The sequence below is a fragment of the Herpailurus yagouaroundi genome, unplaced genomic scaffold (assembly GCF_014898765.1).
Source record: "Herpailurus yagouaroundi ecotype Mexico unplaced genomic scaffold, PumYag 308, whole genome shotgun sequence".
Taxonomy (NCBI): Eukaryota; Metazoa; Chordata; class Mammalia; order Carnivora; family Felidae; genus Herpailurus; species Herpailurus yagouaroundi.
In genome coordinates, this window is record NW_024412525.1 from 6,322,898 (window position 1) to 6,393,145 (window position 70,248).

Consider the following 70,248-nt stretch of genomic DNA (forward strand, 5'->3'; position numbering starts at 1 on the left):
TTCCGGAACCTCTCTGCGTTCTCCTTCTGTAAAATGGGAGGGTGACCCCTGTGCTTCCCCAAACCAAGGCGAGGCTGAGTCCAGGGACAGACTGGAACAATGGACTGTGTTTGTCGAGCGCTTCTTAGGCACTGGCCGCAGGGCTAAATCTTTTAATCGTCCCATTTAAGCTGCTTAGCAGCCCTCGGAGGCGGCACTGTTATTATTTCTGTTTTATAGGAGAAGAAGATGAGGCAAAGAGAAATGAGTACCTTGTGCACTAAGGGGCCGGATCCGGTGCCCGGTCTGCCCAGGTTTATTGCTTACAGAAACCAGGAGACCGAAAGGGCGGGTGGGGGAGCAGGGCCAGCTGCTCTCAGGCCGGAGGGTTGCCTCCTGGGGTTCGGGGTCACAGAGACGCAGGACCCCCACATCTCCACCCGGCTCCTGCGATGGGGTGGCAGCTGGGTGCCTGCTGGAGCCTCGGCACCCCGCCCAAGGAACTCCATTTCCTCCCGTGAGGTGGTTCCCCTGCCCCAGGCCAGGGTCCTTTACATCTCCCCATGGAACAGTTCAGGCATTGACTCCTTGGCTGTTTCCGGAGCATTCTCTCCATATTCCCATTTGCCAGAAGAGGGGACTGAGGCTCAGCGTTTGGGGGATGGATCAGAGACTTGCCCAAAGTCCTGTGGTTGGTAGACTCTCAGCCTAGCACTTGTCACTAGACAGGGGTCTCCAGAGAAGGCTGTGAGAGATTCTTGGTCCTTCCCCACCCCAGGCATCTTCGTGACTCAGCATCACTTTGGTCATAATTCTGAGGACTCAAGGCCTAGGCATGGCCCATACCTGCTGAATTCATTCAACCATTCATTTCTCTGCCACGCTCTAGGCATTGTGCCCCGTGTGGGCCCTGTGGTGAACTGCCCTGGGGACCTCAGAGGCTGGGATACCAGAGGGACAGGGAAGCAGACTCTCCGCAGGCACTTTTATGACCAGGCTCGAGTACTGAGGAGAGAGACCTAAATGTGGGAAGCAAAGATGGCTTCTTGGAGGAGGTGATGAGGCAAAGTTTAAGTTGAGACCAGAGGGATGAATAAAACTAGCCTCAGAAAATTAGGGCTGGTGAACGGAAAGGAGGAAGGTTCCAGGCAGAGGTAACAGCATCTGGGAAGGCCTGAGGGCAAAGGAGCCACGGTGCATCTGCTGCTGTGTCTTTGGCTCCCCTTGAGGCTCCCTCACCCCAGATCCTTCCATCTTCCAACCGCTTGTGACTCCCCACCCCCCACCCCCGTGCCCGGCCCCCACTTCCTCTCTGACGGGCAAGTGGGGTGTGGGCACCATTGCATCCGCCTGCCCACTGCCTCGGCATAGAGATGCCCGGTGTGAATGTGGATTATTTCCCTCGGGGGGTAACTGGAGAAGAAGCGGCAGGTGAGGCAGCAGGTACGGTAGCCGGGAACATCCTGGTGCTGGCTCTGTCCTGGAGACCCGTGGAAAGCCTTTGTCCCCACGGCCTGTAATGGGTTTCTGGAGAGAGCTTTAATATTTGCAGCAAACAGAGGCACAAAGGACGTGGAGGGCTATTGTGGGCTCTCCAAAGAGGAGCTAATCCTCAGGCAAGCCACCTTGGCCAGAAGGGGTTCAAGTGCTGGGCGGGCCGCTGGGGGGTGTTGTCATTTATGAGCAATTGTAGGAGATAATAGCGTGGCGGGGGTGGGGGGGTGGGCAAGCTCTACACAGGTGGAGGGAGGTGGTGAGAGGCACTCCCCACGGAGGGTGGGGAAAGGGAGATAGCACCTGTCCTGAAAGCTCAGGACACAGCAGACACTCCCCCCCCCACCCCTACCCCTCCTGGCTGCCCGGAATCGGCAGCTCCCTCCAGGCGGCTTGGACTGCCTTGTCAGCTGTCCTTCGCCCACGGGTCAGTTGAGTCTGGGGGTGGGGTGTCCTCCAGGGCTCTCAGCCTCTCTTTCTTCCCTTTCCTTCTCTCTAGTTCTCTCTCTGGGCCTCTTTTCGGTCCACTGCACACAGACAAGTCATTTCTTGGCTCCAGGGGGCCAAAGAAAGAAAAATCAGCTGTATTTGCATATCATTAGCATAAAGAAACTCTATTAGCATGAGTATATTTTCAGCTCCTCCCTTCTCCAAACCTGCCCCAACATCTCTAAGTACTTAAATGTCCTGTCCAGTCACTGGGACAAAGGGAAATCTTGGGGGTGGCGGGGGTGGGGGTGGGGTGGTGAGGGTCCTGGGGGTGGCAGGGTTTGGGAAAGGGGCCTGTGGCTGGCGAGGAGGGAAGATAGCCCAAGTAAGAACTGTGCCCTCCTGGGAGTGAGAAGTTGGAAAATTCAACTCTGCAAGCTTTGCATTATTAGCCCAGGGGGTCCTGCCAGGATCCCCTCACCCCCAAACAGCTTCAGGGGTACAAAAAGCTGGGGTTGGAAACGATGAGGAGGAAATGGGACTGTGCACTGATTGGCATTACAATTTACATAATGCTTCGTAACTTGCATGAGTGGGATTATTCAATTTTCTAGAAATTTTGAAATACAATCTTTTTGCTTCTTAAAAGTTTCTCTTTCTTGGACTTTTCTTTCCTTTGCTTCTTGTTAGCTTCCTAAGACGCGGATCTGTTTCCCTCTAGGAGGGAGAAGAGGACTGGCTAGGAGCTGTGAAGGGGATGGGAAGGACAACCAGGCAGTTAGACACCCGAATTGGAGAAGAGAGACGGTGTAGACATCCTAGGGCTCTGCCAGGACCCAGGACGCCCAGGGAACCTGCGGGGTGTGGGATGCCCTCTCAAAGGCCTTGCTCCGCCATTGCTCTGTGGGATCTTGTTTTCACTCATGAATTTGTGGATGGTGGAGCTGAGCTGCGGCTGGGTTTGTCTGTCCACTTCCCACACGGCAACCAAGGCTACACAATAAGAACCCAGAGAAGGCCTGGCTCCCAGGCCACCTTCTGGCACAGACTGAACTGATCTGGAAATCAAGAGCCTTGCTCCTGGGGAGAAGGGTCTGGTCTTAAAGAAGCATTCTCCAAACTGCTCAGTAGATACCTCCTCCAGACGGCAGGAGGTGGGTCCCCTCTCCCCCAGGGTTCTGAGTCATCTCTTTCCTCGGAGTGGAAAGAGGAGGCAGAAGAAACCTGGTCTCTCTCATAGTGAAACCCTGGACATTGATTTAGTGATTTCCATCTGCAGCCCATTATTATTATATACAAGATGAATGAGGCTTAATTCAGCCGAAGCTAAGGCGAAGGCAAACATTTGCCAAAGTCATTTGCTGGCTGAACGACCTTCTCCACTCCCAACCTACCTCCACCTTTCCTGCCCTCTTTTGTTCACTCTCTCATCTGAACGCATTAAAAATGTATTGTTATAATTACTATTGGCCATTTCCAATGCTACTTATTTATTACTTTTATTTTTTATTTATTTATTTATTTTTTCAAAGTTTTTTATTTATTTTTTGGGACAGAGAGAGACAGAGCATGAACGGGGGAGGGGCAGAGAGAGAGGGAGACACAGCATCGGAAACAGGCTCCAGGCTCCGAGCCATGAGCCCAGAGCCCGACATGGGGCTCGAACTCACGGACCGCGAGATCGTGACCTGGCTGAAGTCGGACGCTTAACCGACTGCGCCACCCAGGCGCCCCTACTTTTATTTTTAAAAATTTTATTTCTTTAAGTAATCTCTACAGTCAGCATAGGGCTCGAACTTAACAACCCGGGATCAAGAGCCGTCTGCTCTTCCGACTGAGCCAGCCAGGTGCCCCTCCGATGCTGTTGAAACAGTTAATAATAATATCTCTTCTAAAACACAAATCAGATCACAACACTCTTCCGCCTGGAAACCTTGCACGCTTCCCCAGTGCTCCTTTTTTGCCGTCTCTGAGGGCCTGCATGGTATGGGTCCAGCTTCTTTTCTTACCTCACGGCTTCCTACCGTCTGTCTTTGTCACGCCTCTGTAGGCTCCCTGGCTTCCCTATGGCTTGGAGAACATTCCCACCTTGTACCTATGTCAGCTTCGTTGTCTTTGTTGGTTCTTCCTCCACGGTCTGCTGAAGGCCAGCTTCTTTTTCATTGCTCAGGGCTCAGCCCTGCAGTCCCCATCTCAAACAGACCCTCCTGTGCCCCACCACCTGGACAGGACACCCAGCATATCAAGGCAGCGCCCATCTTTTGTATTTGTTAAGTTATCCATTCTGTCTTCCGTGTGGACAGAGACCCCATCTGCCTCATCCATTTCCATGTAAAGCACCTGGAACGTATTAGAGCTCGGGGAATGTTTGTTGCGTGAATGAGTACATGTGGATACAACACCCCACGACAGCATGGGGCTGGTGACCGATTGTGGATTTTAGAGTCAGAGAGATGCAAGTTCCTATCGTGGTTTTTTCACTCACGGGCAGGTGGCCATGGGCAAGTTACCTCTCTGAGCCTCTGTTCCTTCTCTGGGACCAGGGATGATAGTCACTTCTATACTGAAGATTAAATTCAGCATTACTATGAGTGTTTGCCACTAGCATGGGCTCATTAAATAGTGATTACTAATGTGAATAATTCTGCTTCCATTTCATACCTACTCTGCACCAGGATCTGTTCCTGCCCTCAAAAATTCAGCTTACTGAGAGACACGGCAACCTGAATGGCCAACTACGAAACAACGGCGAACATACCAACTACAGGTAGGAACCCAGTGCTACGGGAGCAAAGAGGCGAAGAACAACACATGATACAATACCTGCACTGGATTGGCATTTTACAGTATGTGCATCAGGTAGATGTCCTGAGGCAAAGCAGGCCTCGGTATCTTCATTTTACAGGAAGAGAACAGAGGTCCAAAGAGATGACAACATTGGCCCCTGGGCACCCGGTATCCCCTTGCCCTGCTGTTTGCATCTACCCCGCAGTCATGTGTTGGATTCTAATCCCCAACGTGATGATATTGGGAGGTGGGGCCTTTGGAAGGTACTAAGGCATGAGGGTGGTGTCCTCACGAATGGCACCAGTGCTCTTATAAAAGAGATCCTGGAGAGCCAGCTCACTTCTTCCACCGTGTGAAGACACAGTCAGAAGCCGGCAGTCTGTAGCCCAGAAGAGCGTTCTTACCAGGACCTGATCACGCTGGCACCCTGATCTGGGACTTGCAGCCTCCAAAGCTGTGACAGCTAAGTTTCTGTTGTTTCTTATTATTTATACCCAGTCTGCGGTATAAGCTAAGACACCTGCTTTGTTGTTCTTCCACTGAACTTACCTGTCTAGACACCTTACGGGATTCCTTGCGTATGGCCCGTCTCCCACGCTGGAATGTAAGCACCATGTCAGTCTGTTTAATTTCCTAGGGCAGCACCTGGCACGTAGTAAGCACTTACTGAATACATGGGGAATGAATGAATGGGGGATAGGAGAATTAGTACACGGCAGGGGTAGGCTTCCAAACTCTCAAGTAGCAGGTGGAAGAGCTGGTTATCGGCCCCGCTTCTGGAACCTGATGGCTTGGGTTTGGACCTCAGCTTCGCAATACACTAGTGTGCAACTCTGGCGAGTTACGTAACGTCTCTGTGCCCCAGTTACCCCAGCTGTCTGATGGGGATGGTAATACAACTCCTAATTCATAAGATTGTTGTGAGAACTGCAAGAGTTAATATTCATAAAGTGCTCAGAACAGGGCATAGCATATAATAAGCCTCAGTACATAATTGGAAGCTTAAAAACCAACCAACCAACCAACCAACCAACCAGCCAACCAGTCAAGGTATCTTAACCCCAAAGGCAGTCTTCTTTCTGTACACCATATTGTATAGAGCTGTATAGTTTCCGAATCACCAATATAGTCATGATTTTCTTTTGTCTTCTTTTCACCCTTGTGAAGTCGGCAAGAAATAATCACTACCCCCATTTTATCGAGGAGAAAACTAAGACGATACTAGAAATGGTACTGGTTTAAGATCGCACAGAGGCTTGAGATGACCTGACTTCAAGTATGCGTCTCTGCCCCTGATTCCACAGGTAATTCCCTGCCCCAGATGTATAGCCTGCAATGGGGGAAAAGCATCAAATCAGAGACTGGCAGGGATTCTCAGAAGGCCTAAGGATATCAGTCTCTCCTCTTTTCAGGGTTTGGAAATCCACTTAAATTTCCTCCAATCATGGGCTGTCCTTGTGTGTATGACAAATGTAGCTGAGACCGTAAGGTCGGGGAAACTCCTAGGGCTTCGAGAGTGATGGCCCAAGGCTGCAAAGGTCTGGGGAGCTCCCTGCAGACCAAAGGCCTCTTTTCCCTCAAAGCAGCTGTCTCGGCGAGCAGCTGTGTGGGCCCAGAACCGTGCCAGGTGCCGTGGGGGCAGGGAGGACACAGTGAGTCCCTCCTGCAGGAATCTTTCCTTCAGTTTGGAGAGTGGAGGCCCAGTCCTTGTGGGGCTAGCTTGCCAGCTGCCTGCTTCTATAGACTCCGGGTAGGTGTGAGAATTGTATTATAAATTTTGTTTGAAGTGACCACAATGTTAACCAGGCCATTTGGGTCCCAGAGTTTACCCAGGGGAGAAGATGTAGAGATAGGGATAGAATAAATGAGTTCATTTGTTTGCTCATTCATTCATTCATTCATTCATTTTTGTCCTCATTTATTTTGCCCTTAGCCTACAGTAGGGATGCCTTTACTCACAAACAGATTTCAAACACCCCTGCAAACCACCGTTTATTGAATATTTACCACGAGTTAGACACAACTTATCCACAGTTTCAGTTACCCACTGTCAAAGGGCAGAGCAGAAGCAGATCTTCCTGACAAATGTCAGAAGGTCAACAGCAGACTAATGCTAAGTCAAAGTGCCTGCCTCTTCCTGGCACTTTGTCTCATCAAGTAGACATTTTATCATCTCACATCATCACGAGAAGGGTAGGTACAGTACACTAAGAGATTTGGGGAGAGAAAGAGACCACATTCACACAAGCCTTATTACAGTATATTGTTATAATTGTTCTATTTTATTATTAGTTATTTCTGTTAATCTTACTGTGCCTAATTTATCAATATGTATATTAAACTTTATCATAGGTAGATATGTCTAGGAAAAAACATAGTGTAATATACAGGGTTCAGTGCTATCTGTGGGTTCAGGCATCCACTAGGGGTCTTGGAATATATCCCTCGTGGATAAAGGGGGATGGCTGTCCATAACTAGTATCCTTCGAGATAAGCGTTATTATCCCCGCTGTACAGGTGAGACAATGGAAACTCTGAGGGTCACACAGCTGTGGAGAAGATAGTCAAGGTTCCAACTCGAGTGTGCTTGACTCCAAAGCTCAGGTTGTGGTTGTGATTCTAAAATTTGGATATTTGAGTCGTGAAAAGAATATGTGTGACATACATCTGAGATGCAAAGTGTAATGATACAATTACGGCCGGTGGCCCCACGACTCAGCTGGAGGATTGGACTCTCCCAACTCTGTCTAGTTGCCTTGTGTGTCTGGTCCCTACTGCATTTCCCCGCATCTCCCCAGCCTTGACCCCCATCCAAGGTAACTGCTATCTAAGTTTTGGGCTCATCATTCCCTTGTTTGTATGTTTTTTTGTTGTTCCATGCTGTTACTAGACGCATCGGTGACAAATATGTGTGAGGATAAACCAGCTAGTTTTGCTGGCTTTTGAACTTTACAGAAATGGCAACCATACGTCTCCGTCTGTGGCTTGTTATCTTCCATGTGCTTTTGAGATTCACCCAGTTGGTGTCTGTGGTTTTAGTTTATTCATTCCCACTGCTGTGAAATTCCATTGTTTGAATATCCCATTTTATTTATCCAATTTTCTATAGAAGGACATCTGGGTCATTTCCAGATTTGTTTTGTTTTCTTTCTTTCTGTTTACTTATTTTTTTCTCTATTACGAACAATGCTACAAAGAAAATCCTTGATCGTGTCCCCTGATGCCCACCTGTAAGGGTTGTCTGTGTGTAAGACTCGAACTGCAGAGTCATAGAGCCTGTTTGTGGTGCCTTTTATTCAATACAGCCCCAAAGTAATTGTACCAGTTCATTTTGGAGCCCATCCTTGGAGGGGGATCTTTTCTGGGGTCAGTGTTGGGCTTAGGAGAGCAGTCTCCAGAGTGTCGAGAAACTGGTAAGTAAGTCTTGATGTTAACCCTGGGGAATACCTACCCTTAAGTGTAGTCATTCACATAGTAATTCACAGAGCCGGGCACAGACTTAATAGTTTATCTCCAGTTCTGAGCCTCTGGGGTTAGAAACACCTGTTCAGTTGTTGACCAGCATCCCAGGTCACAGGATCCTCCTCTAGGATACAGGAGAACCAAAAAACCCCAGCTGACCTTGCCCCACCTGGGAGACTCGGTGTCTTGGCCACAGCATGTGGGCTTGGGGGATTTCTTAGATGCCCATCCTTCTTCTACGGCAGAATCCAAACTTGTCAGCCCTGGATTCGAGGCTGTATGTTGTAACTGACCAAAGGCAGCTAGGCCCTGGTTGGAGTTCCAACCCTCTCCCTGTTTGTTCTTCTCCCCCTTCTGCCTTCCACCAATATTCATTTTCCTTTAAAAAACTTTTTGATTATGTAATACATTCGAGTTCAAAATACAAAGTAGAAGATTATATAAGCCGAGTCTTACTCCTACATCTGACTCCCACTTGCCCAGTCCTCTCTCCGAAAGGTAATCACTTTTATTAATTTCTTGTGCATCTTTCTAGAGTTTTCTTTATGTACAAGCAAAAATGAACATAAAGGTGTATTTAAGCCTCTTCTTACCAAAAAGATTGCCTCTTATACACATGATTCTCACATTGCTTTTTCACGTGACAATGATTCTTGGATGTTCTATTCCATTCCATCACACAGAACATTCCATCATTCTTTTTTTTTTTTTTAATTTTTTAATGTTTATTTTAGAGAGAGAGAGAGAGATACAGAGCATGCGTGGGGGAGGGACAGAGAGAAAGGGAGACACAGAATCGGAAGCAGGCTCCAGGCTCTGAGCTGTCAGCACAGAGCCTGACGCGGGGCTCGAACTCACAAACTGCGGGATCGTGACCTGAGCCAAAGTCAGACACTTAACCGACTGAGCCACCCAGGCGCCCCTCCACCGTTCTCTTTAATAGCTGTGTGGTATACTCTCGCATTCCACGGTATTTATTTATCATCTGCCATGCATCAATCTCTGTGCTGAGGCTGGGGTTGACACGATGAATCCAAACAGACCCTGCCTTTAGGGAGCCCACAGTCTGAGGCCATGCAGACAAGCAATTATGGTGAAGTATTACAGGAGCTGATTTCCCCAAAATATTTACTGAACGCTAAGCACTCGTCAGGCATGGCTCGGGTGCAGGGCAGAAGGTGGGGACTAAAACTGAGGACACTCCCTGCCATGGCCCTTCCATAGGAGCTGATGTTCTCGCATTGAGAATGGGGAGCCGTGGGGGCCCACGGAGGGCCCCTAACCTGGTCTGGGGGTCTGGGAAAGCTTACTAGAGGAAGCGATGTTTTAGTTGATGACGAACAGCTAAGGAGGAATAGTCGGGTGAAGGGCCAGAGAGCGGCACCTCCGGGGAACTGAGAGAAGTTCCTGTGTGCGGAGCTGAGGGTGGCTGTGGCCCGGGCCGAGGCCTGAGCAGGCAGTGGCCGGCGGTGAGGGGCCCCGTGGGCCACGGACGGATTTTGTCTGTGTGGACGCCACAAGGCGGGCTGATAGGCGGAGTGGCTGGGAAAGGAATAAGGGCCAGTGGGAGCCCCACGGGGAGGGTGGTCTGGGCCAAGTCATGCCAGCTGCCTGGACCAGGTGAAGCGGAGGGGTGGGGGGAAGGGAGTGGCTTCCGAGAGGGCGAGGACCTGGTGGGCTGTGAGGGAGACAGGGAGGGAACGGCAGCCGCGTCCTTCGAGAATGAGGCTCACCCCTCCTCTGGAGGCTGCTCTGGGGCCTCACTGCCACAAGGCAGGCTTCCCATAGTTACTGTTGCACCCTGAGCCCCGAGCCCCTTCCCCTAATCGCTGCTTTCCTCCAATCTTATGGACTTTTTATAATTTTTCTGTATTTCAACAAGGGAAATGCACTGACTTTCTAAGTCTCTACTCCCCTCCCCACCTCCTACATAAACACCTTCCCCCCCACTACACACACACACAGACACACACGCACACGCCATATACACACACTCCCCCCCCACCCCCACCCCAGCGCACATCCTAGAGGGAGACTCGAGGTATGCTCACAGAAGGCAAGTTCTCATGTCCTCAGCCCACTGCCACCGCCGGGCCAGCTACGCACAGCGATCAGTTTTGGGTGTCGCTGCTGGCAGGGCTGTTCTGTGGCCGCCACTGGACTGTGTGCTTCTGGGAACAGAACTGCAGTGTGGTTGCTGGCCACCCACCTGCCTCTGCCGGGAGTTGCCTGTGGCAGGTGATGGGACAGTGAGGGAGCCTCTGCTGAGTGGGAGCAGACAACAGAAAAAGTCAGCTGTTTCACCAGATCCTCTTGGGCAGTGTGGCACCCGGCCAGGCCCCGCCCAGGTTTATTTGGTGATAAGATTTGGGTTCGTTTTGGTTTTTCCCAAGCCCCCGGGGTGTGTGCCACCGGGAGCCCTGGCCTGGGTCCTCTCTGTTATTCATTAGCAGCCCGGAGCTGCCCCTTGGGCCAGGGATCAGAGTGGCCTGGACCAGAGCAGTCTGGGGAACTGGGGTCCTCTTTTCTCTGAATGGATGGAGATGAAGGGGCCCTGGTAGGTGCTGGCCACCCCCCCCTCCCCCCCCCTCCACTCTGGGCTCCGGTGGCTTCTTCGCTTAGCCCGGAGTCACAGCCTCCCGCGTGCTGCCTCCCCTGCTGGCACCTGCCCCTACTGGGTTGGTACCGAGGGCCAGTCTCAGAATCACGAGTGGGGGCACTCTGCCCTCCCACGTGGAAGGTTCTGCCCTCCTCCTGACTCTGGAGAAAACTCAAAATGCTCGTTTTAGGCCTGGGGTGGAATCTCCACGCCGCTCTTGCAAAGATAGAACCTTTTATCTTCAAGCTGCAGGGTGTCTGCAGCCCAGGCGGGCCTGGCCAGGGGCTCCAGCATTCCGGAGGGTCCTGAAAACATAGCTACTTCCTCAGGGACAGGCTTCACAGGTATGTGTACCCTGCTCTCCTAAGGACCCTGGGCTAGAATTAACGACCCGCTGTTACTGTCTTGAAATCCTTCATCGGTTTTGAACAAGGGCAGGGTATTTTCATTTTGCCCTGGGCCCCTTCTGTTATGTGAGCTGTCCTGTTTCACTTTTTGTTGTCTACCCTGAATTTTGCACTATGGAAACATGTTGCTATTTTTTTTTAACTTAATAACAAAATACCAAAAAGGATAAAAAGAAAGGAGGACACATTTATTATTTGTCGCACACGTTTTGAAACAGTTCACACATCCATTGGTGCTGCATACACAGGATACAGAAGCCCAAACGCCACACATCCCATCCACGGTCCGATGCACTCCCAGGAGAGCCGTGTGAGGTGTAGAATGCCACTCCCAGGAAGGACACAGAGACGGCGGCGTGCTCCCAGCCACCTGCTCTCTGCCAGATCCGTGCCGCTGCCCGGGATGAGCCAGCCCTTACTCCACAGCTGGGTGGGCAGACGAGGCTCCCCAGACTCTCCTGCTGACCCCTTCACCCCTGCAGGATCCCCTGCCTCTGGGAGTATCTTCAGAGTCAGATGCCATCAGAAGTCCTGGGCTCACGTCCCAGCTTTGCTCGGAGCTCAGGGCCAGATACGTCTGTGTAGACAGGAGACTTCCATGGAGGGCATGGATGTGGCTTGGGAGCCTCTGAGTGGTCATTTTGCCTACCCTCTTCAGGCTGGGTCCTGTCTATGCTATCTGTTGCCGGAAGAATCTGCAGGGAGAGGGAGTCCGTGAGTTTTCCAGGTCCCTCAATTCTAGCATTTGTCACTTATGTGGATTTCTTGCCTGAATCATTGATGTTACAGTTTTGGCTCAGTTCTTACTAGCTGTAAGAAATTGGGATTCTCCTGCCCCATAAATCTCGCAGGACCAAACATGCCCCCAGTCTGAGAACAAGCTTTGAGGATCAGCATAGAGAGAAAAGCCCTTCTTCAAGGGTCATGGAGAAGCCACCGGCCACTCAGCACGGGAGGGAAGGAGCACTGCTGCCCTCTGGTGGCCAGTCAGCAGAGCATCAAGGAGCCACTCAGGGGGCAGGATCCCTTTTGCTGGTCTCTGGGATATCAGCTTTGAGTCCTCAGGTAAATGAGAGTTCTTTCACTGTTCCTGGAACACAGCAAATTTGTCCTTACCTCAGGGCCGTGGCTCTTTCTGCTCCCTCTCCATGGAATGCTCTTTGTCCAGATCTCTAATGAAAGTCATCTGTTCATTCTCTAGTCCTGGGGCCAAATGACACCTCTTCAGGGAAGCCCTCCTGGACCACTTTGTCTGAAACAGCACCAACCCCAGTCTCTGTCCCTTTCTATCCCATTACCTCGGTTGCTTTGTCCAAGCACCCATCTGCTATTTGAAAATATCTGTTTAAATTCTGTGCCTATGGCTTCTCTCCCTAATCGGAAAGCCGGGTCCAGGAGAGCAGGGTCCTCGTTTGTTTCATTTGTCACTGGACCTCGGCGCATTGTACATAGCAGATGTTCAACAATACTTGTTGGAGAAATAAATAAATGCATATCAACAAGAGCAACTGAGATTTAAGCAGAGCTTCTGGTCCTCGAAACCATATACCCTGAGGTCGGCAGGACACGAACCACCCCCATTTGACAGATGAGCCAGCTGAGGCTCGGAGAGATTTAGAGGAGTTGTCTGCGCATCCAGCAGAGAGGAATGAGCCCGTCCTGGGTGCCTCTCCTGGGCTCCCTCTGTCCTATGCCCTGGAGGCGGCGGAGTATCGTTCCAGGCCTGGACAGTGGCCACCAGGGGTTGAGGCAGGCCCTCGCTTTCTGGCGCTGGTAGCCGGGGTGGCCTGAGCTGCACCCTTGTCCAAAGCTGTGCCGTGGCTTTGTGGGTGCGTGGCGGTATGAGTGAGGAAGGCCAGTCCCCAGGAGAACGTAACGGGACTCCAGACACAGTGGCCTGTCTGCAGAGATGTGCGTTCTGGAGCGAGAGTGTGTTTGGGGAGGGCAGGTAGCAGGAAAGCTGGAGCCAGCCAGGGAACGGTGACTCCTCCCGGCCCGAGATTTGGCTGTGACATTCTGGGTTCCATCGGGACCCCTGAGGGCCCAGCCCTGTCCTCACTACACTCAGCCCGAGGCAGGGGCTGTGCTCTGATCTGGGCCCAGCACAGATATGAGGGTAGTGCCTGGGCTGGGCTTGGGCAGACGGGGTGGGGGGGGGTGGGTAGGGAAGGGCTGGTGGGGGCGGGGATGCCCAGGCCGTGGGCAGGCTTTGTCTGGGCATCAGAGCGGGAGACTGAAAGATCAGCAACATCTACTCCTGGACTGGTCTTCCGGTGAGAGCTTGATGGAGTCTGTGAGGTAATTCTCTAAGATGCTTCGATACTGGGGAAGGAAAAGAGAAGTCAGAGTTCACATCCTGAGAGGCAAAGATGCCCACCTGCCTTCTGTTTCTCACTGGCCAACGGTGGTTGGGCTTTTTCGTCCCCTCCCCATTGCGTTGTTAGGAAACTAACAGTGGGGGTGGGGGTGGGGGTGGGGCACTGGTCTTCCCCACCCTCCTCTGTCCTCACCTCCTCCTCCAGCTTCTTCCCAGGAGCCCAGAGCAGTTGGCTGGCACCAATCTCCTGCCCTACAACACGGTCCCATAACTTTCTATTCTCCAGAAGGAGCATGGAAGTGGCCAGTGTCACCTAATCCTTGAAAGTGTCACCTGAGGTGACATCTGACCTCCGGCAGAGATGATGACAACCCTCTCCTGATTTCTGCTGGAGACCTCTCCCCGCAAACACCCCCACACCCACCCTTCGTTCACCATGTCTGCCTCCCAGCCTCCCCCATGGCCACCCCTGGCACCTGAGAAGCCCAGTCAATTCTCTGTCCTCCCCCAGATAGACTCAGCCTTTCCACTGGGCCTATTTGGCTCTTTGCTACCTTCCCAAACCCCTGTGTCCCAACAAAGCTGGCCACTTCTCTCCCAGGACCTCTTGGCTCAGGGTGAGGCTGGGGTGGGGCAGGGGGCCCTTCCTCCAAGAGATGAATACTAGGGCTAAAGGGTCTCTTCTTAAAGGGACCCCATGTCTTTATTCTGCCCGGCTCTCACCAGTCACTGGGCTTGGTATCCATGCTCCCCCACAGCTGGTATCGTGTGGGTCAGTGGCCCTCACCGAGCAACACCCATTACCACTGGTGAATGTCACAACCCTGTCCCAGGAGATGGCATCAGGCCTCACTTGCTACACCCTGATGATGGTAGCTCCTGAGACACAGGAGACGGTCCCCTGATGCCCCATGACTGAGGGGTCATTTAGCCTCACATGCAGAGGTCATGGTGCGGGGCCTGGGATCCAGCCCTTTTTCATATAGTTTGTTTCCTGAAAGTCCCTGTTTCTCGGTCCTCCCAGGTTGGGTCTCAGGGCCTCCTTAGTCAGCCTCGGTGATGGGCCTTGAGTATCGCTCAGCAAATTATTATATTATTTTTTAATGTTTATTTATTTTTGAGAGTGAGAGAGCCAGAGCATGAGCCAGGGAGGGGCAGAGAGAGAGGGAGACACAGAATCTGAAGCAGGCTCCATGCTCTGAGCTGTCAGCACAGAACCCGACGCGGGGCTCGAACTCACAAACCGTGAGATCATGACCTGAGCTGAAATTGGCTGCTTCACTGACTGAGCACTCCCCCTCAGCAAATTATTTAGAGTTATTAGAATTTATATATATTTATTTTAACAGGAAGGATGAGTGCTGGGGGTTGGGGGGCAGTGTATGCCCTCCAAATGAAGGTCTATCTCTCTGGAGATGTCCCCACACCCCAGATTGATCTCCCCTTCTGCTGGGGAGGATCTTAGCCCACCGATTACAAACCTGACCCAGGGCACCCCAGGGCTTCCCCGGCTCTCACCCTGGGAGAGCAGAGTCCCACCCAAGGAGCCTGAGAAGACAAAATGGGGCCAGGTGGCTCCTTGTCCCCAGCACCTCCCATGCCTGGTGTGTGGGCTCCAGCCTCTGCAGCCCTGGACGTGTCCCGTCCTCCACCTGGACCCTGCCGCTGCGTGCGGGGCCCTCTCACTCCACGGAGCTGATGTGGTTAAAATCCCGACACTTCCGGATCTCCCAGTGAGGGACAAGGGAGGGCAGAGCATCACTGTCTAAGCCCCTTTTACCCTGGTGACCCAACTCTCCCTGAAAGGCAGGTTTGGGAAGCATTCTCTGTTTTGTCCTTTGTGGGTCCCTCTGTCATCATTCAAGCCAGAGACCATGACCAGGATCAGGAACTTCCCTAACTGGGTCTTTGGACCCTGGGGGCAGGACTGTTGCTTCATCACCCCTGAGTGTGCCCCCCCCACCCCATGTCCACCCAAGGCCCAGCGGGGGGCCCCAGGGCCCCTCATGAACAGAAACCGTGCCATTGTCCGCAGCACCAGCCTGCAGGGAAGGGGGTGTGGGGCCTCCCGAGCAGCCACAGAGTTTCCTGAGCTCCTCTGCACTCTTTCTAGATCTTTCTAGATTCGCATGGGGTTCTGCCTCTGGAAGGGGTGAGAAACTTCCTCACTCATTACACTGGAGAAGCCTGAGGCCTTCACACCGGCCTTCTGAACCCGATAACATTCACACGTCCCCAGGTCCAGATCACCCGAGTGCTTCCCATCTGTGACACCATTGCAGGTAATAACGGCGTCATCTCGCTCCTCGGATTTCCCACAAAACTTCTAAGCAACCAGCGGGCCATAATTGGGTTTCCTGTGTAGCTCTTTTCTCCAGGCCTCTGTCCTCTTGGCCGGATGTGCATCCCAGTGCAGAGCAAACCGGAAGTGTCCTCACGTGTGCACCTACTGCACCTAAGGGATGTGACTGTGCCGGCCTGTCCCTTCAAGCCTGGTCGCCTCTGTGGACCTGCCTTTAGACCCTGCATCTGGAGGACCTCAGAAAGGTCCTGTGATTCCACCAAGCTTACCCGCTAGCCAGCCCGCTTCCCTCCTGGGCATGGCGATTGCGTCCTTCCCCAGTTACCCCTCAGGAGCCGGGCCTCCATGCTGCAGCTCATGCCACAGGGGAGGGCCTGACAGCCCCAGCAGGGATGATATTACCAACTTGGTAAGAGCAGAATCTCATCCGTGCCAATCCCCTTAAGTAGGTGGTGTCCCTTCGTATCATATTTTGGAATAACTAAGTATCCTAGTCCTTGAAAGCGGCCAGACTGGGGGGCGTATGGGGGGCTCGGTCGGTTGAGCGTCCGACTTGGGCTCAGGTCACGATCTCACGGTTCGTGGGTTCGAGCCCCGCCATCGGGCTCTGTGCTGACAGCTCGGAGCCTGGAGCCTGCTTCGGATTCTGTGTCTCCCTCTCTCTGTGCCCCTCCCCTGCTCACATCTCTCTCTCTCTCTCTCTCTTTCAAAAATAAATACACGTTAAAAAAAAGAAAAAGAAAGTGGCTAGATTGGGACCGTAAAGTAACCACCTACCATCTTTCCTTTCAAAATGTTCCCCGAGTACCTATTCTGGTGCCATGTTCACAAATCACTCCAACCAGAATTCACTGCAGAGCTCAGGCATTTCAAGGAAGTGTGGATGTCATGTGGCCCGTGGACTGAGTGCATCACCCCCTTCCTCCCGTGATGCTCCTGCTTTTCCCTCTCTTCTCTCGCTTGGTCCTGAGCATTCCATCCGAGCGATCGTGCATCTGACTGCCAAGCTGAATAGCTCCCGATTCCTTCTCTCCTACATTCAACCATCATGAGCCCCTGAGGCTCTACCTCCAACGTCTGTTCAGTCCACCTTGTCCTGCCATCTCCATTCTCTCGGGCTTGGGTTATTGCAGTACCTTCCCAACCACCCACTGAGCCCATCTTCCATGAAGCAGAAAACTCCCTTGCTGAAAACCCTTATACACAGCTTCCATTTTAAAACAGCTACCTTCGGTCTATCTATCTATCTATCTATCTGAGAGAGGGTGTGAGTGGGGGAGGGGCAGAGAGAACGGGAGAGAAAACACTGGAAGCAGGCTCCGGGCTGTCAGCATGGAGCCCAGAGTGGGGCTCTAACCCAGGAACCCTGAGACCACGACCTGAGCCGAAACCAAGAGTCCTATGCTTAACCGACTGAGCCACTGAGGCACCCCCAGCAACTTTTTACTTAGTGCTTTCTCTGTACTAGGAATTGTTTGACTTGGTTCTCGCAACAACTCCATTAGGAAGATATTATTTGTACTTTAAAGAGAGGGAAGTGGTGGCTTAGGGAGGCCGTGTGACTTGTGAGTCAGAGGGGGAGTCAGGATTTGCAGTCAGATCTCCCCGGCTTCAGAGCCCCAGGTCCTCCCACCCCAGCCTGGGGCTTCCTCCCCTTGCCGCCTCTCACATCTCCCCTCAAACCCTCCAGCACCGTGAGCACGACACCTCCCTGGGGAGGAGGGGAGAGGCCCTTGCCGGAAATGTCTTTGAGAACTCATCTGACCTCACGACACAGGTGTGCAAACTCCAGTTTCCCTTTAAAAGTGCACGTGCTGGGGCGCCTGGGTGGCGCAGTCGGTTAAGCGTCCCACTTCAGCCAGGTCACGATCTCGCGGTCCGTGAGTTCGAGCCCCGCGTCGGGCTCTGGGCTGATGGCTCAGAGCCTGGAGCCTGTTTCCGATTCTGTGTCTCCCTCTCTCTCTGCCCCTCCCCCGTTCATGCTCTGTTTCTCTCTGTCCCAAAAATAAATAAAACGTTGAAAAAAAAAATAAAATTGCACGTGCGTTTTACAGTCTATGCTCTAGTAATAACGGTTGTTCTGTTTTAATGGGAAAATATTTCTCCTCCACGTTTCTAAGGAAAAGGCACACCCTGCGGGGCTTCAAGGTGCCAGGTGAGCCCCTGTGTGCCTCGGGTCCAGCAGTGCGGTCTGGACGCCATGCGCCCGCTGCGTGAAGTCCAGGCGCTTGGTGGGGGCTCTCTGAGCCTTCGTGATCCGTGCTGTTGACCTTGTGGGCCTCATCGCTCGCCCCACACCCCCACTTTCCTGCATGCCACATTTCCTCCTCTTACAAATGGACCCACAGTTGCTTCCTCACGTGAGCCCTGTGGATTGGTGCCTGGGCCTCTGGCCATGCCCTTCTCTCTCTCCTTCTCCTGTGCCTGCCCCTCCCCCACCTTCCCGTGGCCACCGGCAAACTGTGCTTTGTCTTTCAACACCCAAGTCACAAGCCACTTCTCTGGGGACCATCCTTGCCCACCCTCGCCACCAGCCACCACTGAGTCATCTCCATGCCTTGACTTTGCCCCCTCTGTGGCACTTACCTCTGTGACAACCTGTTTGTGAATATCTTACTCCTCTACCTGACCTTAGAGCCCCTGAGGTCCGTATCTCCAGCCCTAGCCTGATAACTCAAGAAATGTTTATAGGATTGCATTATTTCCATCTTATAGATGAGGAAACTGAGGCTCAGAGGAGTCATATGCCCAGGGGTCCACTCAAAAACACCAGGGCAGGATTCAAATGTAGGTCAGTTTCACTGTGGATACCATACTTGTGACTTCTAGACTTCTCATCAGTAAGTTTCCCCCATCAACGTGAGGGACTGACCTAGGGTTGCTCAGCCACTCTTTTGCCAAGTAGGATGGATATTAACAACAACAACAACAACAGGGGTGCCTGAGTGGCTCAGTCTGTTGAGCGTCTGACTCTTGGTTTCCGCTCAGGTCATGATCTCGTGGTTCATGAGTTTAAGCCCCGCGTCGGGCTCTGGGCTGGTGGCCAGCACAGTGCCTGCTCTCTCTCCCTCTCTCTGCCCTTTCCCTGTGCTCTCAATCTCTCTCTCAAAATAAATGAACAAACATTACAAAAAATAAAACAACAACCAAGCAGACAAGCTTCATAAAGTGGACACAGCAAGAAAGATGTAACTTTAAGAATAAAGGACACTCCAATCGACAGCTGACTGGATAAAGACGTGATATATATATATATATATACACACACACACACATACACACAATGGAGTATTACTCGGCAATCAAATAGAAGGAAATCTTGCCATTTGCAACAACATGGATGGAACTAGAGGGTATTATGCTAAGCAAAATTAGAGAAAGACAAATATCATATGATTTCACTCATATGTGGAATTTAAGAGACAAAACAGATGAACATAAGGGAAGGGAAGCAAACATAAGATGAAAACAGAGAGGGAGACAAAACACAAGAGACTCTTAAATACGGAGAACTGAGTGTTGCTGGAGGGCTTGTGAGTGGAGGGATGGGCTAAACGGGTGATGGGCATTAAGGAGGACACTTGTTGGGATGAGCACTGGGTGTTATACGTAGGGGATGAATCAGTGGATTCTACTGAAATCATTATTGCACTCTATGCTAACTAACTTGAATGTAAATTTAAAAAATAGTAAAAAGAAGAGAACAAAGGACACTCCTTCTTCAGAAAGGACAGATGCTGACCACACACAGACACTGGCTGTGGGCCGATGGAACTTCTCCGTGACTCAGCATTTGGCAATCACTGTTCTGTGTTGGTGCAGGATCATTTATCACCTCTCACCATACAAGGTCAAACAACCTTCTTCAGTTTCCAGGGGAGTGGCATGAGCAGGCACATCTGTGGCTTGAGAGCCAGCATTACAGGCTGTATCATAAAAGCCACAGCCCTCGGTCATGTGCTCGAGACGGACATCCCCTGCTTCCTTTCAACATGAGACAGTGAGGGCTGGGGGCCGGGAGGGGAAGCATACAAATATAGCCTGTGTCCGGCCAAACCCTGCGATTAAGGCTTCTCCCTGGGCAGCCTCTTGGGGGTGGGTGCTGCCTCTCTCCTTGGTGGACGACCGCAGACGGGGCCACGGGGCACTTCCGTCCGGGGCAGCTGGCAGCACGGGGCCAGGCCGCCGGTCGACCTCAATGACGGCAGGCACTTCCATGTCGGGGACACGCCCCATCTCCCATCCTCCTTTCTTCAATTCAAAATCATTGCTGTGATGAGCTTTCCCCCTCTCTTGAGAAGCCCACCGTGATTAAATGTGGCAGAAGAATGAGACAAGCTGAGCCCCTCCCTGTGCCAATGACTCGAACCCTTCTCTGAGTTTCCAGACTCCATACTGGAAGGGGAAGAAAACCCTGTTACTGCTTCCAGGCAGCCTTCCCTGATCTTCCCCTTGTCCCCCTTCCCATCCCTCACAGCTGGGCTGCGTGCCTCCCCTCCCCCTGCCGCTGGGGCCACCTCACCAAATCCTTTCATGCCATGCACCTGTACGGTAACCACACATGGGCCTATCGGGCTCCCCTCCAGAGAGCCAGGGTCCCCGAGCCCTACACGCTGCCGGCCACAGAGGACACACTCCACACGGGGGGCCCACAGCTGTCCATCTGCTTGCCTGGAGGATGTCAGCCACTCCTGCAGACCTGATCGTCCATCTGGACAAACGCTCGGCGCTGTGGGGCCTCTCTCGCCAGTCAGGACTGAACTAGACCATCAGCTCCCAAACCCTCCCTACATTGGAATGTCTCCGGGGGAGGCACAGAAGCGTGTATTTTAGAAACTCCACAAGGGATCATCAGCCGGACCGAGGGACCACTAACTATATAACCCAAGGTAGGTTTAGACTTCTGGCGCTCTGGGGTTCCAGAACCAGAGCACTGCCGAGCCCATTCAGCAACTAATCGAGACGATGAGCCGTCCAGTCCTACCCGCATCCCTACCTGAGTCCAGTGTGTTGTTCTCTGAAGCTCCCCAGTTTCCCATCCTCGGGGCAGCCCTGGAAGATGATACCACCATAGCCACTTACCCTGGACAGAGCCCGGCTGGCCAGCATCTCGAAGGCTTGTACCACGTTGATGTCATTCTTGGCACTGACTTCAAAGTAGGGGATGTCTTTCTCTTTACACCAGCCCTGGGCTACCTCCTGGGGCACCTGAGTGAGGGGAAGAAATGATCGCTGTATGTATCGCCATGGCCACCGTCATCGTATCGCCCTCTCTCATTACCACCCTCGTGTCTCGCCATCCCCACTACTACTCCCATTTATTGAGAAACTTCCATGTGTCTGAAATTCCACATGTGTTATTTCTTTTTTTTTTAATTTTTATTTTTTTACCTTTATTTATTTTTGAGAGACAGAGAGAAACAGAGCACAAGTTGGGGAGGGGCAGAGAGAGAATGGGACATAGAATCCGAAGCAGGTTCCGGGCTCCGAGCTGTCGGCATAGAGCCCGATGCGGGGCTCGAACCCATGAACCGCGAGATCATGACCTGAGCTGAAGTCGGACGCTTAACCGACCCGGGAGCCCCTCACATGCGTATTTCTTAACGTAAATCTATGAGGTGGGCTTTTGTGAGCTCTGTTTTCCAGATGAGGAAACTGAGGACTGGAGAATATAAACGTGCTCAGAGTGTGTGGGGTTGAGCAGGATTTGAACACAGGCTCGGCAGAACGAGAGCCCAATGTACTATATGCTGCTTTCCTAAGGCTCCTTCTTCAGTCTCTTTGTAAGATAAACATGATAGGCACTAGCCGGGGTGGAGGGCTTCCTTCCCCTGGGCTGGCTCACCAGGGCCCATGCCCAGGAGGTCTGTTGCTGAGCAGAGACTCAGGTCCTTGCTAACCCTCCTTCCCCAGGGTAGAGTCCGAGGAACAGTTGATAAACCAGATACTGTGTTAGATATCTTGTCATCTTCACTCATTCAATCCTCCCAATGACCCTGTGAGATGGGTCTTATCGGCTCAATTTAGAGATCGGAACACTGAGGCTCAGAGAGGTTCAGCGATTTGCCTCAGATCACACAGCTGAGAAAGGCAGAGCTGCAATGCAGTCCAGCTCAGAGCTCCTGTGGCATGGGCACTGCCCTCTGCAGGGCACTGCAGGAGAACGGTACCCTTTCTCCCTCTCCCACTGGACCATTGATTCCTTGAGCTCAGGCTCACGGTCTCCTCAGCTCTTGGCCTGGCAGTGTGGGCCACTCAGTACAGGCAGAATGAGTACATCTCTACCCGAATGCAAATGGCTGATCAGAGTTTGATAGCGCTGGTTTGGAAAACTCCTGAGAGCCCTGGGAGTTATTTCCAAAGGCAATTGGAACCATTGACTTTAATCCCTAATGAATTATTTCAGGGAGGAGGAAATGGCCATATATGGAACACTGGCTGTGTTTGGTACTTTGTAGTCATGATTTCATTGTGCTTAAGGGAGCCAGGGTTTTTTTTATCATGAAGAAAGGACATTCTGCCCCTCTCCCAGAAGACAGCACAGCCAGGGGGGCAATCAGAGAATGCCTCCCTCCTGCAGGTCTTAAGGATGACTATCTCATTGCGATTAAAGGACGCGTGACTGTCTCGGCTCCCTGGTCTCAGGAGTGGCGGCAGCACCGGAGGCTCATGGTGGCCTCCCACAGAGCCTCTGTTGACACCAGTATTGCCTGGCACTGGGAGGCTCGCCTTGGGAGACTGGAGGGTGCAGCCCCTTAGGTCGACTAAGCAGCCTGCCCTTTGGGGAACTAGCTGACACCTCCATACCCCGTGCCTGGGTTCTGGGGGGAAACCCCAGGCCTTTTAGTCTCGGCCTCTGATCTCCAAGACCTTCCTGCCTTTACGGGGAGGGGTCCAGAATTGGCCAGGACTGCTCCCTTCCATGGAGCACTGATGCCCAAGGCCTGGTGAGCAGGCAAGAAGGTTCACAGCTCAGGAACATTCTGAACTCCTTGGAGGAAGCGCCAAGGGTAACCCACAAATAAATAAGTATTAGAAATTAACACGCTGTACCTTGACGGGGCCTTAGAAATGCAAAGGGCTTCCTATCTTTTAAAGTCCTTAAGTGTGAGGACTGGACTCAGGCTTTTCGCTGTGCCTTCCCCCTGCCCACCCTCCACCCCCACCAGGTGATGAGCATTTTGCTGAGCACACCACTGATGTTCTGGGGTTGCAGTAAAAACCATAGTCAAGTGAAAAGAAGCCAAAGGACTCTGCTTCTCCAGGATGTAGGGAGATCTTTTATACTTCATGGCATGAGAAGCAGATGCCCGGATTAGTGCCCAAGGTCACCCGGCAACCGAGCTGGGGGGACAAGGCTGCACCTGCAACCCGCTGATCTCGGCTCCCTTCTCTCCCACTGGACAGTGACTGGGCCTGTCTGGTGCCTGGTTATGACAGATGTTTTATCTCATTTGTCCCCGATCTTTCTCTGTTGGGTTTATATGGAATGATTAAGTCGCGCTCCAAAATGTCAGTTGAGATTATGTTGCAAATTAACATTCTTTTTGTATGCCCCCTTCTCCTCTCCCAAACTGAACCCCAGCAAGCGGGCCTGGGAAGAAAGCCACCCAGACAGCGCTTTTCACTATTTGCTTCCAATTCTTGTTACAGTTTCGTCATTGTCTCAGTCATCTTGTTCTTTCTTTATTTATAAAATAATAGCTCTTTATAATTTAGGCTCTGACTGTGGAAATAAACTCAGGGTGCGGTACTTGGGGACTTGGGAAATAGGAAATTTTTGAAAGCTTTCCTTCTGTTAATTTTGCTTTGGGCTGACGATATATACTATTAACATTTTGCTCCTCCTGTTATCTGCTTGTTCATCAGAGGCCAAATGTTTGACAAAACTAGCTCAATTCGCATAATTTTATTTATGATGTCTTTGCATCTCATATGCATTTTAAGCGACCAATTGTATGAATGTTAACATTAGTGTGTCAAATACATCTGAAACCACTACCAAAAATAACTGAGACTTATTTCAGAAAATGTAATCCCCATGTTATGAATCAGTGATCAGTCAGAAACTGCCTTCCTGAACATAGAGCAAAGGATTCACATCCTAGTGAATAAATCCCTCATGGCATAGGTATTTGCAGAACTGTTCTTTCTAGCAAACTAGTATTTTTTCACTATTGCCTTCTGTAGAAGGAATAGGGATTTTAAAAAATCAAAGTCAGCAATTTCTTTAAAATCATTCTGGTGAGATATATACATATATATTATTGTTCTAAAACCTACATAAACACAGGATTTGCCATTTTAACTATGTTTAAGTGCACAGTTTGGTGGCATTAAAGCACATTCCCGTTGTTGTGTCGCCGTCATCCCCATCCAACTCCAGAACTTTTTACTCATCCTAAATCTAGCAGTAGACTTTTAAACATTTATCTCCTTTTTATTAAGTGAGAAAAACTCCTGTGCTTTCCCAGCTCATCCCTTGGAGAACGTAAGAGGGAAGGTAACGATGGTTTCTGTGGGCTAAGTTTGCCAAATGCTTCCTAGCCATCATTTCCTTCAAGTCCCCAGCCACTTCATGGAATCTGTGTCTGGTCTGCACCTCACAGACGAGGACCCTGGAGCTGGCCCAGGGCAAGCACGGACTGGAGCCCAGAGAAGGCGCTCCTTCAGGTAGCTCTCAGCTAGGCTCGTATGTGCTCACCTCTGTTCAAGTGAGCCCAGAGCATGCCTCCTGGCTGGCCTTCTCTGTTCGCCAAGCCCTCTGCTAAGCTGGGGCAAAACAAGGACATTGGAGGGCAGTGGTGTCCCGGCGTCACCTCTCTCACTCACGGTTCCTCCTGTCTACTTCCCTGCCCTCATTTCATTATTGCTTAGCGTTTTCCCCACCTCTGCTGATGCCTACTCTACCAGCGCCCGTCCCGGGGCTGCCCTGTGGAAGGACGAACTCCCCTTGCTTCCCTCCTCCAGGGTCCTCTGTCACCTCCCTGTCTTGGCTGAGCCCTGGCTTTTCCTGGAGTCTCTGTTCCCCTGTCGCCCTCTCCGGTGGGGGCTGTGTCTACACCCTGCTCACCGCAGACCCCAGAGATGGTGATGAGCTTGGCTGGGGCCTCACTGCTGCCTTCAAATCTCTATTCTTCTTCTCTTTCTGCAGAGCAAAGCTCCTCCCCTGAGGCGTGGATGGTCCCCTCCACCCCTCGAGTTATCACTGGCTCTTTCCATCCTGCTCGTTTCCGTGCTCATCCTGTTGTCTCCACGTCTCAAGGTAGCCTCCCCTGCCCCTCCAACAGAATGCATCTTTTCTCCACTTCAGCTTCTTCTTCCCAGGGCCTGACCCAGGACCTCTGTCAAATATCGAATCTGGTCTCCCATTCTGTGACACAGTCTCCTTCCCTTCCACCTCCTCCTGTCCTCACTCCTTCTGTCCTGCCCTTCTGCCTTGGACACTGCAGCTAGCTGCTGTTCCTCCAAACCTTCCCCTGGCTCTCTTCTTTCCTGGGTGGCTTGTCAGTGCCCCCCACACCTCTACTCTTCAGCTACTCTCGTCTGGAAGAACCTTAGTCCCAGGTCCCTTGTTCCTGGCTCTCACCCCATACATGGCTGCTGGGGAAAAACAATCCAGACACCAGCTCCAACTCCTGGTCTCCTCCTTCAGCTGAGCCCCTAGGGTCACCCATCTGTTCTTGTCTTTGTCCTTGATTGCTCTCCAGAGTAAATGGCAGAGCTTCACTATGAGTCTTGAGACTTCTACTTGGTCCTCTTCCGCTTCCTGCTCAACAGAAGATGGTGCCTCTGATTTCACTGAGAAAAAGTCAGAACCTCATGCATGCATCCGTCCATCCGTCCATCCATCCATCCATCCATCCATCCACCCATCCATCCATCCATCATTCCAAATGATGCCTCAGTTCTATTACTTTTCTCTATTTGAACCATTGTGAAAACATAGTTCAAATATGATGGCTCGGTTCCTCATTCCTTTTCTCTACACGAAACACTAAGACAATCTTGTTCAAATGGTTCTTTTTGGTGTCATTTTAGCTTTGTTTGGCACAAGAGCATCTTTTACAAATTAAGTCTGCCTCTATTGTTTTCTCATTGGTAGGCAATAAGGAAAGAGCTCTAATCAATGCTACTGCAGTGGTAAATACCTACACGAGTAGGGTCCCTGCAGCCATGGAGCAGACCGCTTGCCATTGCATAGCCAGATAATCCAATATATGCCCATGGTAATAAAAAGATATATTACTACTTTCCCAGAAAACTTACAGATTCAAGAATTGATAACTGTGATCCCCTACCTGACCCTGGGTAGAAATACTGTTTTACAGGTAAATTCAAATTCCACCTGCCTACCGCTGATGCCTTAATTCCTCCACTCCCTGTCTCTAGACAAAATTGCTTTCACTTCTCAAGTCACAGCATGCTATTTCTTGCCTTTGCTCATGCTGTTTCTTCAGCCTGGAACCCACCTCCCCTAGGAAGCCCTTCTTATATTCTGGGTTTGAGTAAATGCCCTTTCCCTGTGGTTGCCAAATATCCAAGGTATATCTCCGTCATTTTATTTACCGTAATGTATCATAAGCGTTTTTAAAGTGTCTGTATGCACTACTAGGCTGCAACATTCTTAAAGTAAGGACTGTGCCTGATTCAGCTCCCTATGTGTGGGAACGACCACAGTGCCTGGCACAGAGTAGGTGCTCACGTAATGTTTGGTGGATGAACGAAAGCATGACTGGTACCTGCCGGTCTGCGAGATCAATCTTGTTTCCCAGCACCACCATGGGGTAGGACGGTTCCATCGGAATCGTTTTGGCCAGGACGTCACCCCGCCAGGTATCCAATGCTTCAAAAGACTCCAGGTCGGTGACATCGAAAGCCAGGATGCAGCCATCGGAGCCTTTGTAGAATGTAGACACCATGGAGCGAAACCGCTCCTGTCCACCCGTGTCCCAGATCTGGAGGGGAAGAGCAGCCGCCCCATTGGGCTGCGATGAGTGCCTGGAGGTAGGCCCAGCTGGGTGCCATGATGTCAAAGTGTCCTTTTGTGGGCAGGAAGCAGACAGCCCTGGCACAGGTGCTTGTGGTCCTTTCAAGCACGGGCAACTCAACCCTGTTGCCCGTGTTCGTGACAGTATCTTCGCACTGTCATTTAGCAACCCAAGAGCACTTAACATCTGAGCTCTCACGTTCCCCCTGGGCCATCAAGACAGGCACAGTTATTCTCACTGTTATTCTCACCTGATAGATTTGGACCCTGGGAATGACTTGCCCAAGGTCACTTACCAACTTTTCCAGTGAACCTGCGACTAGGAATAAGGCCTCCCAACATCTGGGTTAGCCCTTCCTCCCCACCCCTGCCCCCCGCCCCAGATCAGGGATCAGCATTTCTTTTTCCTTGAAGGGTCACGTAGTAAACATTTTAGGCTTTGTAGACCCAACTGTCTGTTGCAACTACTCAGCTCTGCCTTTGTAGTGCAAAAACAGTCATAGACCATAAGTAAACAAATGGGCATGGCTGTGTTCTAATAAAACTTTATTTGTAAAAACAGGTGGTGGAGCACATCTGGCCCATGAATTGAAGTTTGCTTATCTCTGCTCTAGACCATTGTAGTTCTTGGTGCACACGGCTGTGCGAGTGGCCATCTAGGGAATGTGGGATGATTTCAGGTATGCAGGCTGAAGAGGGAGAGGCAGAGCAGCTTACCTGTAGCTTCAAAGTTGTGTCATCCAGTATGATAATCTTGGAGAGGATGCTGGCCCCCAGTGTGGTCTGGTAGTCCTCGTAAAACGTCTTGTGCACATACTGGTGGAGGAGGGAGGTCTTTCCCACACTGAAGAAAAAAACCCAAACACTTGTGAACAACACACACACACACACACACACACACACACACACACCCGGACTGTTCTCAGAATCTTGCCGTGCGCCTCTCGCTGCCACCTCTCTGTGATTCTGAATTTCTAACATTTGCAGTCCAAGGACCACAGTGAGCAGTAAGGGATCAGGGAATGGACTCTAGAAGTAAGGACCAGTCCGGGACGCCTGGGAGGCTCAGTTGGTTAAGTGTTGGACTTCGGCTCAGGTCATGATCTCATGGTTCGTGGGTTCGAGCCCCATGTTGGGCTCTGTGCTGACAGCTAGGAGCCTGGAGCCTGCTTCCGATTCTGTGTCTCCCTCTCTTCCCTTCCCCCGCTCGTGCTCTGTCTCTGTCTCTCTCAAAAATGAATAAACATTAGAAGTAGGGACCAGTTCGAATGAGGAGAGAAGTTTGCGGAGAGTGGAGCGTCCCACAGGTCAGGTCTTTCCTATATTTGACAGAGGTGGGAGGACAGACGGATGCCAAGTGGCTTGTCTAATCCACATAGCTAGTCACTGCAGAGTTAGGGCAGACCTGGGACCAGTAACCAGACAGCCCGACTCCCAGCCTCTTTTGCCCATCTCTCCTCCCTGGTGCCATTCTGAATCAGAGAGAGACCCATGGCCGGTGGGAAATGTGCAGGAGGCCTCACTGCCCTTGGGTAGGGGGCTGCTTCCCAATCCCCACACCCTGAGCTGATCTTGGCTTACTCACCCCAGGGCTCCGATGATGATGAGTTTCAGGTCCACCTTCTTCCGGGGATTCATGGAGGGGCTTCGGAGCCTGTAGGGAAACAGAAGTCGTCTGCATGCTGGCCAGAGTCCCATGTGGCCATTGTCACTGAGGCTGGCCTCTACTTTCCCTTCCTTGATGTGCAGATCACTGCTCTGGGCCCGGGACTCAGGTGGGGCCGTTCTCCAAAGGAGATAGGGGACCAGCAATGCTGCCGCCCTCCCTCAGCTTCCCCTCGGGGCCTCCCCAAGTCTGGAAGTGTGGTGGCCCCACAGGACAGGCACATCTCTCACTCTTCAGCATCACCAACCCTGTTTTTGGAGGCAGCCTGGAGCGCCAAGAAGACCGCACGGGGTTGAACAGAGGCCTCGAGGACAGTCAAACCAGCAGCCAGGGGTGGAGGGCAGTGCGGGAAGAGGAGATGGGGGCAGGACAAGGGGTCCATTGTCAGGACTGCCCGAGAGGCTCTGGATGGGAGAGCGCCCCTCCCCCAGCCCGAGGTGTTGCTGCAATCACAGAATCAAAAGGCTCTTCTTTAATGCAGCTGGTGGGGGTATAATTGGTACATGTTTCTGGAAAGCTACTTGGCAGCAAGTATTGAGAGCCTTAAAAATGTTCCTGCCATCCACTTCTAGGAATTTGTCCTGGGGAAATAATCTGAGATGCAGGCAAAGATTCAGGTTCAAGAATGTTCTTCACAGTATTATTTATAAACATCCAACAACAAAGAAGTGGTTAAATAAATCATGGCACACAATAGACTATTAACATGGACTTTTGGAGACTATCATACTAATGTGGGAAAATGCTTATTCCATAGGGTCTAAAAGAAGACAAGACACTGCACTGTATATACGATACCATCACAAATATGAAAATGCGTTCCTGCTTGCATAGGAAAAAGCCTAGGAATAAATATACAACAAACTTAAGTGGTTGATTCTGCGTGGTAGGGAAATTATACAATTTAACATTTGTTCTCTGTGCTTTTTAGTATGTTCCATTTTTAAATTTTTTTTTTCAACGTTTATTTATTTTTGGGACAGAGAGAGACAGAGCATGAACGGGGGAGGGGCAGAGAGAGAGGGAGACACAGAATCGGAAACAGGCTCCAGGCTCCGAGCCATCAGCCCAGAGCCTGACGCGGGGCTCGAACTCACGGACCGTGAGATCGTGACCTGGCTGCAGTCGGACGCTTAACTGACTGCGCCACCCAGGCGCCCCAGTATGTTCCATTTTTAAATAACACACATGTCAAACAAGTATTGTTCCTGTAAGAAATAATATGTTTCTTTCCTATAAGAAAGAAACATGTATATATGCATGTATGGATTTTACATATACATGTACATATTGATTATTTAAAAAGGTTTTTTTGATGTTTATTCACTTTTGAGAGAGAGAGAGAGAGAGAGAGAATGAGTGTGGGAGGGGTAGAGAAAGAGGGAGACACAGAATCCGAAGCAGGCTCCAGGCCCTGAGCTGTCAGCATAGAGCCTGATGCGGGGCTCAAACCCACGAACTGTGAGATCATGACCTGAGCCGAAGTCAGACGCTCAACCAACTGAGCGCCCCATATTATTACTATTTTTCAACAAGCGAAGGCGAAACTGTTGCAGGGGATTGTGCTTAACTGGCTCTTTGGCTCTACCCTTACACGCGTATGTATGTGTATACAGTTCCCAACTCCTGAGTGCTCCAGACTTGGAGCAGGTAGGCATGCTGAGCAAACCTTGATCTGACTCAGCCTGGCTGAGGTGTCAAAAAGGCCAGTTTGAGTTTCCTTGGGGTCCTGGAAAAAGCTAAAAAACGGACGTTCTGAGGCCTTGGTTCTAATTCTCTCACGTTGCCACCGTGTGACGTTGGATCATTTACTTCCCCTCTCTGAGTCTTGGCTTTCCAACTAGAGAATGAGCAAGTTGGGCACCAAAGACTCAAGGTCCCTTCTGGTTGAAAAATGCTTTATCAACTGGAGCTCTAACTCACTGGCCACAAGGGCCTTGCCCGGGGGTGCCTAGGCCCCAGGGACGTAGGGCTGTTAGTGCCCCTCCACGAGCCATGTCGTGGCCCCAGGGTGATTTGAGGCTCGGCTCAGAGCTGTTTGTCCGAAGAGCCAGAGCTGGTGTCACTGGGCCTTCTGCGGTAACCCAGGAGGGCTGGCTTGGCATGATGGGCAAGACCTCTTCGTGGTAATCTGCGACAGTCCTTCAAAAAATCCCGACACGGTTACTGCATTCCAAAGCCCTGCACTAGACACAAGCATGAGCACAAAAATGGACCAAATAGGAAACCACCCTAAGGAGTCATCATGGGAGAAGGCACAGGCTGAGTGATTACACCAAAGACAAAGCATAAAGCGTCCCAACAGAGGCACAGAGAAAGTGCTGGGGGAATTCAGGGGTGGGAGAGAAGCCTTGAAAGAAGGAGACATGTGGTTGTGCGGGGGGTGATATTTCAGAGGGAGGGGATGAAGTAATCAAAACCCTGAGAACAGGTGAATGGAGAGGGTGGATGGTTTGGAAGGGTGAAGCGAAGGGTATGGAGATAGGAAAGCAGGGAGAAGAGGTAAGATTTAAGGTGGGTCTTGGAGGTCCAACCAAGGACTCGGTCCTCTCATTCATTCAGCAACCATTCTCTTTGCTCCAGACAGGCAGAGGAAGATAATTCAAGGTATTATCCAGGGCTGGCATTTTGTCTTGGGTGTCACCGCTCACAGGGAAACCAGCCAAGGGAGAAGTGGCTCAGAAGCTTGTGAAAGGTACATGTCTTCGAGCATCAGTTACTGCTCAGAATGGGAGTGGGAGCCATGGTGAGCTCTTTCCTAATGGCTTTGGTACAAGATTCCAACCTAGTTTTAAAAGCCAATGCAGTGCCCTTAGAAAGGGAGTCAGGACCAAAGGGAGGCAGGGACTAGTGGGGAAGGAATCAGCACTGACAGCCCCACTGCAGGGGCTGCTCTGCATCCTCTGATTGCTTCGAGAACCCTCCCAGTAGCCTTACGAGATGAGTCTTGAGACTCAGAGAAGCCAAGTCATTCATATCTCATCCAAGGCCATACAGGTAGTACAGGGATGAGCCAGCGTTTGCATGGAAGGCCAGAGGAGGCTCCTCTGTGCCACGTTGCCTCCTGACCTCTTGAGTTTGAGCCCATGGAATCTGTGTGCATAGGATCTGGGGTGCTGGGCTCCTGTTTGGTGAGCCCCGACAAAACCCTAGCAGAGTTGGAGGAGATGGAGAGAAAGGTGGCCAAAGTGACAAGAGGTACGAACGGGAGCCGAGGGAACGGGTCTGTGGAACAAGAGCTGTTGTGCGAGGATTGACCACCAAGGTCAAGATTTGGCCAGCTTAGTTGGAGGGGAATGTGTTCACACACAAGCTGCCATGCTGGAGTCATATCTATGCTCACGCTATCCTCTAACATGTTTTCCACCCAGCATTGCATAGAGGACTTTGTGAATGTGCAAACAAAAATATGCATATCATTGTGAGGTTAAATGAATGAATACATTATTATAATATATTTACCGGCCGCAATTAAAGGTTCAAGAGATGTTAGCTCTTTCAGGGGCACTTGCGTGGCTCAGTCGGTTGGGTGTCCGACTTCGGCTCAGATCATGGTCTTGTAGTTCGTGAGTTCCAGTCCCACCTCGAGCTCGCTGCTGTCAGCACAGAGCCGGCTTCAAATTCTCTGTCTCCCTCTCTCTGCCTCTCCCCCACTTGCTCTCTCTCAAAAATGAATAAAAATTTAAAAAAAAAAGAAAGAAATGTTAGCTGTTTTATGACGATTGTTAGCACACAAAACAAGCTTGCCCGACTGACACCATAGGTCTCTATTTTACCACTCAAGAACCAGGTATCTAGGGGAGTTTAATTGTTTCTCTCTAAAAACACAGCCTAGAAGTTGTAGGACCCGGATTAGGAGCTAGGTTTGGAATCCAGGCCTAATTCCGCAGACCACACCCTCACCTGCTCATTCTACTGTCTCTTCCGTAAAACTAGGATGAAGATCACACACCTGCCACCAGGTGCCCCTGTCAGAGAGGCTCCGGGGCTGGGTGGCGTGGGCTTGACGTGGGACAGCGCGGCCAACGTGCTTATGAAGGGGAAGTGGGGTGAGGGCGGGGCGGGTAGAGAGTGTGCATATAACAGAGGATCAATATCCACTACCTGGGAAGCTCTCTGCAGATAATCAAAGATAATATACAACATAACAGTGGGCAAGGAATATGAATAAGCAACCCAGAAGTCTTATGAATGAAAAGCCATCAGCTTCGAAAAGATACTCAACCTTACTAATTTTTAGAGACATACAAAGTTTAAAAATACCATTTTTTTTTTACCTCCAGAGAGTGGCACAAATTAAAAAGACTGATGGTGTTGGCAAGTGTATAGGGTAAGCACTAATATGTATTGTTGATAGGCTATGAATAGCACAGCCTTTTTTGGAGGGAAAGTTGACAGTAGCAAAGTTCGATACGCACGGGCCACAGTCTAATTTTAGGCATCTACCCTCAGAACGCACCTATGCTCAAACATACCTTTGTACAAAGACGATTGCTGGAGAACATTGTCGTAACCCGAATGTCCATCAATAGGAGATTCTCTACATAAATTATGATCCATTCGGATTCTGGGATACCAGCTGGCTTTAAAAAGAGTGAAGTGGGGCGCCTGGGTGGCTCAGTCGGTTAAGCATCCAACTCTTGATGTCAGCTCAGGTCATGATCTCACGGTTTGTGAGATGGAGGCTGCACGGGGCTCTGCGCTGACAGCACGGAGCCTGCTGGGGGTTCTTTCTCCCTCCCCCACTCTCTCAGCCCCTCCCCACTCGCTCTTCTTCTCTCTCAAAATAAATAAATAAACATGTAAACGATCAAGAAAAACAAAGAGTGGAGTAATGAAGTAGAAAAAAAAGTGATAATAATTTAAGTAAAAGAGAACATCCCTGAACGTTTTGTACAGCACGATCTCGATTGCGTAAAAGCAAACAACAGCCTTGCTTGTGTGGCTGCATAGTTAATATCCTATTTGTGCTTGTCCTGCATACACAGAAAGTTGTGGATAGATACACATTAAATGATTAATAGGAGGTAGGGAAAGGTAGATGAGAAGCTAGGGGCTATTGTTTTATTTTATATATGTCTTGTGTTAACATTTGTCACACAAGGCTTAGTCGTTACGTAATGAAACAGTATCAAATGTACTTAAAGAAACTTAACATTTCTTTATTTTTTTTTTAATGTTTATTTATTTTTGAGAGAGAGAGAGACGGAGAGTGAGCGGGGGAGCAGGCTCCAGGCTCTGAGCTGTCAGCACAGAGCCCGACGCCGGGCTTGAACTCGTGAACCACGAGATCATGATCTGAGCCAAAGTTGGACGCTGAATCGACTGAGCCACCCGGGCACCCCTAAAGTTCCTTTAAAAAGAGCACATGGGTGGATGACAACCCCAAGTCATCTGAGTGTGATGTCCTGACAAGACAAATCACTTTGGTGTCTGGGGCAGGAGAGGGAGGTCATCTCGTACCAGGGAGTGATCATGAGTTTTGGAGTCAGCGTTTCTTATTCTACCTCCATACATTTGTGACCTTGGGTGAGTTGCTTGACCTTGGTGAGTCGGCTCCCTCATGGGTGAAGTGGGCATCACTTGTGGCTGTGGCTTGTTCTGCAGGGGGGCACGTGTCATTTCTGATAGCACAAAAGGCTCCTCCAATGGGGGAAGACCCAGATGAATGGTTACTAGTTGCATGGGGGCGGGGCAGAGATCTGATTGGTAGCACCTGCCACTTTCTGTGGGGTAGATACTCCCACCGTGGCGGATTTCAAGCTACCAGTGTGGAGCCTGCTCCAGCACGCTGTAGGAGGAACCCCAAAGATCATCTTCTCCGATCCCCCACCCGGGGCTTGAGCCATCTCGACCTCGTTCATGGAAAGACGACGCTGCATCTGCTACCATAGAGCTTCTTCCGTCCACTAGGGGTGGGTTTCTCCTGGGGCCACAGAGAACATGCAATCTTCCTCTGCCACATGCCAGCCCTTCTGAGGTTTAATGTCTTCTCCTTGGTGTTTCTTGACTCTTTCTTCTTCGGATCCTTGTGACTCACCTTGGCCTTGACTCTGAGCTCCCTTTACCCCACTACCACCCTAGTCCCCTTCCCCTGGATGTGCCCTTCCAGCATGCTGCTGCTGCAGACCCCCTACCCCTACTGCAGACTCTCAGAAGGGGAAGGATTTGCTGAGGCTGCTACTTAAAATAGCCTGGCCCTTGGGTCCCAGGGCCCTCTAGGGGTCCCTTGCCCCCTAGCAGCAACAAGGGGGTGTCCAGAACTGTGTCACCGGCGAGGGCAGGCAGCTTGGTGGCAGACACCGGTTGGGCTCACCAAGGAGGCATGTGTAGGTTTCAGACGGTGGCTGAAGTCCCTTCCCACGTCTCTGGGCCCTGCCCTTGGCCGGACTTCGGCCATAGCTGTCTTTTTAAGCCTCCTCCCGCCCACCCAGGTACGTCAGATGCTTCAAACCAGGGCATCCTCTTAGAGGTCAGGCTGAGTCACCACCCTCTACTGTTAAATAACAGTGACAAGCAGGCTTGGAACGCAGGGCCCTGCTTTTAGCCAGCCCCGATCCACCCAGACCAGAATCTGCAGGCGACTCGGCCCCCACTGTATGTGACTAACTCCTCTCCCCTTGTTGCCTGGTAGTACTTCTAAGACTGGAGCCCTGGTCCTGCCCACCTGCCAAAGTTACAGTGTAGCTCAGTCCCTAGGAGCAAGAAAGCCTGGGTTGATGCCCCTGGGCACACACACGTGCGTGCACGCACACACACAGTCACATGCACACCACCCTAGGGTTTGGGGGCCAGTCTTACACGAGCCCTTGGACTTGGTCTGCTCTCACCATACTACTTCCCTTCTCTCCCTCCCCCACTGGCCCCAACCGGGACCCAGGTACAATCTTCGGCCTCGCTGGTAAGGCGAGGTGTCATTTCTGCTGACAAGGAAGAAGGATGAGGGAGACCAGTGAGCAGGGGCAGATGAGAATCCTGAGGCAGGCAGTCTCCCTGCTTTGCTCCCATCGACCCCACTTTCAGTGCCTCTCCTCCCTGCTACCACGTCTTGGAAAACGACAAATGCGTCCACCCTAAAAATAATGGGATTTACAGTCGTGGGAATAAAGTTTGTCTTTGAAAATAAATGATCTATGGAGCACGAAGCTTTATTGCCCTGTGGGAAGGCTCACGACTCTGCCTTGCCCTCCTAAATCCTAGCAGGTCTAGACCTGCTCCCCTCCAGGCCGTGTGTCCATAGCTCTGGTTTCAGGAGGCTCAGCGCTCGTGTCCTTTAAGTTCTTTGGAAATATTTGTCCCGTCTCCCCAAGTAGACTCTCAGTGCCCAGAGGACAAGAAAGTGCCTCCCACCTCTCTATCCCTCCGTAAAGCCTGACCCATGCTGGGAATATTGAATCTTCAATAAACAGTCATTCATTCATCCCCAGCTATCCATCCACCTATCCATTCATCCACCTGTCTATCCATCCATGTATCCATCCGTCTGTCCATCCATCCAGCATGGGTACTATATGCCTACTATGAGTCCGCACTATGTAGGTCTGAGGGTACAGACAAGTTACTATTTCCATGGGACTTGTGTGGTGGGGCATTGACTGACGAGCTCAGAGAAGTTATTTTTATAAATGCACGCTGCCTGGCAATTCTAGGGCACCCTGCAGGTTATAAAATGCCATCACAGTCCAGTGGATTCCTGAGTCAAGAACAGCTAGTTAGTGGCAAGCTGAGACTAGAACCCAGATCTGTCCAACTCTGTTGACTGGCTTGCCTAGCACAGCAGAGCTGTGCCAGGAGACATACTTATGATTTAGAACAAAAGGACACTTTTCTACTCTAGGAGTTTCTCCTTCCCCAATGAGACGCTTTGGCCAACGGGTTCCACCCAAGGAGGTGCCCTGTCGATGTGGCAAGGCGACCTCGGGTGCTGGCTGGCCTTCCTCTGCTGAGCCAGTGGCAGTGTCCTCCCGCTAAGACTGTTGGCCCGTGCAGAGCCGGGAGCCTGGGCCCCAGCAACCCAGGCCAGGCTGGGCTGGGCGGGGAAGTCCCTTCCATCTGGCTCGCTGCCATGCCCTGGGAGTTTCCCTGGTGGGCAGTGGGGTGGGGACAGGGGTTCCGGTTGGATCTAAGCCCCGCGGCTGCCAGATTCTAAGCCTCATCCCTGCCTCCATTCCCCACCTCCCTCCCCAAACCCAAATACCTCTAGGGCTTGCTGGGACAGACCGAAGAACTGAGAAAAACTTTCAAGGCACTTACAGCTGTGGCTGCTTAGCATCTGGCCTCCCCTGAGAGCAGGCGGGCCGTTCTCTCTCTCTCTCTTGGAGTCTGGGGGTCTCCTCTTAGAGCAAAGGTCTCAGCCGGTTCAGAGGAAAAAGGCTCTGGAGCAGAAGAGCTTATTGAGGCCAAGCTACTTCCTTCTGTTTTCCTCCTGTCCCTCTCGTGCACAGACTTGGGAAAGTTGCAAAAGAGGCTGGGCCGGGTGAGCTCAGCTGTGTGGGTGGAGGGGGTGGGGTGGAATGGGAAGCTTGGCTTCAGAGCTCACTCGATTAGGCACCTCTGTGAGAATTGGGTTTCCTGGGAAGCTGGCCCCAGGGGAACGAGGAGTAGAAGGTTCGAGGCGTGGAAGTGTGTGGGTCACAGCCTGCAAGGCGACACGCAGGTTTGGGGGCACCACGCAAAGCCTCCAGCTGGTTTTCGGGACTTCTGCCTGGGCCGCTGGAGGCCACCCAGTGAAGGGAACCTTTTGTTTGTTGAGGCGTTAGACCCACATGTGCATTAGATTCGGTGCCACCACCAGCCTGGTGGGGAGACGGTCCTCATGCCTTGTTCCGACCCCAGTACTGTACACACACCGCATCATAGCACACTGCCACCAACACACACACACACACACACACACACACACCCAGTCTTGTGAGATGGGAGACAAGTCCTGGCATCTCCCCGTCCTCTCGGATGAAAACGTGTGGCTCGGCCTGAAGTTCTTAAGAGACTACAGTGATTTTCAGCAGCGTGAGCATAAGGCTGAGTTTCATATCCCTTTGAGGTGTCTGGAACCATGCCCCGAGTAACAATGGCTGGCAGATAAAAGGGGAATAAAGTGAGGGTTTTTTTTTTTCTTTTTTGGAAATAAAGTGAGTGCAGATGAGCCCGAATGAAATGGGTTACCAGATCCCAAGGGCTCCCCTTAAGGCTTGTAATGCACTGGATTCAGCCCTCCATCCCCATGTTCCTTCTGAGAGGGGCCTTTCCCCCTTGGTGGTCCACTCCCTTAACCACCTTCACTGTCAGCAAGCATTTCCTCATGTTTGAGTCTCTGGTGCTGTCTCATGGCTATTGTCTACGCCTGTCTGGTCAGTGGGACCAGACATCCCTCAAGGGCAGAGCGAGTAACCTTGAACCCCACGCTCGGCCACACGCGGTGCCAGGGACAGACCTCGGTAAGGAGGTGTCAGTGAAACAAAAGCTCCAGGTGACGCTCACTCCCCTGCTCCGATTCGCAGGTGCCCGGAGCGGGGCACGATGATGTCTGTGAGGCGCCCGCTGACCAGGCCGCGCCGAGCTGGAAGAACTCCAGGGCATGTTTTCCTAGAATATTATTCTTTGCTTACTTGGGAGAGGGTGCACCAGCCCACCGTCAGATAACCACTGGTTTAGGACGGCCAATTTGTTTTTAAATTGTCGCCCTTAGAATCGGATCCCCTCCCATATTCTTCTACTTTTCTGAGACCAGGTTTTATTTTATTTATTTTTTTAATGTTTATTTATTCATTTTGAGAGAGAGAGACAGAGAGAGAGAGAGAGAGAGAGAGAGAGAGAGAGAGACAGAGAGAGAATCCCAAGCAAGCTCTGTGCTGTCAGTGAGATCATGAGATTGTGACCTGAGCTGAAATCAAGAGTTGGATGCTCAACTGGCTGAGTCACCCAGGCCCCCCGAGACCAGGTTTTAGATGAATGTGTGTGTGTGTGTGTGTGTGTGAGAGAGAGAGAGAGAGAGAGAGAAGGAGGGAATGAGGGAGAGGGAGGGAGAGGGAGAGAATGAATGGAGACAAACCCCTATAAAGCTGTAGAGGCTAATTTGAGCCCCTTGCAGAGAACAGGGAGAAGTCACCAGCCAGGGGTCTGGTGCTGTGGGCACTCTTGGGGAAGGGAAAGGAACTACCCTCGCCTAGTCCTTATAGCCTCTGAACACAGGCCTGAGACTTCTGGTTTTAAAGGATGTTTGCAGAAGCACCCTTAACACCTTTGAAAGCCCCCCCACCCCCCGCCCCAGGCTTCAGTCCCCATCGCCTCTGTCTGAATGGGTCAAGAGTCAGCGACTTCCCTTCTCTTCCTCTGACACATGCTTTGTGGAAAACGGCAACCTGCCTCTCCCTCGTGGGGGAGGCCCTGACGCGGCATTCGCGGAACTTCCTTCCTTCTTCCCCTCTTGCACGCATTCATCCAATAATCTGAGTGCGGCCCACCCTTTGGGGGACACGAGGTGGACACTTGCAGTAATCAGTGAAATAAGACGGTACCAATAACGATGTGAGAAATGCAGCTACAGGGTTGTGAGGATTTAGAAGATCTGGAGGAGGAAAAGGAGGGATTGAAAAGAAGGGATTTGAACTGGAGCTTGAAGGATGCACAAGAGACAAACGTGCAGATTGTGATAAGCGGAGGAGCAGGAGCGGGTCAAGTTCCATATGAGAAGTGGCCTGAGGGCGGGGCTCACCCTAGATGGGGAAAGAGGTGCTGACGTGCACAAAAGAGGCTCCGAGCCAGGCCTGACCACCCACAGGACCGAGATTTCAATCTGGTTTTTCATGGCACTGTGTCCACTATCTCTTCACTACAAACTCTACCTGTCATGTTCATGCTTCTGTCCCAGACCACAGCTGTCGTGCCTGGCACATGCTCGGTGCTTGGCCCTGACCCCCATCACTCCACCCAGCCCCAGCCCCTCATCTGACTTCGGGCTTCAGCAATCCTGGCGAAGGCTCATGCTGTTTTCCTGGTCTCACATCCAAGAGCGCTACCACCAGGGGTCCGGGCACCTGCAAGCAGGGCACCAGCGGAGAAGAAGCTGGCGCCGGGGCTGGTGGATTCGCAGAGGTTCTGGCTTCCCAGCAGCCTCCTGGAGAGGCCAGGAACACACATGGGAAGTGCAGGGGCTCAGCGCCCACGGGCAAGACTCTGACCGACAGAGCAGGAGAAAGAAGAAATCGGCAGACAGTTCACACTCACCTGCCGTCCACCACCTTGTCATGGGACCATTCTGAGCTGTCCCCGGTGCACATGGCCTTGCTCAAGGAGGTGCCCTGGGGAGCCCGGCAACCGCTGCGCTGGCCGCAAATCTATCAATTTGGAAAGTCACCTCCTTGCATTTATTTCCCTTCTCTCTCTTCCTCACTTCCCTTTTCCCTCTCTTGCTTCCTTTGAACTGAACTTCCCAATAACATGTTAAAAACAAGCTTCAGATTCAGGAATTTTTAAAAAATTCCCCCTTAGGGAAGGGAACCTAGGCCAAGTTAGGGCTCCAGAAATATTTGCCGGGTGCATGGATGCGTTGTAGGGCTACAGCTCTGGGTGGACAGGGCAGGATGAGAAACAAAGAAAGAAAGAAGTGTTCATTGGAAGAGGTTGGAGATTTGCAAACTGTCTACCTGAAAAGATCCATGTGGGGGTTGTCTCCATACCATGCAGATGCTCCTCACGTCCTAGGTGAAGGAGATAGAGGAGAGAGAAAGCGGCTGGAAACAGGCCCACATTTAAGACGCAGGAGGGAGAAGAAGATCCCAGGCGGAGGCCTGGCGAGGCAGAGATGACTTATGTTCACGGAAGCCCCCTAACACCTCCAGGCCACCGCTACAAGGCGCTTCCAGCCCCTGTAGATAGGTGTCGTCATGGAGTACGGTTTAGCCAATGGATAGAACGGTGAACCAGAGTTCCCGCCCTTGTGGAACTCAAGTTAAACAGATGAAGAGGAAGTGTCCTGCTGGTGCCTTAGCCGCTTTCAGATCCGGCGTGTTGAGTCGTCTCGCAGGATCTGCCTGTCTGGGGACAGAAAGAATGGCCCCGAGGTCCTATGGGCTGTGGGAACCCCGTGTTCTTGAATCGTGCTTCTCTTCCCCTGGGCTCTTCATGTGAGAATTAAACGTTGACGGAAGACACTGCGATTCAGGGGTTGATCTGTTACAGTGGGTGGTGTTATGTCATAAGCTGGCCAAGTGGTGAAAAAGCAAGAGGCGATATTGAGGGGTGGAAGCGTGTTATGGTCCTTAGGCCTGGGCCTGTGTGTCTTTTACACACCCAAGGCTGGTGGTCCCGGAGTGAGCTCTCACGTGTCTCCTTACCTTTACTGTCCTCCTGAGCACACATTCTTCTGGATGAGCGACCAGCCAAGGTTGCAGAACCGCGCTCTTGAACTTCACTTAAAGAAGGGATCAGCCTTCCAGGCCCCCGAGACCTCTGACCCCCAGGGCAAGGAAGACGCTCATCTGGTCACCCTCCTGCAGGGAGACACCTGTGCCACATGCACGTGTCCTCAGTTGAGAAAACCGAAGCTGTTGGGAGAGATACACACACCTGGACATCAGGCAGCACAGAGGCAGTGTAGCCGTGACGGTCTTGAGGACCGAGGACTTGGGGGCTAGCTCTCTGTGAGCCTGCCATGCTCCCAATGTCCGTCTTCCCTGTGGGCCACTCCACACTCAGATTCCCAGGGAAGACAGTCTGATGGCCTGCGTGCTCCCCTGGAATGTGGGTGGTGATGACAGGAACTCAGATATGCCAGCCCGCCAGGCTCCTGTAGAACAGGAGAGGGACGCTCCTCAGAGGAGGTGATGCCCAGTACAAAAATAGCAGGTTCTCTGGAATCCTCTTAGCAGGGCGTCATTTCCATAGAGGGGCAGACAGGAGGAAGCTGCAACCTTGGACTCGGCCACCACTCACTCTTAGGCAGCAAATGTGTTTCAATTAAAAAAAAAAATGTTTTTTAACGTTTATTTATTTTGAGAGACAGACACAGAGTGTGAGAGGGAGTGAGGCAGAGAGAGAGGGAGACATCGAATCCGAAGCAGGATCCAGGCCTGCTGTCAGCACCGAGCCCGACGCGGGGCTCGAACTCATGAGCCACAAGATCATGACCTGAGCTGAAGTTGGACGCTTAACCAACAGAGCCACCCAGGCTCTCCAATGTGTTCTAATTTTAAAAGGTAAATATTACCGGGATGGAGGGGGGACTGAGTAGATTCTACCTTTTGTCCTCACCCTTGCAACATCCTAAACTGACAAATACCTGGGCTTGGGGGAGGGGCATAATTTAGAAGCAAGGGATGAGAGGCGGGAGACATGGATCCCACTTTCACTACTATGTTTGGCAAACTGTTTCATTATTTTATACTCCAATTTCCCCATTTAGGAAACAGGGTAATAAAACCTCTGTCTCATTTACAGATTTTTCGCAAGGGTGGAAAACAAGGAGAAGAAAGGGAAGAAAGACGAAATACCAAAAGCCCCTGGAAGGACCTTAATAAGCCCCAAATCAAATAGGAAAACATGGGTTACAGGTTGAATTGTGTTTGCCCCAAATATATGTGGAAGTCTTAACCCCCGGTGCCTCGGAATGACCTTGTTTGGAAATGGGGTTGTGGAAAATGCAATCAGTTCAGTTGAGATGAGCTCACAGTGGAGTAGGTGGGCTCTTAGGCAATACATCTGGGGTCCTTAGAAGAGACGCAGAGACAGAAACACACAGGAAGAATGCCGGGGGGCAACGGGCAGAGACTGAAGTGTCACCGCTGTGAGACAAAGAACCCCGCGGATTGCCAGCCATCACTTGAAGCCAGGAAGAGATGAGGCAGATTCTCCCCTACAGGCTTCAGAGGGAGACTGGATTTGCTGACGCCTCGATTTTGGATTTCTAGCTTCCAGAACCGCGAGACAATAAAAGTCTGTGTTTTAAGCCTCCCAGTTTGTGGTGCTTGCTTATGGCAGCCCCAGTGACCCTTTAACAATTCCCAGGGCACGGTGAAGCTTGGCCAGAGCCCTTGGCTCATCGCTGAGAGGTTTGTGACCTAGTATCGGATATGGGGCATGAGATGAGGACCTGAGTTTCAGGGGATAACACTGCTGATGTGACGATCACAAGGAGCAGAGGTCCGTTTTGGAAAATCCTCTGCAGCTGACAGGGCAAGTAGGTGCATGGCCAGCAGAGTTCAGTCCACACAGACTGCAAGTGTCACTTCTGTCTTGAGAGACAGAACTGTCCCCCTGAGACAGCTCTGCATGCTCAGAGCAGAACTAGCTTGGGCAGTCTCCAGACTGCTCTCCCTTCCTGCAGGCACAGATTATGCACCACACTCATACTCCAGGCCTCCGGCACGCAGGCTCCTGGACCCACAGGTACCCGGCTGGCACAGGCACGTGCAATACTTTGGGGTAGCCCGCTGCACAGACATCACCCTTAAGGAGACAGCCTGCAGGAATGCTGCCTGCCAGTTGGTCTTTACACGGCCCTTGGGTGCTTTGTTTTAAGAGGAGAAGTCATAAAACCTTTTTACTCTAGGCCCTTCTGCCCTGCCTGAGATTTGCCTCTGTCGAGTGTGGGTCTGGTCCCTGTGTGACGAGCACAGGCGCACAAGCTAGTTAGGTGTTTCTGCATAAGCATTATGCCATTGGAGCCTCACAACGAACCCATGAGATAGTTACTGTCACCATGTCCGTTTTACAGATGAAGAAACTGAGGTGCAGAGGTCCCACAACTGGAGTCAAGAATCAAGTCCAGGCCTGTGTGACTCTGAGCCTGTGATGTTCACTGCTCTTTTATCCTGCTTTGATAGTTTATTTGGATCAGGCTGTTTTGAATTAATTCTGAAAGCAATAATCTAGGAAAGAAAGAGAGAGAGAAAGAAAGAAAGAAAGAAAGAGAGAGAAAGAAAGAAAGGAAAAGATAAAAGAAAAACAAAACCAAAAAAGTGTGTGTGTGTGTGTGTGTGTGTGTGTGTGCATGTGCGTGTGTAGCTGTGATCTACTTTGACCTCATGCTTACAGGGGAAGGAGAACTAACATTATGAGCTAAGTGCTTCCATCCAGGTAAACTCATTGACTCTTCCCCATAGCACTATGAGGTGGGCATCTCAGAGATACAAAGTGACCAGTCAAGGTCACCAAATTGATCCAGGGCAGGGCACAAATGTGAATCCGGAGTATCTGACTGTAAGCCTGGTGTGTTTTCCATGACCTCTGTGCCAAAAGCGACAGCCGGGATCTGTTCCACTTATCTTGAGGATCTTCGAGTGTCTCACTTAGCACCTGGCACAAAATAAATATTTATGGGATTGGACTGAATTAAACCCAAATGAACCCAATGTTCATTAAGGGAGGATTTGATCATTAAGTGGACACTATGCAGATGTTACAAGGAAAGAGCTGACTACGTAGAATCTGTTAAAGGAGCAGTTTAGGCACAAGTGTATTCAGAGTGATTCCTTTTTTTGTAGGAAAAAAAAAATTCCTTCCCTATGGCCATCTCTGTTGTAAATACAAAGGAAAAGTCTGCATCAGACAGCTTCAGATAAAAAATATTACTTATCTTTGAGGGGAAGGGTCACGGAGGACTTTCACATCATTTACAATAAAGGAAACCCTGAAGATACTTGCATTTTGAAAAAAAAAAAAAAAGAACAAAAGGAAGGAAAAGAAAGACATGTTGTTTTTGGTGACAATAGATCCCACTGGAGTGGGGATGCAGCCAGGATTCACCCTGTCAGCTCCCTCAGCATGGGCCCTGGGGGGAGATGAAAAGGGTTTATTCAGAGCCCCCCGCCCCGCCCCCCATATCCTCTCCTTGTACTCTGAAATATTTTCTTTTGCAACAAACGTATGAGCACATGACCAGGAACGAAGAATCCTTGGGAAAATAGGCCCTGAACATCGCTTTGTGCTGGGGTCAAGTGAAAATTCGCAGAAACTAATTTGAAGGGGTACCTGCTGGCCAAGGGCAACATGCTTGGAATATATTAAAAAAAATGCGGTAAGTTGAAACACATTCACTATTCTGAAAGCCAGTAAACAAGGGGAAAAAGCCAAGTCAGCTTGCCTTTCCTATAGGAGCTGTACCTGATGGTAAGCAAATGGTTTTTTTTTTTTTTTAAGTGTGGTTTGTTTTGTGTTTTAAATAGAAGAATGCTAGCTAACAAATACAGGAGGAAAAATAGAATTAGAAAAAAAAAATCTGTTTTGCAGCCCTGATGATAGATAGCGTGGATCTAAGCGATGATCGTCAGTGGTTGCCGAAGCCTTTAGGTAAAATGCTGAAGGAAATCAGTGGTGGGTAGATGAGGCTAACGGCCCCAGAGCCAACTCGTCCGTCCAAACATGGTGAACACAGAGGCACCGGGCATTATCTGCCTCCTGCTGGGCGACAACGGGATGTACCCAGCACTATCCATGAAACACTCTCGCCACAAAACCAGGCCTCTTGAACGAACTGCCATTTTATAGGAAAGATGGGCTCAGAGAACCGCGTTGGGCGACACTTCCCGATTTTACCCCGCACAGTTCAGAGTGTGGTCAACCCTGCACATGAAAAGAGACACAGAGTTCAAATAAATGCCGTTTGTGAACTTTATTTGCATCCTGATACAGACAAGTCAGCCATGAAAATGACCCAACATTTCCTGGACAATAGACAACCTTTGAACACTGATTGCGTATTTAAGAATAGTAGAAGGATTTATGGGTGAATCGTTGCAGTGATGATTTACGATATGATACCAAGAATCTGCCTCAGAATAGTGCAGGTGCGTGGGCTGGAGAGAGGAGGAGAGGCGCTCCAGATACAACAGGCCTGGCTACGTGCTGGTGGGTTATGAAAAGTGGCTGGGGTCCACAGGGATTTATTGTGCTATCATCTCTGTTTGGGTACATGTTTGGAGATTTCCATAAGAAAATGTTAGCAAAAAGCAAAAAGTATGGGCATGCCACTTAATTCTTCCATCATGATGGTGGTGGAGGAGGTGTGGACGTGGGTGTGTGTGAAATGTCTGAAGCGTGTGAGTGGGTGTGTATGTTCTCATGCTCTATTTGGTCCCAATTCAAGTTGCGGCTTTGGAACAATTGCAGTGACTTTCTGACAGCTGTGAAGAATGCCCCAACCTCCCAGGCACAGCTGAATTTCTAAAGGGCATCAGACAAGCAGGCAGGCAGACACATGGGCAAGGCCACTCCTTAGGGGACTGCCGGGGCCAGCCCAACACGGTTATTCCCACGATCAAAGACTGAATAAAACTGTCTAATGAAGACATCACCCAGGATCCAGAGGGGCCCAGCTGGGGGCTGGATGTCAAGACCTTGAAAGCCACTGCTGCAAAACTCCATTCCATCCACAAAGTCCTGGGGTTGGAAAAAAGATGTAAGTGACATGTAGGGAGAAAGGGAAGCAGTGCTGCCTGGAGGCTGTACTGTGTGGTAGTGGGGGCGACTGGCCCTGGACCGTTCCATACGGTCACCACTTTGGCTGGTTGGTTCTTCCTCCTGCTTCCTGCACCTCTACTTGTTTACTCCGCAAAGAGCCTGCATAGTTTCATACATGTGGGCCTGGGCTTCTAAGGTCTACAATTTTGCCAACTGTTCATCTGTTATACATGTCTCCCGCTTCCCCCCCCCCCCCCCCCACCCCCGTTTGATAATCAGAAAAAGTGAAACTTTGTTGCCTGACGGGAAGAGCAAAAGGTTTGGCTTTAGAAGATGTTGGCTGCAATTCTGCTTTCTTTGTGAACCTCAACTCAATTTTTTAAGGGAGAGATGTTACACTGCTATTTTGTGTTCTGGGAAGAATCCTTTTTTAGATATAAAGCAAGTAGGTGTTCATTTTTCCACGAGAAGGGTATAACTTTCTCCGATCTTATTTTTTTAGTTTGGCAAAGACTTGGGGTCTACCGAGCAGGTGTGGTCTTTCCAACAACCATTTGAGATTTGAGGTTGCTGATGAGGGTAGAGGAAATTCACAGAGGCCTTAAAGCACCTTCTTGAGAAGGTGAGGTGCCGGAGTCCTGAAGGGTGTATAGGCTGATGAATTTGGCACCGTTCAAACGTCTAGCTTATCCTCAGTTTGGGGTTCACAGTGACAGCTCCAGAATCCCTTTGTTGGAGATGCTTAGGGACTTGACATGAAGCTGTTTTCTAAAGCAAAACGTTTGCTTTTTTTAGTAGTGCAATTGCTGGATTGTAAGGTAGTTCTATTTTTAACTTTCTGAGGAAGCTCCATACAATTTTCCAGAGTGGCTGTACCAGTTTGCATTCTTACCACCAATGCAGAAGGGCTCCCCTTTCTCCACATCCTCGCCAACACCATTGTTTCTGGTGTTGTTGATTTTAGCCATTCTGACAGGTGGGAGGTGCTATCTCATTGTGGTTTTGATTTGTATTTCCCTGTTGATCAGTGATGTTGAGCATCTTTTCATGTGTCAGTTGGCCATCTGGATGTCTTTGGAGAGATGTCTATTCATGTCTTCTGCCCATTTTTTGATTGGGTTATTTGTTTCCTGGGTGTTGAGTTTTAGAAGTTCTTTATATGTTTTGGATACTAATCCTTTATCAGATAGATCATTTGCAAATATCTTCCCCCTTTCTGTAGGTTGCCTTTGAGTTTTCTCGAGTGTTTCCTTCACTGCAGAAGCTTTTTTATTTTGACGAGTTCCCAATAGTTTATTTTTGTTTTTCTTTCCCTGACCTTAGGAGACACATCTAGAAATAAGTTGCTAAGGCTGATGTCAAAGAGGTTACTGCCTGTGTTCTCCTCTAGGATTTTTATGCAATTATACTGCTAAGTATTTATCCAAAGAATACAAAAATACTAATTTAAAGGGATGTATGCACCCCAATGTTTATAGCAGCATTATCTACAATAGCCAAATTATGAAAACAGCCCAAGTGTCCATTGGCTGATGAATGGATAAAGAAAATGTGGAAAATGTAGTGTGTGTATATACATATATATATATATATGTATGTATATATATATGTGTGTGTATATATATATATATATATATATATTTATAATGGAATATTACTCAGCCATAAAAAGAATGAAATCTTACCATTTGCAATGACATGGATGGAGCTAGAGAGTTTTATGCTGAGTGAAATAAGTCAGTCAGAGAAAGACAAATACCATATGATTTCATTCACATGTGGGATTTAAGAAACAAACAAATGAGCAAAGGGGGGAAAAAAAGAGAGAGAGGCAAACCAAGAAACTATAGAAAACCAACTGATGGTTTGTTTAGCTTAACTATAGAAAACAAACTGATGGTTACCAGAAAGAGGGGAGGTGAGTGGGGAGATGAGAGAATTAGGTGATGGAGATTAAGGAGGGCACAGGGTATTGTATGGAAGCGTTGAATCATTGTACTCCATAGCTGAAACTAATATTACCCTGTACGTTAACTAACTGGAATTTATTTTTTTAAAGTTTTTAAAAAATTTATTTTGAGAGAGAGAAGGGGGTGGGGAGAGGCACAGAGAGGGAGAGAAAGAATCCCGAGGAGGCTCCGTGCTGTCCGCGCAGAGCCCGACGCAGGGCTCGAACTCACAAACTGTGAGATCATGACCTGAGCTGAAATCAAGGCTTGGATGCTTAACCACCCAGGTGCCCCACGAACTGGAATTTAAATAAAAGCCCCCAAAAAAACACCACCCCACATTTGTTTTCACTTGCATTGTCTGTTTATATTCGGTGGCTTGGGGAAGCAGTTAATGGAGAACAAGATGTGAGGGTTGGTAAGTCCCCAAAGTCCTCTACACCTTAGCACCTCCATTCTGGTGCAATCACCCAGGTGCTGTGGGTGGCTCTTGGGTAAAGTTAGCGTGTTGAGTGTCACCAAAGAACTCCATGTGATGTTGGAAATCTGGGCCAACGGTGGTGTGAAACGATCACAGATTTCCCCAGGAATTCCCTTTCTACCTCACTCTACCGACTTAGGAATCCACTGCGCAAAAGACACTTTCTTGTTTGAGAAGAATGTTAATCTGAATGTTAGAAGATATAACCTGATTCTGTACTCCCTCTCCACGCAGCTCAAATCTTGAGCCACATAACCTTCCGAGTCTCAGTATCCTCATCTATAGAATGGGATAATAATATCCAGTCTTGCTGGATGTTTGAGGGGATTAAACGTGGTCGGTTGAAAAGCCCTACGTGACAACGCCCGGAAACTTCACTACATGGCTTGTACGAGGCTTGTTTCTGCTTCTCTGCAGGACAGAAAATGAGAGAGAACCAGCCGGTGGCCTTTCCACCACAGGCAGCTTTGTCCTTTCTAGAGGGGGCACTGCTGCTTCGGCACAGGGTAAGATGGGAGGGGGGCTCAGGGTAAGTGCAGGCTACCGAAAAGAGGAAGTAGCAGGCTCCTCGTGGGGAAGGGACGGCCCTGTGACTTGCAGAATAAGGAAACAGTTCTTACCAGCAGGGTGTAGGCAGTCGGTTGGAGGGTGTAGGAGACTCCGTTGATGATGAAGGTGACATCCGGCATGACGTTGAGGTTGGCACACTCCACAGCATACTAAAACACAGCACAGAGGATCCATTTAGAGGCCTCCCACCTCTCAAGAGAGGGCCTAGTTCCCCTGCTCCCACCTCCCCCCAACCCCGGCAGGCACTGACTTCTCCATCCATGGGCTCTGCCCCAATGGCCTTCTGCAGCTGCTTGATCTTGTCGGAGGGGCCCGTGATGAGGGAAGTCCCTGTGTCCACAATGGCCTGGCAGCCCTCAGAGCAGAACATCACTGTGCCTCCCACCTGGATTCTGAGGGCAAGGAAGATGTCGTGAGCCGCCCTCCCCGCTCCCCCACCCCAGATTCCTCCTCCCCAGCCCTGAAGTCTCCCCAGATGCTCTCATCCTCTACAGGCTCTCAAATATACACTCGTGATTTCCATTTTGACTGTCTTACACATGAGTGTTTCTCAATTTTTCTGTGGCTGATGCCCATAGCAGAAATACATGTACTCTCGGACCCAGTACACACAACCACACACACGCAAGAAATAAAAATAAAAAATGAAACAGTGCTCAACCTTAACATGCGAACTGCACTCTGATATTTTCTATTTTAGTCCAGCTCATGAAAAATGTACGTCATGATCCCCTAAAATGAGGTCATGACTCATAAATGGGTAAGTCCTTACGGTTTGAAAAACCCTCAGTAGACAGTGAACACCGAAGCTTTTTGCTGTTTATCCCTCGTGCCAAGCACATGGCCTCACCTCCCCTTGCAGGAGCTTATTCTTGGCTGAATTGAGACTTGCGTTTCTTTGAACTCCTGGACGGTCTAGTCCAGTGCTAGGTGTGTGACCGGCCACTGGTCCCACTTCCTTGGTTGCTCCATGCCCAGACACACACACACACACACACACACACACACACACACACGTACGTATGCATGTATGTATGTCAAGACCCTGTCAATGTTACCTCCTTCATGAAACCCTTGCTTGAGGAGTTCTTCAGGTAGGAGCTGTCTTGCCCCGTCTGCCAAGGCCACTTTGGTGGCACATCTCATGGACCACGGTCCACCCTCCACTTCACCTGGTGGGGGTTTGTGTGTGTGTCTCATCTTCTGTACACACTCCATGGAGGCAAAATCTGAGTCCAGTTCACACCTGCACCCCTGTGTCACTCGCCCTTTGACCTATGTATTAATTAGCGTTAAATGAGCCCCGAGTAGTTGGCTGAGTGTTCGTATTGACTTGAGGGGGCACCACGCGTGCAAGGAAGGAAGCTGAGACTTGGTACCATGTGCCCGCCGCCCTGGAGACCGAGGCCCCTCTTGCACCCCCGCTCAGCCCCTCCATGCTTCTAGCCCTGCACAACGAGCCCCCAGCGTCCTCTCCCAGGGACCAGCACTTTGATTCAGGTCAATTCAATTAACCCAATTTGAGTGGTGCCCATCCTGAGTTCTTCTGTCATACCATAACGAGAATACTCACACATCCAGTGCAATCTGCCAGTAGCCTTGCTTGGTGACCGGGACCCAGTTCAGATTCCCAGAGAAATGGGAATGGTCATAGCCTCCGAAAATCAGCTCACTCCCCACACCACTTTCTGGGTCACTACATGGAAAGAAAGGCAGGCTGTCAGGGAAGGGCCACTGGAAAACCCCAGGAAAAAGCCTCAGCCAGTGCCCTATTTCTTGGTCTGATCACTCACACCAAGTACCTATGGAGGGGAAATATCAGCCTAGGCTTTGAGACCAGAGTTCCCCACTACTGCAAGGTGATTAGTCTGGATCTTTTCTGGCAAAAGGATAGAAACAGGTCTGCGTAATGATTTGTGAATGTTTTCTTCTTGGGTAAAAGGGCTAGGAAGGTGGGAAAGGGTGATGACAGCTCTGGTCATGCAACACTCACGCGGAACCAAGGCCAAGGCCATCTGAGGGGTGCACACACCATGTGACTTGAGGCACCCCCCCAAAGCCTTTCCCCCCAAGTATCTTTCCCACTATTGTTTTGGTGGTGCCTGGTGCCTGGAGCTTCCGGGTTATTCTCTCCATCGTGTTAAGGTGAAGAAGCTAATGTGAATGCAACGTGACTTACTAGAGCTTGAAAACTTATTAATCTTCACCGATGTTGATTTTTCAGATTATGTTCTGGCACCTAACAGGATTCTGGGGAAATAGGACATGAAACTGATTCATTTTCAAGAGGAAAATGATCAGAAAAATACAAAACTCTGGGCGCTACAAGTCAGGGTGGTAAAGGGGAAGGGAACTGGGAATCCGTGAGCATCATAGAAAAGTGGTTTTAGTGGGGGTTGGGGGAAGAACTGTTTGTTGATGGCCTTTGTGCAGGGCACTGGGCAAAGAATGTTATCTGCTTAATCCTATTTATCTCTTACATCATCCTTGTGGCCATTTGAGGAAACTGAGGCTCAGGGCTTAAATCCAGATCAGTCAGACTGCAAAGCCTCTGCTATTTCCCATCCTAAACTTTCTCTCTCCCGGCTGGAAGGAAGCTGCTCAGGGACCTGTAAGGGAGCAGCAGAGATGTCTGGGCCACCTGCCGTCCCGCTCCCAGCTCTGCCCGGGCTGGTCCCAACTGCAGCCATGCAGTATAATAGAGGAAATTCAAGTCTCTCCACGTAGGAGTGGAGAAAAAGGGAAATGGGCTTACGCTAAAGCTGGGTCAGCTCAGACCAGATCTCACTGGGAGGGAGTCAGAAAGGTAAGAAATCTCCTTCCTATGTAGGGATGAAGGTTAGGTGAGCCTTTCCGGATCCCAGGCATGCGAGCCTTATGACCTTTTCCAACTATAGCAAGCAATTTAAAACAATTGTATAAATAGACCATTTAAAACTGTACAGTTCACTGGTGTTCTAGATATTCACATTGTGGCGAACCGGTCTTCAGAAGCTTTTCATCCTGCGCATGGAAACTCCATACTCCTTGAACAATAACTTTCTATTCCCCACCCCCCTCCGACCCTCGCACCTGGCAGCCTCCATCTTGGTTTCTGTCTCTCTGAATCTGACCCTGTAGGGAGCTTCATGCAAGTGGAATCATACAGTGTTTGTTTTCTGGCTTATTTCACTTAGCATAATGTCCTCAAGGTTCATCCATTTGTAGCTTGCGTTAGAATTTCATTCCTTTTTCAGGCTGAGTGAGATTCTATTGCATTTTATTAGTGCCTTAACATTTCATTATTTTATTGTCAGCTTACTTTCGAATTTTTTCCTGCATCTTACCACTGGAATCACGCTTCCTGAGGGCAGGGGCTGTCTTCCTTGTTTTATTGTGCTCCTGGTGCCCAGTATCACAGTCAGCACAGAATAGGAGCTTGATAAATATTTATTCATTGCATAAACGAGTACTCAATCCCAGAGATTCCTCATATTAGTTCAGTGTGGTACAATTTACAAGGTGAGGCAAACCGCATTTCCTCAACATCCAGAGAGGGTAAACCCAAGGTCACACGGCTGGTAATAGGTCAAGAAAGAGATCCAAGCCGGGTACTTGACTACTAAGTCTGGTGCTCTTTTGACAGGACCGTGTTGTCTCCCTGTAGTCATAACTGACCTTAACCTTGGTGGGCTTGACGGGCCTACCTGCTCATGTACACAGAAAACATGGGTATGTCCACCAGGTTCTGTGCCATCATGTTGTCGAACACCGGGGTCACCCCTCCCACAGCCAAGGAGGGGTATCCCAGGCCCAGAATTCCATCAAACTCTGCGTTCACAAAGGTCTGGCCAGGCTCCGTGACACTCTCTCCAAATTGCTGGCCGACCACAAGCAGTCCTTCCACCTGATGGGAGAAAACCCGAAAGAAAACTGCATGGGAGATCTTTGGCAAACAATCTCAGATTCCCGAATTCTCCCTCTGGCCTGAACAGAATTTTTCCCCCACCCAACTCTTCTTGATTCAATGGGCACAGTGATTTCACCACATTCTCACAACCTTATTTTTTTAATGTAAATTTTAAAAGTTGAAGTGTAATACAGAAATCGTAAGTGGACAGTGCAGAGAATTTTCACAAACTGTACTCGCCCTTGTCAGCAAGCTCCCGAACGGGAAGCCCCTTCATGCACCCTGCAAATCACACACCCTGCAAATCATGGCGCCTTTCCTCAAGAGTAACCCATCTCCTGGTTTCCCCACCTATACTGCCTTTGCCTCTTCTTGAGTTTTTGTATCAATGGAATCTTATAGGATGAATTCTTGTTTATATGGCTCCTGTCACTCAACATACTAGTGCAGTCTGTTGTAACTTTGCTCATTGCCACTAGTACTCCATGGTATGACTACATCATCATCATCCATTCTACCATGGATGGATATTTGGGTTGTTTTCGGTATTGACTATTGCTAACAGCAATGCTTGTACATGTCTTCTAGTGGACATGCTGGGTTTATGCTTAGGAGAAAACTGCTAGATAACAGGATATGTAAGTGTTTTGCCTGAGTAAATACTGACAATGAGTTTTCCAAAGTGATTGTACCAATTGACATTTCCCATACCAACGTTTGAGAGTCCCAGTTGCTTCAGATTCTCAATGACACTGGATATTACCTATCTTTTCCATTTTAGTCTTTTCGTGGATATGCAGTGGGTTATGTTGGGGTTTTAATTTGTATTTCCTAATACTAATGAAACTGAATATTTGGATGACCTCTTGTGTGAAGCGGGTTATCTGCATTTTTCTTATTGATTGGTAGGAATTTTTTATTCTGGAATCAAATCCTTTTTTGGATAGATGTATTACAAATATCTTCTTCCAGACTTGGCTGGTGTTTTTCGGTGAGCAGAAGATATGAATTACTGTGTAATCAAATTTATCATTTTTTTTCCCCTCTTTAATTAGTGGTTTTTGTAACATGTTGCAGAAACTTTTGCCTACCCTAAGGTCCTGAAGACATTTTCCTATGTTTTCTTCTAAAAGCTTTCTTATTTCACTTTTCATATTAACACCTACAATGTATCAGAAGGTTTGATGATGTGTGAGATAGGAGCCAAGATTCTTTTGTTTGTTGGTTGGTTATATGGAAATCCAAATGAGCTAGAACCATTTAATAAATACACTGTCATTTCCTCCACTGCACTGCAGTTTCACGTTCAACATAATTCAGAGTAGTTTCTTAATTTTCTCTTTTGTCCCATTTGTCTATTTGCTTATCTTGTGCCAATACCACATTATCTCAATTACTAGAACTTCATTATAGGTCTTAATATTTATAGCGTGTTTCTTCGTCTAGATGGTATGAGTGTATTACATACCCATATAAATTTTAGAATTAGCTCATCAATTTCTAATAAAAATTGCCATTTTTTTTGATTAACAGATCTATTGATCAATTTGAAAAAACTTTGACTTATCTATAATACTGAGTCATGAAATACTGAGTCATTTCAATTTATGTAGATCTTCCTTAGTCTCACTCAATAATGTTTTGTAGTGTATTTAGAATAGAGATCTTGAAATATTTAACATTTTTGTTAAATTTATGTCTAGGTATTTGATGTTTCTAATGGTGTTATAAATAATGTCATTAAAGATCTATTTTCCAGGGGCGCCCTGGTGGCTTAGTCGGTTAAGTGTCTGACTTTGGCTCAGGTCATGACCTCGCGGTTTGTGAGTTTGAGCCCTGCGTCCGGCTCTGTGCTGAGAGCTCAGAGCCTAGAGACTGCTTGGGATTCTGTGTCTCCCTGTCTCTTTGCCCCTTTCCCACTCACTTTCTGTCTCTATCTCTCAAAAATAAATAGGTTTTAAAAAATCTATTTTCCATGTTTTCCTGATATATAGAAATTCAAATCATTTTGTTCATTAATCTAGTATTCAGCAACTTTGTTAATTAATTATTAACCCCAATTGTCTGTAGATATTTTTGGATTTTTACATGTAGAATTTTGTCATATGTGAATAATGACAGTGTAATTTCTTCCTTTATAATCCTAATACCCTTAGTTTCTTTTTTCTTGTCTTACTGCACTGAGAGTAAGCATCTTGGACTCATTCTTTTTTTGTTTTTTTTCTTTGCCTTAACTCATTCTTGAAAGCCTGCCACCAGGCTTTCTGCCCTGTGCACTGTTTCTCTGTGGATTCCTCTTTGCTGCCTCTCTAGAACTCAGCACCCTGAGCAGACTGGCCCACTGCCGTTATCTCAAACAGGAAGTGCTACTCCCTCCTGGCCAGGCTTCCCCCTTTCCCTGGAAGCCAACTCCCTGTTTCCACCTCTTCCAGAGGCAGATCTGAAACTGTTCCCCTAACAGCTCTGCAAACTATTCTGTCCCCCAAGTTTCTGGCCAAAAGACAAAAGAGGAAGGAATTGTACTCACATAGACTTGGTCAGTTCCAATGATTCCAGACAAGCTCCCAGTCCCGTACTGAATGGAGAAATGATTCCCCAGCGCGCTGTATGTGTTGGACTGGGAAGGGTAGAACCTGGCGTGTGTCTCTGGAAAAGCAAGGATGCTGCTCTTGCCTGGGACATCAGCTCACTGCCTCCGTCCCTGCCCTGATACCACAGAGATGCAGGGTCTATTCCCTCAACTCCCAGATTGAGTGGGGGCATCTAGAAAGGTTGGCCATGGCCCTCCTTAGTTAGTTACTACATTCTCCTCTAGCCACATGTGATGGCCTAAATGGAGAACAAATAATTGTCCCTGGGAAACGTGATTACTCACAGTGACCTCATGAGGCACACCAAGATAAGCGTCATGTATCAGGCGCCATCAGAAGTCTCCACCAACTAGTATGGGTCAGAGCCTGGTATTCAAAAGAAACTCAGAGATAAATAAATACCATGCCAGGCAACTACTCTCAATTCCTTGCCTAACCTGTAGACACCCAATTTTGGGGTTTTCTGAGACATTGTGCCTCTAGAATTTATCCAGCACAGACTAAGACATCTTTCCTTAGCTCTTCCCTTTCCGACGCTAACAAAGACGTCTGAGTTACCTCCGGCCAAATAAACCCACCCCTACATTGTGCCCTGTCAGCCCCACCTCTGATATCCTGGGAGGTAGGCCACCAAGCCCTCTTGCAGCAGGTGAATAGTCAGCACTAGAACCCAACCCATCGACCTGCCCAGAAACAGCCATTTGAACGGAACTTTCTCCCACATTCTTTCAGGTGTTCCAAAGGGAGCGAGTCATCATGTGTTCAAAGATTTGCATCGACTTTGTATTTTCAGTGGCTGAGTTTTCCCCTATTAATTCGGGTCAGTATGAAAGTTGCTGGCCTGGATAGCAGTCAGATTTTAGCTCTGTCCCTGGCTCAGCCTTGTTTTCACCATAGGTGAAGGTCCCAGGGCGGACTCAGAGGTGGAGAGGGGAAGCTGGTGCAGCCTGGATGGCCAGTTCCTGGAAATCAAGCTCCCTTCCCCCAGAGGGCCAGGCCCTGGCTGCCATTGACCCTGGCCCTACTTACTGCAGGCTGGGCTCGTGCAGTACACAGAAGGGACCCAGAGGTTGGAGGAGCCAGTGTCAAAGATGACAGTGAAGTTCTGCGGTGGAGAGCCAATGGAGATGGAGCCAAAGTATTCTGTCTATAGGGGAGGGAGGGAAGGGAGGAGAGTGTAGGTGGTGGGAAAGGGGAAGGTGCTCACCAGGGGGCCTAGGGAGAGCTCTCCGAGCCTGAGCCTGGGCTAGCACAGACTGGAGCTTACAGAGCCTCGGGAGTGGCAACAAAAGGGAGAAGGAGCAGAGAAAGGGCTATAAGGGAGACGATCAAATCAGCCTCTCAGCCCCTGCTTATCTTTAGCTTTTGTTCGCATTATTCTTCATAATCACTCTACGAGCAAGGCAGAAGAGACGGTGATGCCTGTGTTCTGCAATCAGGGAAGGGAAGCCGGTGAAGGTTAAGTCATGTGTCCCAGGACATGCAGCAAGGCCCTTCTGACTGGCATGCTTGCCCTGCTCATCCCTTTTCTTTTGCAGAGAGCTCTACATGGTTGGGCGCACTGGGGCTTGCTCGGTCAAATCCATAGGGACCCAGGGGATCAGTCCCTATGGGTTATCCTAGAGGAGAAATCCACACTGACCTTCGGTGTTGCTGGCCGACACTGGCCATTCCCAAAGGCCAAACCATCCTCCCACCTCCCCCATCCCCAGCCCCTGCCCCGGGACTCCTCACATCCATGTAGTTGATGAGGGGCTCGTTGGCACCCTGGCTCATCGTGCAGGCCTCGGTGTACTGGATCATGTCCAAATTCTGGGATTTCCAGAACTCGGAGAGCTGGCCCCGTGCCCGCAGCTTCTTCCGGAGGGACGGATGCCTCCTGAGGGGCACCCTGAGGACAAAGCCCCGTGTGAGGAGGAGATGCCTTTCTGTCTCTCTCGGACCCTGCCCTCTCCCCACCCCATTTTTCCAGAGGCAAACTGGGAAATGACACAGGAGAAGTTCTGCAAGGCAGCATACCAGAGTTTGGCCAGAATTGGTGCCCTCTCGGCCCCCGGCTTGTCAGTCTGATCTCTGCCTCCTGAAGATTCTTAGAATCTTAGACTTGAATTGGCCTTCCCTCTCACAGACAAGCTCTTTGAGATTTTCTAGGAAAATGTTCTGCAATTTTACATGAACCTTGTCAGGGGACGATATAAAAGGGCAGAAAAACTATTGGGGGGCAGCCATGGTCAGTCTTTCGAGCAAGTACTCGGTCTCTTGAGCTCCACACCAAGCTGCAGGTTCCTGCTCTTTACTAACAAGAGAGGCTCCCTGGGCCTTGGGCAGCAGTTTCTGTCAGAGATGGAGGCAGAGGGCTGGCTTGTCGTGGGCTGGGGGTCAAGGCCACCACAAGATGGCCCTTAGTTTCTTCTCCTCTTCAATTCCCCGTCATCTTTCCTCTCCCAGGGCAGCCCTAGGCTTGAGGGCAGGGAGCTGCCCCAGCTGGACACAGTGCTGGGGACGTGGCCTCACCTGTGGAGTGTTTTTTGAGTCAGTCCCAAGTCCAGGAGCACCAGCAGCAAAAGAACGAGTGTTTTCATCGTGGGCCCAACCAGCAGCTTCTGCCTTGCTCTGTTGTGGCCTTCCTTGCCCTTCTCTTTCCTTCTCTCCCACAGGCCGGTGGGGACCGAATCTCCTTAACTCTCAGATCTGCCCTGCCTTGCCCAGCCCAGCCTGAGGACCCAATGATAAGGCCTCTTGCGTCAATATCCGGGCCCCGGAACAAACACAGTGAGTTTAACAAGGCGTCTTTCTTCCTCCCCTCAGCTCCTTTCCCTCCTGCAGGGGCGGGCTGGGTCTGGAATGGGACTTGGGGGTCTGTGCACCCTCAAAGAGTAAGAGGACTGTGTAGGTTCAGCTTCTCTGCCAGTTTTTGGGGTCCTACCCTGCTCCCTAGAAACCCTGTATTTATCACTTGAGAGAGCAATGTGCCCCTGGACAGTGGGACCCGTCTACTCACGTGTTACCACTAGTGGCCTGGCTGAGGACTCCTGGGGGGTGGAATGTCAGTCATCACATTTGGGGCAACTCAAAATATCAATCAGGCTGTTTTCTATGTATTTCCTAGTCTCTCCTCACTCCTCCGGGAGCCTCGGGGGCAGCTGACCCTCCCTCAGTCCACTCTGAGGCAGAAACTTGCACTCCTCAAAGCCCCTAGAAAGGGAGATTGGGCTTGTGGGGCTAGTTTTTTGGACCCCAAGAACTTGATGCATCTGGAGCTACGGGGCGGAAAGAGGTTTGGAGAAGAATACAGGGGCGGCCCTGGAAGGGGCCTGGGAGGTACTAGACGCGGTGGGGCTGGGGGTCATGAGTCTGCAGCAGGTGTCTGTATTACTTTGCCGGGACTGCTATAACAACTTAGCACAGATTGGGTGACTTAACAGAAATTTATTTTCTGGTGATTCCAGAGGCTAGACGTCCAAGACTAAGGCATAGGCAGGGTTGGTTTTTCCGGAGACCTCTTTCCTTGACTTGTAGAGATGTCTACATATTCCCTCTTCACAAGATCTTTCCTCTGTGTGTGTCTGTGTCCTGATTTCCTCTTCTTATAAGTCATATTGGATTAGGACCCATCCTAAAGACCCCATTTTAACATTGTTCCCTCTTTAAAGGCCCTATCTCCAAATACAGTCGCATTCTGAGGTCCTGGAGGTTAAGAACTCACCCTAAGAATTTGGGGGGATACATTTCAGCCCATGAGAGTGTCCAAAGACAGAAGGACCCTCAGTCTGTCATGTGGAGTAGGGGGTGGTGGGGTTCAGTGCTCAGTTACCCTAGCGTGCCTAGCTATTGCTATGAACCATGTCTATGACCACCCCACCTCCTAAACGGAGGGCGGGCTTTATCTCCTTGAGTGAGGATGGAGGGCGGTGAGAAGAAACACCTTCCCCTGGCCATGACCCTGACCTAGGTTTATGGGACGCTCTGAACCAAGGCAGTAGAGGCCAACACCACCGTCACACTTACCAATACGTCCTACTTCTGGAGTAAAGGCAGGGGACCAGAGTTCAGGTCACCAGTTAAGCCACAGCCAGCAATTTGGCAGGTGTCTTAACTGCTGCTATGAGTTCTGCTTTCCATCTCTGAAGCCCAAGAAGCAGACAAACTTGGGAATGTGGAGCTAAGCTGAGTCCTGCCGTGAGCTCCAAAAGTGTGAAAGGACATCAGAAGGACTTAGGGAACAGCCTGGACCCTTGAAACCCTGATCCCAAGGGAACAAAGCCTCTTTAGCATTTACTCCCATGACAGTTCTCTTTGATCCATCATTGGGGAGGGACGTCTCTCCCCTACAAGGGCAGCATGAGCCAGAAGTGGCTAGAAGTTGAGATAATTTGTTGTGCTCTGTCATAGTTTGCCCATAACTGTCCAACCACTGGGAAGCTTAGTCTTGTTATCCGCCAAATACCCTACATTGTGGAGTTTTAAGGAGGACTCAACACACAAAATAAGGTATGTAGAAGTACTTGAAAAACCGTAATGTCATCAGACTGAAGATCTTCACTAGAAAAACCTTGCACTGGAAGACCTTTTCTTGCCATCAGGGCAAGCTCACTTTCATAGCAGATGAAGACACTGAGGTGCGGAGGGGCAGAGTGACAAGCCCGAGAGCACATGGTCCCTTTAGTGGCAGAGCTAAGGTTAAGACCCAGGTCTCCTAACTTCCAGTCCAGGGATCTTTCTGCCCCAGAATTATCATCATTATTACTGAACTGTTGGCATGAGCATAGCTGTACCCCTCCCCCGTCGCCTCTCTTCCAGGCCGGTCCCCACCTCCTGCTCGCTGGCCTCTGTTTATTGTGAGTGGAGGGTTTGGCTGGCTCAGACTGGAAAACAAGCTGGTTGGTCTGTGCTGTGGGCCACCTGGCCCCTGACTGGATCAGAGACATCCTGGATTGTCTGCGAGGAGCTGTGGGGTCTGGCTGGGTTTTGGAACTTTCAAGACAGGCTAGAGGCAGGACTATGGGGATGTTTGTCAGAACGAATGGGGTCTGTTCTCTCTGGGAACAACAAGAAACTCACCTGCCCTGGTTGCAGATTACTGGATCCTCCCATGCTGGAACCAAACATCGCTGTGGACCATTTGGGAACAAGAGCCCTTGGACATGTGCATGACGGTGTGTGTGTGTGTGTGCGCATGTGTATGTGTGTCCTTTCAGGAAAGAGAGGGAAGAGCATTTGGGGTGAAATGGTATCATGTGGGCAAAAAACAGGACATAGCATGAGCGATGATCCCATCCTTCCACACTGGGAGAGGGTCTCTGGGAAGAGAGAGACCCTCAGGGGTGTGGATTGGAGGCTGGTCCAATGCAGGGTTTTGTCTGTTTCCAGAGCATTTGAAAGCTCTTGGCGTGAGCCTATCCAATCAGCTTCTCCTTTCTGGAGCTTCAGCTTCAGAAGATAAATTAGTCATGAGGACAGTTGCTCAGTGCTCCATGGAACCAGCTTCATGAGGGCTCCAGACACAGTGTCCGTATAAGACACAAGCAGCTGCTTCTCCTTCATGCTCAACTGGCTCCTGATCACAGGGGAGCCAACAAGCTGGGATGCTCTCGGTCCTGGCTCTGGCCACCTCACCAGCGCCACATGAACGTGACCAACTGGAAAATGTCCCAACCTCCTTTCTGCTTGAAGCTGATGAATGAAGGAAAGTCTACTGTGCTTTTCGTGGTACGGTAGAAAGAGGGCTGGGATGGGATGCCTGGATCTAGTCCTGGCTTTGCCACTAACTGGCCATATGACCTTGGATAAATCGCTTTTCTCTGAATCTAGTTTCCTTGTCTGTACGATGAAAAGGGTGGGTTGGGTAATAATAACAAGGAACATTTTGAGGGCATAGACTATGTGCCAGGCTCTGAGCGAAGGACCTTAGAAACATTAGCTATTCTACTTTCACACCAATCCTAACAGGCAGGTATTATTTTAAAGCCCATTTTACAGATGAGATCATTGAGGCACAGAGAGTTTAAGCCACTTGCACAAGGTGCTGTAACCAGGATTCAAACCCAGGTTTGCCTGACTGTAAAGTCGATGATCTGTATTGGGTGATCTCGAGGGTCTGACATTCGAGAATTTCTTCCTGGAAGAGAAAGACCGAGAGAGAGGGTGGGAAGGAGGAGTGGGGAAGAGGGGGGGAGAGAAAATAATTTCCTGCGTGATGGAAAATTTGAGGCCTTTTAATTGTAAGAAGAGAGCAGGGTGTGTGCAGGGTGGAGGGTGGTGGTGAGTTGCTGTGCGATGAGAAATCTTGTACATATTTTTTGCCAATATTTTCTGCTTTGCCTTCAAGGAGCCTCTCAGCAAGGATCATTGCAGGTGCAAAAATCCCCCCGCCCCATGCACCCTTCTGCTAGTTCCCCATGACCCAGACACTGAATTCTGAAAACTTCAAGTTTAAAGTGACAGATCCATTTGCTAATTGCTGAAACAAGAGCTCCTGGCACAAAGGTTTGCTTTTCCCAGGGGCCTGATCTGCTTTGGGTTGGTAATGCCTCTTGTTTTCATGCAACCGGAAAAAAGAAGGATCTAACGTGTCCAGCATCTCGCCACGTCAGGAATCCGGTGAGCGTGAGTCATTTCCAAAACCATTGTCAACCCTATTCTGGGAAGGTGCCCTTCAGACCAGAAAGTATTGCAGTTCAGCCAGCAGAGGACACAGGCATCGGGAAGGTTTCTGACCTGAATACTGCCTGTGTGTGCAGGTGCCCTTGTCCCCCGACCTGTAAGCCTGAAGAGCGGTTCATGCCTTGGGCTTGCCAGAGAGCAGGACTGCACACTGACAGCACGAGTTTCCGTGCTTATTACTCATCCCAGGCTTTGAAAGCAGACAAAGCAGGGTCTGTAGTCCAACCCCACCACTTAGGTAGATGTGCGATACGGGGTTTGTTGTGGACCATCAGGTTCCTGTGCCGTAGAAAAGGAACAGTGGTGTCCTCACAGGGTGATGTGAGGACTCCATGAGACCATCCTCGGGAGGAGTGCTTTCTATGTCCTGCCCATCCCAGCACCTGACACCCAGTTAGCACTTAGCACTGGTGCCCTGGCTAAACCACATAGACCGGGGCAGGTGCCCGACATGGACTAGTGCCCACTCTATGCCATATGCCCCTCTACATGCTTGAAATATCCTCACTCATGAAATTCTCTCAACAACCTTGTGAGGTAAATAGTCCCAGAGAGGTAAAAGAATTTGTCCAAGGTCAAACAGCTGGTAATGACGGAACTGGGCTCGAACCCAAAGAGTCTCACGATGAGTCTGTGATCTTTTACAACTGTCGCTGACATCTGTAGTCTATACATATGTATTCGCTGCCTGAAATACATTGTGGATCCCATCCACCCTTTTGTGTCTTTTAACGGTTCAGGAAAGCTATCAAGGCTTCTGCCTGCCTTCAGTTCTTTCTGTGTGATCAGGGACTTAACCATTTAAAGGCTAGGAAATGAAAATGCTCTCTGACTCTTAGTTTCTTTATCTGTAAAAAGGAGTTTGTTGGGAAGACTAATAAAAGCATATGTGAAAATGCATGATGCACAGTGAGTGTGCAATGAATACCTGATTAAAATTTCATTATAAGTGGAAGAGAGATTATACTTAAGCAATTGTAACAGAAATCTGATGCCTTTCCTTCATTGCCTCTGTGGGTTTTCGTTTTCAGGCTTCTAGTGACCGGGTTCTCACTTGAGAAATGCTGTTTTCTTTCATCTTTTCCTTCGGGGTCCAGCATGCTGGACTTGGAACCATGTCCATCCTGGAACTTCCGTGAGCATCCTGAGAGTAGGATCTAGGCTGTGACTGAATAGAGAAAAGTCACAGCTTTAATATCGGAATCGTATGTTTTTTAATGTTTATTTATTTTTGAGAGAAAGAGAGAGAGAGAGAGAGCACAAACAGGGGAGGGGCAGAGTGCGAGAGAGAGAGGGAGACATAACCCAAAGCAGGCTCCAGGCTCCAAGCTGTCAGCTCTGATCCCGATGCAGGGGGCTGAAACTCACAAACTGTGAGGTCATGACCTGCACCGAAATCAGATGCTTAACTGACTGAGCCACCCAGGCTCCCTTTGGAATCTTTTTAAAGTAAGTTTGTCTCCATTCTCAAAACGTGTTGTCTTGTTCCTGGTCCATTAAATGCCTTGGAAACCCACAGGAGGAAAGTACATACTAAAGATGCAATTAAGATTGTGTCTATTCCAGGACTGAGATACTTGTCTGAGGGTCCTTTCTGGCTTAACACACTTCCCTGACCTGAGCGCCTCCAAAGGGAGTCCCGTTTCCGAAGTCTTGGCAAACACTGTTCGTTTACTCATAACAATCAGGACACTTAGTCTCAATGAAGTTTTTCAGAGACAAGAAATCCAAGCCTTCAAGAGAGTTTCCCCTCCTGCCCGCCACCCCCCCCCCCCCATCCCCGGGCAAGAAGCGAGTACAGGAAACGGAGGGCCTTCCACACCAAACTCTCACATGGATGCCTTCACTGGGGTGGTTGTGACAAGAGGTGGCAGTGGTTGGGATGTGGTGGAGATGGAACACCAGGAAAGCAGTGGTGAGATTAGATTTGTTCCAGAGACAGAACCCGCATGCCGTGGTACGGAATTAGATGTGGACAAAGAAAGGAGGGATCAAGAACGACTCCTGGAATTTAGACAACTTTAGTCTTGTGCAAAATGGTGTTGGGTCCATGTTATTTATTCATCAAGCGTGGTTGGCGATGAGAAAGTTTGAAAATAGGTGTCAGGAAGACTAGCTAAATAATTACGGTACCTCTGGAGATGGAATGCTGTGGAACCATGACAAAATACTAAAAGAGCTCCAAAGAAGAACGTCGAGTATAGATAGCTGGGTTAAAAAGCATGTAACATCACATATGGTATGCTACCATTTGCATAAAATAAAGGGGGGGGGAGAATATTTATAGTCCCATCTGCTTACGCATGCAGAAAATATCTCTGGTGGCATATACCAAGAAACTGGTAGCTTCGGGAAGGGAACCAGGTGGGTGGGGCAGGGGGGGAGGCTTGTTGTACGCCATTTTGCACTTTCTGAATTTTGACTCATCGACTATATTACTTTATGAATTTTCATGGGACTGTATTACTTTATTGGTTTTCTATTGCTGCTATAGAAAATTACCACAAATGCAGTGGTTTAAAACAATGCAAATTTATGATCTCATAGCTCTGGAGGTTAGAGGATTGACCTGGGTCTCACCGAGTTCAAATAAAGGTGTCAGCAGGGCTACGCTCCTCTCTGGATGCTCTAGAGGAAAATCTGTTTCCTTGCCTTTTCCAGCTTCTAGAGGCCGCCACATCCCTTGGGTTGTGGCCCCTTCTTCCATCTTCAAAGCCAGCAAAGTTGCATGTCTCTGGCCCTTCTTCCATAGTCTCATCCCCCTCTGACTACAGCCAAGAAGAGTTATCTTTTAAGCACTCATGTGATTAGATCTAGCCCCCTCATCCCCAGGTAATCTAGGCTAATCTCCTCATCTTAAAGTCCTTTATTTCATCCAGAGTGCAAAGTCCCTTTAGCTGTGTGATTAACATAGTCACAGATTCAAGGGATTGGAATGCGGACATCTTTGGGGGCCACTATTCTGCCTACCCCAATTACCTATTCAAAAAAGTTTTTAACGCAAAAAAAGTAATAATGACTCCTAAACTTTTGGTATGAGCTATTGGTGGGAAGGGATAATGGTGTTCTTTACTGAGCACAGGATCAGGGGGGCAGACACAGGTTGGGGGAGGTGGAGAATCAAGGTCTGTTTTGAACAAATTCTTTTGAGATACCAGTAGACTTTCCAGGGGTGATATCAGACTGACACTTGAGTTTGTGGGTCTTGTGCTCTCCTAAGAATGGTTGAGGCTGAAGATATAAATGTGGGAGACCCCAACATACAGAAAGTGGTTAAAACCTTGAAACTGGCTGAGAACACTCAGGGAGAGGATGGGGATGGAGAGGAGCAGAAGCCCCAGGACTGTGGCCTGAAGCCCGTAGGTAGGTGGGGGAGGAAGAATGAGCAAAAGGAGCCAAAAATGAACCTGGGCGGGGGATGCGGGAAAACCATGTTACCTCCTCCTGGAGATCCCTCAGCCACCCAGAGCGAAAGAGCCACTGCCTCGCTCCGTTTTTCTCCATCACACTCCCTTGCCCACTTTGCAAGGATGAGTGCAATCTGTGATTCTCTTTTTTTGTGTGTTTACTGCCTGTATCCCCACTATGTTGTGAGCTCCCTGAGAGCAGGGCTCTGGTGGTCTGGATCATTGTTGTGTCCCCAGCACCTAGCCCGGTGCCTGGCTCAGAGTAGGCATTCAAGTATTTGTTAAATGAATGAGTGAAGGAAAACAAACTTAACCCTTCTACCCCCAATCCATAAATAATGAAGTTAAAGAAGAAAACGGCACAGGTCTTTTGATCCTCCAGTGACCATGTCCCATAGGTAAGTTTCCACAGGAGTTGTCTACAGAGTGTGCTTTTAAAAGCACCAGGAAAACACCTCTATTCCCTGGTGTCACCATTGTTCACTTATCTCCTAGAGTGAGGCATCACCCTCTTAGCATAGTGCCTTGCCCCTAGTAAGCTCTCAATGGATCTTAATAAGCTATTCTTGTTATTTGGGCTTTTAAAAATGCAAACAACCCTGGGATGGGGCGCCTGGGTGGCGCAGTCGGTTGAGCGTCTGACTTCAGCCAGGTCACGATCTCGCGGTCCGGGAGTTCGAGCCCCGCATCGGGCTCTGGGCTGATGGCTCAGAGCCTGGAGCTTGTTTCCGATTCTGTGTCTCCCTCTCTCTCTGCCCCTCCCCCGTTCATGCTCTGTCTCTCTCTGTCCCAAAAATAAATAAACGTTGAAAAAAAAATTTAAAAAAAAAAAAAATAATAAAAATGCAAACAACCCTGGGAAAGATGGCTACGGAGGCATGAACTCCTTAGTAGTATGAATTCGTTTCTCAGCCGGAATAGTTAAAGAAGGACTTTAGGGTGGGCGGGGTGCAGATGCACAAAGGGAGAAAGTGTTCCAACAAAAATGCTAGGGAATCTACAGCAAATCTCAGTTTGTGGTTTTGCTGAGGCCCACACCTGCACGGCATGAGGATTGCTCTGCCAGCCGCATCAGCCACTGGTTTCTCATTTCGGGGGGTGTGAGGCTCCCTCTGAGCCCAGCCAGGCAGTGGAGGAAATGAAGAGACTCTCAAGGGAGGGGCGAAGGAGAGAGGATGGGGTAGGGTAGAGAGCAGCCACCCTGAGAGCAGCTGCCTCTGCAAGACGGCGGGCTCCTCCCGCTGCTGGAGCTGCTCCTCCAGGAGTCAGGTAAGTGGTTCCGTGGGCGCTGCGAGTTCGCTTTCAGTTCCTCTCCTATTTGTCTGGAATCCGGGAGCACCTGCTATAGAGTGGGCACTCTGTGGCTTAGAGCAAGGCACCCCCACCTTTCCTTAAACTGTACACACATCTTCAATCCCTAAATCGGAGCACAAGCTGACAACTATGTGTGCAGATAATGGAGAGGAGTCATGTCCTTGTGGCTGGAGTCTGTCTAAAGGCTTACAGGAAAAGGACTGAGCTGCAGATTAGTGCTTTATGATGAGCAGTTTGGGAACCGGCAGGCAAATGTGTATTGTTGGGATTGTATATGTCCATCTGTCCTAGATTCCAAACTAGACAGTGAGGACATGAGGGCAGGAGCCAGGCTCTAGTCTAGACTTTTTGGTCCCCCAAACCCTGCACAGTGGTTGGTACATGGGGATTTGTCTACACCTGCCTGGTCCAATACGGTGAATACCTGAAATGTGGCTAGTCCAAGTTGAGATGTGTCGTGGCTATAAAATGCATACTGACTTCGAGGACTTGATAGGAAATGAGAACAAAAAATATCTCAATAGTTTTTACATCAGTATAGGTTGAAATAATCATTTTTTGGGTGTATCGGGTTAAATAAGAAAAAAACATATTTTTAATGTTTATTTATTTTTGAGAGAGAGAAAGACCGAGAGACGGAGAGACAGAGAGACAGAGATAGAATCCGAAGCAGGCTCCAGGCTCTGAGCTGTCAGCACAGAGCCCGACATGGGGCTAGAACTCACGAACCGCGAGATCGTGACCTGAGCCAAAGTCAGATGCTTAACTGACTGAGCCACCCAGGAGCCCTAAATAAAATATATTATTAAGATTAATGTCATCTGTTTCTTTTTGCTTTTTAAAATGTGGCTACTACAACATTTTGAATTACACGTGCAGCTTGCATTACATTTCTCTTGGGCATCTCTGGTCTGGACTACCCTGACCTTTGCTCAACCCCTTCCCTCTCTCTTCAGCTCTCTGATCAGACTATAGAGGTGCCCTTCACTCTGGGCATATAAACAAAGGCCTCAGACTCTTTTATTGGCCAGAGTAAGACCTCCTGTGTATTTTATATTTGTTGAATCACGGTTTACACCTTAGCAAGTGTGCTATAGTACAAGTGTGCTAAGGTGTACAATGTAACCTATAATCATACCCTTCGTTCTAAGGTAAAGGAATTCAGATTACAGCAAGTAGGAGGGGGACTAACTTTTATTAAGCACCAGCCTCACAAATGTTTTCTCCTTTAAATTTATTTTCATGCCAGCTCTGCGAGGTAGGCATTATTTACTTTCTCAGACAAAAGAAACTGAGGCTCAGAGGGCTCCGATAACTTGCCCAAGATCACCTGCCTAGTGAGAGGCACGGGGTCAGGACTTGAAAACTGATGTGCCTGGTTCAGAAGGCAAGTTTTCCCCCCACGACTGGCATGTGGCTTCATTTTTGCATATTTGAAATAGAGCCTAAGGGGTTCCCCACGTATCTGTAGGCTCCTATGTTGTCTGCACAGGAAAGGAGCTCATTAGGGAGATGTGGGGTTTCTTTTTCATCACTGATTTCTAGATCGTGCAAGGAACAAGTCCAGGGCTGGTTCTCAGAACACCTGGGGACATTCTTGTCCTGGCGTGGCCCCAACACAACTAAGTGACCTAGGATACGTAGCTTCCAACTCTGGAAACAAAGAGGACCTTTACCGTTTGTGATTCCAAACCTGCTGGCTGGGAAAACAAACTGAGGCCTCTCTTGTTGCTTAATCCCTAACGGGTTATGCCTAAAGTTGAGGACTTTTTTTTCTAAATCGATATTTTTTTCTTTTTTAACACTCTGTGAATCTGTTGGTTCCTTATGTCAAGATTTCTGTTGAGTGTGATGAAAACGAAATTCCAGATAAGGGGATCCACGTTGTGTGGGTGGGCAGGAAACCTCAAGTTCATTTTCAAGGATTAGGGGGCTTTTGAGGACTGCCCATGTGGTTAGTATTTTCCAGAGCTGTTTCATACATACCGCTGCACGTCTTGGAAATTTCGATCTGGTATCATTGCTCTAATGACTAGAAATCCTCCTTATCTGGGGCGCCTGGGTGGCGCAGTCGGTTAAGCGTCCGGCTTCAGCCAGGTCACGATCTCGCGGTCCGTGAGTTCGAGCCCTGCGTCAGGCTCTGGGCTGATGGCTTGGAGCCTGTTTCCGATTCTGTGTCTCCCTCTCTCTCTGCCCCTCCCCCGTTCATGCTCTGTCTCTCTCTGTCCCAAAAATAAATAAAAACGTTGAAAAAAAAAAAAAGAAATCCTCGTTATCTATTTAGCAGATGGGAGAAGCATGCCAAGTCTCTCCATAAGCCTGCTTATTAATCCTCTCTGAAAAGCCGGTTTGTAAGAGTGACATCAAAGGGGGACGCCCCAGGAGTGCTCTTTTTAGGACTCTGACAGCCTGTCCCCTTGCTGAGTCTGAATGTAAAGAGCGAGCTGTAGCTCTGATTACTTGACAGGCCGTCAGGCTCCCTAAGCATTCCCCATCCCCAGCTCAGGCCCAACTCAAGCCTCTTTATCCAATGTGCGCTGATTGCTGCGGACAAGGCCTACGAAGATGAATTTTCCGGATGAGTTGCCGTTTCTTGTTCCTGATCTCTGGAGGGTAAATCTAAGTGGCCTACAGTAGTTAGTTCTTCTAAACGGATTTCAGGGTGAATAGTGATTTGTATCTATCCAACTTGGCAGAGCCATAAATTAATTCACCGTCAGATTTTGAGGCCCTGATGTTAAAAGAAATGGGTCAGGGAATGTACCCCTAATCTAAATCCCTTTGAAACTTTGTTTTGGGCTCAAACTTTGTTCTGGGTTTTGTGAGGGGGGTGGGGGGAAGGGACAGACAGAACCGTTAGTAAGGTTTTGAAAACCTGCTTCTCCTTTGTTGTTATTAATTCCTTCATGAATTGAATTTTATGAGATCATGGTCTGTATGATACTGAGCATTTGGCATTATTTTAAAGCTGTGTGTCTATCTACATACACGCTTTGTAACCCTCTTGGTCGGCCCTTTTTACTGAATTCTGTCCTGTCTCATTTCCCTGACATTTCCGGCAATGAGTTCCGTCAACTTCTACTTATCTGAAAATACACTTATTGTATTTTCCTGTTTGAGGAATATTATCACCTGATATGGAACGTTTTTTATTGAAGGGGCGTCTGGGTTGCTCAGTCGGTTAAGTGTCTGACTTTGGCTCAGGTCATGATCTCGCAGTTCTTGGGTTCGAGCCCCACGTCAGGCTCTGAGCTGTCAGCACAGAGCCTGGAGCCTACTTTGGATTCTCTCCCTCTCTCTCTGCCCCTCCCCTGCTCACACTCTGTCTCTGTCTCAGAAATAAATAAACATCTACAAAAAAAATTTTAAAAAAGAATGTTTTTTATTGAAATGTAGTTGACATACAGTTATATTAGTTTCAGGTATACAGCATAATGATTCAACAATTCTACACATTACTCGGTGCTCACCGTGGTGATGATGGAGTCACCACCTGTCAGCAAAGAGCACTATTATAATCTCATTGACTATATTTCCTGTGCTTCACTTCTAATC

The 70,248-nt window shown here is 49.6% G+C and overlaps 2 protein-coding genes across 6 annotated transcripts; both read right to left on the bottom strand.

Annotated features, from left to right (window-relative positions):
• Window positions 1–11,324: 11,324 nt before the first annotated feature.
• RAB7B (RAB7B, member RAS oncogene family) lies at window positions 11,325–36,890 on the bottom strand. Of its 4 annotated transcripts, none has more exons than XM_040462368.1 (6): window positions 36,686–36,890; window positions 28,352–28,420; window positions 27,484–27,610; window positions 26,519–26,734; window positions 20,773–20,984; window positions 11,325–13,479 (listed from the first exon to the last, which is right to left on the bottom strand). In XM_040462368.1, exons 2-6 carry the CDS (start codon window positions 28,402–28,404, stop codon window positions 13,464–13,466), a joined length of 624 nt encoding a protein of 207 aa, XP_040318302.1. In that variant the 5' UTR covers window positions 28,405–28,420; window positions 36,686–36,890; the 3' UTR covers window positions 11,325–13,463. The 4 variants fall into 4 exon arrangements, with proteins under 4 accessions (XP_040318302.1, XP_040318304.1, XP_040318300.1 ...); XM_040462370.1 differs by lacking the exon at window positions 36,686–36,890 and adding an exon at window positions 31,895–32,033 and having other exon boundaries at window positions 20,859–20,984; XM_040462366.1 differs by lacking the exon at window positions 36,686–36,890 and adding an exon at window positions 31,895–32,033.
• An 8,126-nt stretch (window positions 36,891–45,016) lies between these two features.
• On the bottom strand, window positions 45,017–58,020 carry CTSE (cathepsin E). 2 transcript variants are annotated; one of them, XM_040462193.1, is made up of 9 exons: window positions 57,824–58,020; window positions 57,044–57,200; window positions 56,339–56,456; window positions 55,246–55,364; window positions 52,516–52,715; window positions 50,403–50,525; window positions 49,080–49,221; window positions 48,880–48,978; window positions 45,529–45,808 (listed from the first exon to the last, which is right to left on the bottom strand). In XM_040462193.1, the coding sequence occupies exons 1-9, from the start codon at window positions 57,889–57,891 to the stop codon at window positions 45,644–45,646; spliced, it is 1,191 nt and encodes a 396-aa protein (XP_040318127.1). In that variant the 5' UTR covers window positions 57,892–58,020; the 3' UTR covers window positions 45,529–45,643. The 2 variants fall into 2 exon arrangements, with proteins under 2 accessions (XP_040318128.1, XP_040318127.1); XM_040462194.1 differs by lacking the exon at window positions 49,080–49,221 and having other exon boundaries at window positions 45,017–45,808; window positions 57,824–58,018.
• Between the last annotated feature and the right edge of the window lie 12,228 nt (window positions 58,021–70,248).

Coding starts and splice junctions, on each gene's coding strand:
- RAB7B (XM_040462368.1), bottom strand. CDS start 28,404: ATGAATCCCCGGAAGAAGGTGGACCTGAAACTCATCATCATCGGAGCC. Junction 27,611..28,351: donor ATCATCATCGGAGCCCTGGG/GTGAGTAAGCCA, acceptor TTTTTTCTTCAG/TGTGGGAAAGACCTCCCTCC. Junction 26,735..27,483: donor ACACAACTTTGAAGCTACAG/GTAAGCTGCTCT, acceptor CTTCCCCTCCAG/ATCTGGGACACGGGTGGACA.
- CTSE (XM_040462193.1), bottom strand. CDS start 57,891: ATGAAAACACTCGTTCTTTTGCTGCTGGTGCTCCTGGACTTGGGACTG. Junction 56,457..57,043: donor CCCTCATCAACTACATGGAT/GTGAGGAGTCCC, acceptor CCTCCCCTATAG/ACAGAATACTTTGGCTCCAT. Junction 49,222..50,402: donor TGGCAGATTGCACTGGATGT/GTGAGTATTCTC, acceptor CCTTGCCCTCAG/AATCCAGGTGGGAGGCACAG.